Genomic DNA, 72089 nt, shown 5'->3' with positions numbered 1-72089 from the left:
ATAATGAGTTTTTATTTTATAATTTTTGTCTTATCTAATTTTATCTAATTTTCACAAGCATAATGACATCAAAGGAATTGGTAATTGGCCTGGAAAAAAATCAGAAACACTCGTTGTTAAACAATTTCTTACAAAAAATGACTTTATAATGAGTTTTCATTTTATAACTTTTGTCGTATATAATTTTATCTAATTTTCACAAGCATAATGACATCCGAAAGAATTGGTAATTGGCCTGAAGGATGATTCAACCTATGGAGATAAAATTAGATAGGTTAGTGAAGATGGTGAAATTGAAGAGATCTTGAATGAACCTTTGCCTCAAGGTGAATATGTCAATGACTCAACTCTTTACAAAGGCAAATTTTTTAAAGGCAAGTGTTTCTGATTTCAATTGGGGTACAGTAGGGATGACAGAGAAAAAGGTTGGAGTGAGAGAGATGAAAGAGAAAGGATTAAGAGGAATGAGAGAGGTGAGTAAGAGTTTGGGGTTTTTTTTTTTTTATGTTTTGAGAATGAAAATTATTAAAATACCCTTAACCTTAAAACTTAGAATCCATGATATATAAGGGTATTTTTGTCTATTAAAATCCGGTACATATTGCTAAAATATACCAACTGAAAAATAGGCGTACGCGCGTTAGTATATATATTTATCAGTTATCTATCTTAAATATTGGATTCATAATGTTTGTTTTAATAGTTCCATACATTAAAATAAGATATGTTACCCGTACAATTATATTTGAAAATTTTCTCACTGAATAATACCGCTAGTTCAATTAATATATATCATTTCGCATGAAAATTTTAAAACAAGGGTATAAACTTCTAACGTTCATAAATATTTCATTTCAAATTTTGGTGATTTCAAAGTTTAAACAAAAGCTTTTTAAGATTTTGTTTAAAAAAAATTAGTCCCGAATAATTCCGTGGAATAGAATGAAAGTTATGAAATGTTTATTAACTTATACTCATCCAAAGTATAATTTAAAAAAAAAAAAAGAAAAAAAGTCTCCCCTTATTCTGAAACATTTTCCAATTTAAAAGTGGACATATATAATAGCATTCAAACCAATCACCAACAAAAAAAAACTGTCCAAAAACGTAGAATAATCAATAGTTATCATATAAACAAAAAAGGAATAGAAAAAAGAGTAAATAAGGAGAATATTTTTCTCATTCCTTCTTATCTTAGACAAGTATAGATGACATAAAAGAGGTATGAAAAATCTTTATAGCAAAAAGAAAGCAAATTTTTTTTGTAAAAAAAGAATATAAGGTTTGAAAGTAGAGACAATTTTGAGAGACATGATGAAACTAAGGATAAATTCCCTTATTTATGTAGATTTCTCAAGATAAAAATGAATATATAGTTGTGATGTTTTTAAATTTTATTTACTTAATATAATAATTATCTCTTGATCCAAGTATCTTTTCTTAATAAACCATATATTACTAAAATAGTTCTAAGATTAATATACATAAACTATTAATATATCATATTACTTTATATTTTTTTTTAAATATAATGTTACAAATATAATTATTTCGGTCACAATATGAAAGTTCATAAGATTTTCATAATCAATTAGATATCAAATTTTAAGCATCATATCAAAATCTTAATATTTCTTTTAAAATTCTTCTATATCTTTAAAAAAACATAATTATGTAAAATCAAATCAATTAAGGGTGTGGAAGTAAATAGGAACTTATGTCAAGGTTGTGGACCTACGAATATTTTTTTGGTAAAAAGTGGACCTACGAATATTTAATTGAGTCCCAATCAACGAATATTATTGACTTTTGTCTATTTAGTATATATTGACTGTTTATTTTCGAGAAAATTAAGAGAAATGTTTAATTGACAAGCTAATCACGCGTGCTAATTTTAATGTCCATCTAATCAAATTCAACTCTAACTATCATCACAATTTTCATAGTCTTATTATATATCTCTATTAATCAGTTATTGGGTTCTTCCTCTTTGACTTGTTTTGTATTATTGTCTAAAATAATAATTAGGTTCCAACGTTTCCCCAAATCACCATATAATTTTTTATATAATAAAGTAAAAATAACAATCAAGAAGAAATAAAATACGGTGTAAAACATTACTTTTTTTTCCATTGTTACTGTTACAAACATCCTGAATTCACGACTAATTGCGATTTTAAAAGATACAAATTATAAAAGGTAATATTTTTATTAAAGGTAATTTTTTTATCTCTATTATAATTTTTTTATACAAATTATACTAATTGCGATTTGGTAATCCATTTATATGTATATAAATAAGATAGACAATATTATATTAAAGGTAATTTTTTTTTTATATTTTTTAATATTATTTTAATCATAGATAATTATCTTTATCATAATTCATTGATGTAGGGTGTCAAAACGAAACCACCAATCTTAATATTTAATCTGTATTGATCTGCTGGACTTATCTTTCTCAACAAAACACATTACAATTTATAACGGAAATTAACTGACAATTAAGTCGTCAATTTTTTTTTAATTCTTTATTTTTAAAATTATTATATTATATTATATATATATATATATATATATATATATATATATATATATATATATATATATATATTAAAGTATGTTGATTCATATAAAATTTTAACTGATTAATTAATTTTTTTACTTAAATAATAATTAAAACTTAATTTATAAATATTAGTGATTTAAGTTATAATATCGTTTCATATTTGCATTTTAAGAAGAGTATAATATAAAGAGGTTAATATTTTAAATTATTTTTTATTTTAATTTCCAATTTAAAAAAACGAGTCAACCGATCATCCTTATTTTTTATTTCAACCCGCGTATCTCATTTTTAGTGAATTGATGGTTTGTAATATAATCCATTTTTTCCTTTTTTTTTATGTGTATATCTATATAAAAAATGTACATTTATAAAACATACACATAAAAAGAAATCTTAATCACGAGAAAAAAATATATTTAATTTAAATAATGTATAAACAAAAAATTATTAGATAATAAAATGTGAAAAAGTAAAGTTAGGGGCCCAAATATGTAATACATTTTTTTTGGTCACATTAATAATACTTTTTTATCATTAATATCATTTTATTACATTAGTGATCAACATGCAATGTTAGTGGCTAACTATCAGTCATATTGTGCACATAACAAAGTGAAAAAAATGTATGTAATTTTAAAATTTAAAATACGGAATATTAAAAAAAACGTTAATGATTAAATATGTAAAAGATAAATAATAAATGAATTGTTAAACGTAATTAAAATTTGAAAGAGGATATCGACCTTGGTTGAAAAGTCATTATAAGATTCCCATGTTTCAAGGAAAAGTCATATCATTAACCTAATCAATTAAAAGTCTAATCAACGAATTAAACTAGAAAAATGGTGTTGACATTTAACAAAAACACATCATTTATTCACTAAAACTTTATTTAAAAATTATCATCAGACGTGTTTATTCTTAATCCTATTTTTAGCGTCGACATGCCATTTCAACTTACTACAGGAAAATCTATTGAAAAAATAGACGGATTTGAAAATAATATTTTCTTTGCTATCGTATAATAAGAATGTCAAATAGTTTCATTTGCTTTCAATTGAGGCAATTTAATTACATGTGTATCCATCATCTTCCCGACAATAATAAAACATCGTGATTAAACAAAATATTGAACATTAACGTTCCTTATTCAACATTTATTTGGAAATAAAAAATATATATAAACTTCATCCAAATATTGTAAAATAATTAAAAATTCAAGTGTGTGTTGAATATAACTAAGTAATTTAAATAGTATATATGAAAAGAAAGTCATAAAGTTAAGGTTTTGAGTTAGAGTTTGTATCAAATTTCTTATGTGATATTCACTTAGATCTTATTATTGTTATGTTTAATGGATTAAGTTTCTCAAAAAAAAACCTATCAAATTGATAATTTATCTTGGTGATTGACTCAAATAAACATAATATAATCTTTATATCTAAAATTTTGTGTGTAAATGTTTTGGCAAACATATTTCATTATAATTGACAGTTATACAAATAAGAAGGTAATAGTAACTTAAAATATTTTTGTCCAATAAATACTTAGGCATCGAATAAAATTAAGAAAGTCAAACATTATATAAATAAAAAAATTCAAAAACTTATTACTTTAACTTTAGTATTAGATGTATCAAATAATTGACTTAGTTTTAATTAATATTGTGTTTCAAATGTATATTTTTTGAGAAACTTATTAGAAATCTTAAGATGTGTAGATTATTTAACAACGGATAACTATTTTAACAAATTTGGATAACTATTTTAACAAATTTGTTTTTACTTTGTGTGTTTCTTCAAATAAAATTGATCGTATTTAATAATTGATATCATATATTTTTAGTCGAATGAGATATGTTTTTGAAATTTTTTTACAAACAAATTAATTAGTGAAATTTAAAAATTCATTTCCATGCCTTGGATTTATTTTAATTACATATCTATTTTAATATTTCAAAATTGTACATAAAGATAGTATAAATATATATTATTTGAATTAAATTATATTCTTTTTTTATAATGGAGATCCTTTAATTAATTTAGATGGATGATGGTAAAATTAATTATTTTTTATTTCTACCCAACTCAACATGCATATTAAAAATCGTTGCCAAAAAGGCTTTTTAAGCCTCTTTATTATGGAGCAACTCAACCTATGTCTATTTTAGTCATATCTACATATTATAACTAAATCTCGGTAGTTTAGTATCTTGATTATTATCTATCATTTCGTTACTAATTATTATATCTTTATTATTTTTCCAACTAAGTATTCTTCTAATAAGAACATAGGCCCAAGGTCCATGTTGATCTTATACATACAACTAGTATTCTCCAAGAGATACTCACTTTATAACACTCACCCTCACTTATAGATCCTAACTTTCTTACTAACTTGAACGTCAGGAGAGTCTTTTGTAGGTGAATATTCTCCCCCTTAACAACAAAGAGGTATTTTCCATGCAAAAAGAATAATCAAACAACCGTTATGGTCCCACCACCTATCCATAAGTTCATGCTTAAGCGTTGGGTAAGAACCTTGGCGCCCACTGTGGCCCCCAATGAAACACTTCTCTGGCCTCACGTTTCCATGGTCATCACACACAACTACCTAATGATGACCATACAACTTCAAACACATATATTTATATAGCAACATGATGAGCAACGCACAACTACCCGACAACACAAGAAAAATATCTAGAAAAAGGGCGTACCTCAACTATCAAGGTTGTCTTCTCCTCTATCAGAGGACCTCACAAGAAGAAAGGAGCAACACGATAATCAAGCTAAAAAAAGTAGCATGCAGAAGACTCAAGGGTGGGCAAACAGGATGAATGGCAAAAACAAACACAAAATCAAAGCATTAAGTCTTCTCCCACTTGGTCAAAACAAACAATGAAGTTAGCAAAACCATGTCCGAAGTTAGCATCCAACTTAGTCAAAACAAACAACAAAACTGAAAAAACATGCCCAAAGTCAACAAATTCAAGAAAAACAGGTTTGGTTTCGGTAGCATCAAAAGTAGAATCTGCTCAAAGTTTGCAGCACCAAACCAAACACTACATAAAGCCGACATCGCTGAAACAAAGCTCATCTAAAGACGACTAGTCAACAAAACCATTATCAAAGTCTGCATCTAGCTTAGTCAAAACACACAACAAAGTCGACAAAACATGCCCAAAGTCTATAACGTTAAGTGAAAACAAGCTCGAAGTCGGCAACATCAAACGTATAATCTGCCCAAAGTCGGTAGCACCAAAGCAAACACTACCTAAAGTTTGCAATGACAAAACAAAGCACACTTAAAAATGACTACACCAAGGAGAGACTGCTTAAAATTGCCAAACACAAGACGGAAAGGCCATTCCAAAAAACCAATATGAAGAGCTCAACCTCTATGGCCACTTCTAAAGAGCTCAACTTTAATGGCCATCAAGGAGCTCGACCTCTGTGGCCACCACTTCGAAAGAGCTTGGCCTCAATGGCCATCAAAGAGCTTGACCTTTATGAACACTTCCAAAGAGCTCGGCCAAAAGGCCATCAAAGAGCTCGACCTCTATGGTCACTACTTCTAAAGAGCTTGACTTCAATAGCCATCAAGGAGCTCAGCCTTTATGGCCACCACTTACGAAGAGCTTGGCCTTAATGGCCATCAAGGAGCTTGGCCACTAAGACCACTTCCAAAGAGCTCGACCTCAATGGCCATCAAGAGGCTCGGCCTCTATGGCCACTTCCAAAGAGCTCGGTCGAATAACCATCAAGGAGCTCAACCTCTATAGCTACCTCCAAAGAGCTTAGTCGAATGACCATCAAGGAGTTTGACCTCTATGGTTACATCTAAAGCTCGAGCTCAATGACCATCAAGAAACTTAGTGATGTGAATCCAACCAATGATGAGGATGTGTCACTTTGCTGCAATTTTTAAGTAATTAGTTTGTTTAACTAATGACTCAATCCTTTGTAAAATTTATTGACCAAATTATGTTTTGGATTAATCAATTAATAGGGTTTAGTTTGATTTTATTTTAAGTTTTAATAAAGGCCCAATTAGAAACTTAGTCATCAGACTTTGGGAGAACAAAAGGATACATAGTTGAATGCTTTTATGTAACTTTTTGATTACCACAATATTTATTTACAATCAGTCATTAACTCTTTTGTAATTTTGATGGCTAAAGCTTTTAAAATCTTAATCATTTTCATAAAAGAATACAAGTGATGTTTTTTTTTTTTGCAGAATATTAGAGTTTCTTACTTTTTTATCTTAGTGAGAGTGATTCTCCTAAGTTCTTGAGTGATTCAAGAACCCTTGATTGTATCAAAGGACTTTTCATCCTTTGTGTGTTGCCTCCCTTGAAAAGACTGATTTTTTCCTTCCAAACTTATTTGTCACTTTGTTTTTCATTTTCTTCCATACTTATAAAAACTAAATTATGTCCAATTTATCTCGTAGTCATAACTTGCATTTTGCGTGTCGAAATTAAGTGTTTCTTGAGCCAAAATTGAACTTCAAAACGTCATATTTCACCTCATTTTGAAAACATCTCAATCAGAGTTCTATAGTTCGTGATATTAACATTTTGAAATTTGGTTCCCTATTTTTACTAAGTTTTGAATTTTTTTTTCAAGGTTATAACCTTAAAGATCCTCAATCAGTCCTTTTGTAAATAAAATTCAAATCACTTTACCTCAATGACCATCACATCTAAAAAGCGAGGCCTCATAAGCCAATTAAGGAGATCGACTAAAGGGTCAATATGTCTATAAAGCTTAAAGATCGGCCTCAACTGTCAAATCCACACTCAACGATCTCGACCTCAACGGCCAAATCCATGTTGGATAAGCTTAGCCTTAAAGGCCAAGATTGAACAAGATCGGCCTCCACGACCAACGCACACCAAATAAGCTCAACCTCAACAACCTATGCAAGTTGAATAAATTCGGCTTCAAGGTCAATCCATCTGCAAACATGGTATGTTCATCTACAAGCTACACAAATAGGCTCAAAGTTCCATATGATCTCATAAACCAAACCAAACTTTCGAGATTGGGGGACTTATCTTCCTACCTGGCCCAACAGACATATTAAAGAGTGCAGTCCAATAAGGCCATTTAAGTCTTTTTATTATGGAGTAGCTTAACATACACATATTTAAGTTATATTTACATATTATAACTAAATCTCGATAAATTTGGTATTTTGTTATTACCTATCATTCTCTTACTATTTATTATATTTTTATTATTCTCTTTATCTAAGTATTATTTTAATAAGAACATAGCTCATGACTCATGTTGATCCTATAAATATAATTAGTATTTTTAAGGGGATACTCATTTCATAACACTCACTCTCACTTATAGATCTTAACTCTCTTTCTGACTTAAACGTCAAAGAGTCTTTTGTAAGTGGATCTTCGTCCTCTCAACATCAAGAAGACCCTTTCCAAATAAAAAGAACAATCAAACCACCATTAAAATCAACAGGTATCCATAAATTCACGCTCAATATCCCATTTATTACCTTTTCATCTTAATCTTTACTAATTAACACCCTTAAACCCAAAAAAGAATCACAAAAATATTAATGAGTGAATTAAAAATACATTAAAATGATCAACACGAACATGTTCAGTCCTTGCGTTGTCCAACATGGGTACAACTTTGTGTGCGCGCGTGCTAACAATTTATACTCATTTGATAAAATAATTGATGATTAACATGTTTTAAATGTTTTTGTTATTTCAAAATTTGACTTTGCTGTCGCCACAATAATATCTTATACATACAACATCAATTAGATGGTCATACACAATTATTTAGAATTTACGTTTTTACACCTTGTTTTTAGATTCAAATACTAGATACTTCAAATTAAATTAACATTTTAGAAGTTAAATATGTTTCAAATAATATGATTTTTTCTGAAACGTTTTGTTTTTTTTATTCAAGTTTTGGGTTTATTTGAAAACCAAACACTATATTTAAAAATAAAAAAAAGTTATCCTACATTGATTAATATCGTATCGAATATACAATATAACATGTTGTATTATTTGAATATTCGAACTAAAAATATTTCATTTATTATGCCACTTATCTCCATAACAATAAATGATGAAAAATTCATTAATTTAAGAAGCATAAAAAAAATCTTTTTTTTTCTTGTCACTAGTAATAATAATATAACCACAAAAGATTGAAAAAAAAAAAGAGAATCATCACTAGATGTGAAAATTCTCACAATGCCTAATGCATGCATAAGGAGTCTATGCTTACTATGTAAAATATCATCGCTAACACCAAAAGTTAGCTAAGGAAAAAGACAATGATATATGGTGTAAATATATAATAGTTTTAATTTAATAAGGAGTAAATATTGATTATTGATTAATTTCTTATAAATGTTTAACTATAGAAAAATTAACATATATATCATAATGAACATTTCCACCTAAGATTATACAACCATGATGTTAGATCACTTAAGTGACAAATTTTTAAGTGACAAATTTTTAAGTGACAAATTTTTAAGTGACAAATTTTTAAGTGACAAATTTTTTTAAGTGATGATCCTATTAGTTAAAATTAAAGACATGTGACAAGAGTAACGGGGTTGAATTCATTGCCTTATCCGTTACGTCTTTGGACCCTGTTATAAGGGACCATATAAGTACTTGACAAAAAAGCCCCTAAGACTAACGTACTAACTCTATAAAAAGGGGGGAAATGGAAAATTTTTCACTCTTAAACTTTATCCTTTAATGGAAAATATATTTATAACTATAACAAGAATATAGTAAAACGTAACATTGAACAAATTTATTGCTTAAGTGTACATTATAATATTAATTGTTTATTCCAATGTTGTTTTTTAATTAATGACCGGGATCGAAAATAATTTATAAAGAATTTAAATTTAACATATATTTGACATTGATTTATCTTGTTATATGTAAGACCCTTGATTTTTAGCAAAAGATAATTTCTGACATCCTCACCATTAATGCACGCCACATCATTTCTCAGCCAGTAAAACCCACTACCTAATCTGATCCCCTCCCTCTGTCGTACACGGAAAAGCCGCGCCCATCATTTTTCTGAAACATTAAAAACGTACCAAACCCTGCATGCACACACGCAACCTGTCGCGGGAGAAGCTTCCCATTTCAGAGTTCGGTGTGCAGGTGTCAACTTGGGAGACGTTCGTCGACCGAACATGAGTTAACACAACTAGAATTTTTGAAAACTCTCTCTCACCTGCACCATTCATCTTCTTCCTCAGAACCCAACCTTTCGTTTTCTCCAACTTCTCTCTAGAAACCTTCACCTTCTCTTTACTGTAACTCATCACCTTCTTCTTTCTCTTCTCCGTTCACGTTTCAGAAACCGTAGAACCATTCCTGGTGTCGTGAGCTTCGTTTTGAACCGATCACCTCAACGTTCTGATACTGGTAAGTCTCTCTTCTTCGTCGAACGTTTTCTGTCTCATGCAAAGCCAAATCCTGGTTGCATGAAGGGTTGAGTTCTTAGTATTTCTTGGTTTTATGGTTAGATCGGGTTGGAAGAATTAAGTGATCCTGTGTGAGTAGAGAACTGTTAGCGGGCGAACCAAACACCTTGAGTTAGGACGTTCACTTCTGATCCAGGTAAGGGAAGCTTATTAAATTTAATTCGTATGTTTGTCTTGTACTGTATGAACATTATGTGTGTCGCATGAAGTATGAACTGTGTTATTTGATTGTTGGTATATGATCATAAGTATGAAGTGTATATTGGTTGAGTATGCATGGTCGAACGTTGTTGTACTGCATGAACATGGTATATGTTGGTTGAAATGTATGATATGAGTGATACGTGTGAATATGAATATACATGCTTAGAGGTAGTGAACGTAAGTGAAAATTGAATATCAAATTCCCTATGATAACGTGTGTCCGACATTAAACGGTTCTCGACCGTTTGGTGTTCCAGTAAACTTCTTTGAATTGGAATACTTTCGTTTGGGAAGGATTCTGGTCGAGCATGAGTTATGAAGGTCTTTTACTTAGAGCTCATAATGAGCAGTGTCGATCTTACACATAGTAATCGTATTGGGTAGTGCTCGGTCTTACACCAAGCGCTCTTACTCTTTTCTTGAAAAATCCTTGAAATACAGATCCTTCATCTGTGTCGACCGACAGTGTCGAGCACCCTTCTTAATACAGATCATTCATCTGTGTCGACCGACAATGTCGAGCATCCTCGTAATACAGATCATTCATCTGTGTCCACCGACAGTGTCGAGCACCCTTCTTAATACAGATCATTCATCTGTGTCGACCGACAATGTCGAGCATCCTCGTAATACAGATCATTCATCTGTGTCCACCGACAGTGTCGAGCACCCTTCTTAATACAGATCATTCATCTGTGTCGACCGACAATGTCGAGCATCCTCGTAATACAGATCATTCATTTGTGTCCACCGACAGTGTCGAGCACCCTTGATAATACAAATCATCCATCTGTATCGACGACAGTGTCGAGCACCCTTCGTAATACAGATCATTCATTTGTGTCGACCGACAGTGTCGAGCACCCTTCTTAATACAGATCATTCATCTGTGTCGACCGACAGTGTCGAGCACCCGTGTTAATACAGGTCGTCCATCTATCTGGTAGTCGGTCCTATTCTGTTTTGGAACAGGGTAAATTCTTCGGTCTCGTTCCTCACGGTTGTCCTCGTTATAAAGAGGGCTGAATGTTTGGGATTTTATGTGCTTGGACTGAAAGACAAAAATGAAAATAAAAGTGAAAGATTATGGATGATGAACATTATATGAGATGAATAAACGGGTTGGATTTTGGACGAGCGTTCCAGGGAGGAACGACTCATGGTTGAATATGGAATTTTGTAAAGTATGACTGTGGGCATGCTAATGCTGGCTTGGTCCATCCTGATATTCCGTGACACTCGTCATCACGTAGAGGAGAGTGGTTCATGTGTGGGAATGGCAGGAGGTCCTTAGTCCATAAGTTAACATGGGCGACGTAAGAAACGGACTAACCTCGAGTGGCAGCTGTCGAGTGTAATACAGTTACTACACCACTCGGGTGCAAGGACGCCTGTAGCTACACAGATTCATACAGTCCGGACGGTCAGTCTAGTATCAGGAATTGATTTGAGTTAATGGATTGATTTAATTATCTGTTGTGAAATATTTGATATGTTGATGTACTATGAAATGAATGATTTTACTTGAATTAAATTCAATAAGCTTACCCTGTGTCCTCTTCTTTGGGTTGTCGATTGTCTTTGTACGTCCGTCTTGTCCTTGCGATGATCATTCATGTGGATGGGAGCAGATGGAAGTGAGCTGCTGGAAGAGGCGCTGGCGGAAGAAATTTCGGAAGATGTCGATCCGGTTGAAGTAGGGATTAAGGTCGAGCCCTAGAGTGCTCGACATGTGGTAGCTGTTAGTATTTTGTTTAGTCTTAGAATTTGTATACCGTCGGCTACATTACATTTTGTATCTTAAGCCGTTCGACGTTTTGGACCTCGTATCTTTTTGTAAAGACTGCACTGTTTTAATGATTAATGTAATTAATTCTGATTATGGTTATCACTATATTTTGGGGATGTTACATTATAGGTTTAAAAAATCCATATTTTTTCATTAATTTTATAAAAACATGATAATTACTTTTATTTATTTTTTTCAATTATGCCTTGTTTATCTACAATAATATTAAAATTCAAGTAAAAAGCTATTCATACAAATCTAACTAGTGATATGTAACTTATTTTCTTATTTTACATGTTTACTCGTTTTTAAAGGAATTTATTCCTAACAACTTGTCTGCATTATATTTGGGATATATTTTTAAAACGTCTACATAGAAAAAGACGAAAGAAAATTATATATCAACATGTTATAAGATCAATTAGCTATAGGCTTTGTAAGTAGCAATTTTTATAAGTTTAGAAAGAAAATAGTAAAGGCTATAAATAGAAAACAATATAATTCGCTGGCTACTTTTTAAAACTATGAATTTCTTTGAACTTTTTTTTCAAACTTTTCTCTAAAAGTGAGAAAAATTATAATTTTATAAATATGACTTCATCTTAAAATTGAATGTAAATAGAAATTAGGATGAGATATCGAATTCAAATTGTCATCAGAACAAAATTCATCTAATTAAATCTCTGTTTTCATTTTGCAACTGTGAGTTAGGATTAATTTCTATATATGTGATAAAAAAAAAAGACGATTTCGATTAGTTTAAGCTAATATAAGTTAATAATAATTTAATCTTGAATTGGGTTATTTATAAGTAACTTACGACTTCCCTTATATTCTTTGTAGTCATCCCGTTGATTTGAAGAGCATAATATTTTAAGATATAGAAAGTTAACCAAAATTTATAACTGAAATTTGTCGAAATCGAGATCGCGATGGAATAATGAACCGAAAACAAACGAGTTTAAGAAACAAATTTTGGGAGTCGTCACCATAATTTATTCTGAAAAAACTATGGAAAATTATAAAATAAGACATAATCTACGAAAACTAGATTTTAGGTTCGGAAATAGATTATGCGTAAGGAAGGTATTAGCATCCTATTGCGTCTGTCCAAAAGTAGTATACCTTTGATTAAATGTATAAAGTTAAAAGTAGTACCTTTGATTAAGTGTATAAAGTTAAAAGTAGTAGCTTTGATTAAATGTATAAAGTTGACATGATTTTTCAAAATATTTAATTTTCCCTAAAATTAATAATATAAATAAACTATTAAGAAACACAAAATATTTTTTTTTTGTTTTATTAATCCGATAAGGATTGACCTTGCTCCTATGTATATCCATTTATGATGGAAAATTAGAGATCACAGTTATTTATCTAGAAAAGGTTTGTAAATTTGTTCGGAAATTATTATGGATCGTTTTAGATTTTTGAAAAGTGCACACGATAAGGATTGACTTTGATCAAGGATCACGTAGTTTTGGTAAAAAAAATGTTGGTTTAACAATGTTGACACTTTTTGGTTTTAAAGATTTTTGTATTTTTTTATTTTAAGAATGGCGGGGGAAAAAGGAAAGAAACCGGCAATAGGCCGACGTACCCTTTTTTTTTATGATTTAAAAATTATTTGTGTGTAGTAAAAGAAATAATACCTTTAGAAAAAAAACTTCAAAATACACTAGAAAGAAAAAAAGAAGGGTGTAGAGGTGACATAACTTTTTAGCTTTCGGTACTCCTCTAATTCTTCCTTGAAGATTGCCTTTAACAGAACCCTTTTGCATGATAACTTATTTTCCTCTATACTCTCTTCCTCCCTTTCTATCTTTATTATTTTTGTGTCTCTCTATTTTTTTTTTCATCCTCTTTTTTTCTATGATAGGGTAAATATTTATATATACAAATTCTAATATTATGGTAATCTTGCCTTTATTGTGAATTAATTGACAATGAACATAATAGGTAAAAAAATGGTATTGGTGCAAAGAAAAACAAATCAAATAAAATTCAAGACATTGATTATAATTATTTTCAAAAACTTTGTCAATTTTAATCACATTTTTCTCATTTTAAAGCAATGATGGAAGGAGAGCAACAATGGTGGGTGTGAAAGAGATGAGCAGACGTTTTGAGTGATTCAGGAAGAAGAAGGAAGGGTTTGGGAAAACGTGGCAAATATTTTAGAAAAAAAAAACGTAGCATAAACCTGGTTCACCGTTAGCCACCTCATACAAAAACTTAACGCCGTTCAATTTTAAGAATTAAACATAATAGTTCCAAAACTAGGAGGACTAAAATGAACAAAACTTTCTAAAAGGGACTAAACCCAAAATCACGTGATAGTTAAGGAACTAAAAACATATTTAACCCGTGCAAAGAAAAACAGATCAAATAAAATTCAAGACATTGATTATAATTATTCTTAGAAACTTTGTCAATTTTAATCACATTTTTCTCATTTTAAAAGAAACTGACACAGCAAATTATAGTATTATTTTTAATTATTATTAGAAATATTGCTTATAATTATTGGCTTGATATTGATTCAAATTATTACCATATTAAATAGAAACCAATATTTCAAAAATATTTCTGATGATGTATCTTAAAGATATACATAAAACTCTTGGGCTCTTAGCCAAATTAAAATTTGAAAATTATGTATACATTTACATTCTTTTCAGAAAAATGATTTTATTTTTCTTTTTTTTTATCTTTCCCCACTATTAATTATTATTCTTTTATTTTGTTTATTTTTATTTTTTTTATCTTTATTGATTTACTAGACGAAATTGGGTGTTGACAAACTTAATATAAAATTTTAAAAATCTAAGTTTAGATACCCATGTAAACCTTTGTGATGATTGATGAATTATAATATATATATATATATATATATATATATATATATATATATATATATATATTGAATAAATGTCTCACATTTTATATTTTTGTGAAAGTTTGAAAATCACATCTTCTATTTTGTTACTATATTTTGTAAATTTCAGAATATATTTGAGAAAAAATCTTATATTTGGTATTTAATATATATTCTTCTAAAGGACAATGATTAACCAGGTTTCGAATATATTCGCTTGCATAAGAATATAGAATTTGTAATAAAAGCATGTGCGCTAGTGGTGACATCATAATCAAATAAACTCTAATTATATCATATTAAAAATAATGATCTAATTTACTCAAATAAAAAACAATAGTTTCATTGGGTGAAAGAGGATGAGTGTTTCATCCTACACCTCCAAGATCTCATCCTGCACCTCCAAAAATTCCACTTTTAACCTTCTGACATCTTATCATTATCCTACACCTTAAACTTTTTAAAAAATTTTATTTTTAATTTTAATAAATATATTTTTATTTTCTTCTTTTTCTTATTAAAAAGACTCTATATCACCTTAATAATAACTAAATTTAAAATTCAAATATTATTTAATATAATTTTATATTTTAATAATTATAAAAAATATGATTTATGTTATAATAATAATTATATTAAAAATAAAAAATAAAATAATTAAAAATAAAAATAATAACAAAAAAGTAAATTATATTAAATAAAATATTTAATATATTCAAATATATTAAATTATATTAAAATATTAAATTAAATTAAATAATTATTAAAATTTAAATAATAAACAAAATTTTAAAACAGTTATTTATCAAATAAAAAATAAAATTATATTAAATAAAATATTTAAATATACTAAATTATATTAAAATATTAAATTAAATTAAATAATTATTAAAATTTATATATAAAATAAAATTTTAAAAACTATTCTTTATCGGATATGGATATCCGATTTATAACTTATCGGATATCAGTATTCGATTAACAAATTTTCAAAATTTTGTCTTTTTAAAATTTTAATGATTATTAAATTTAATTTAATATTTTAATATAATTTAATATATTTAAATATATTAAATATGATTTTAAGTTTTATTTTTATTTTTATTTTTATTTTTATTCTTATTTTAGTTATTATTTTTCAATTTTTTTAATAGAACTATTTTAAAAATATAAATTATATTTTATTAATTATTAAAATATATAAATATAATAAGTACATATTATAATTTTTATTTAAGTTTAATATTTATTAAATTTTAAATAAAAAGCAAAGTATTAACATATTTTATAGATTTTAATATATAAATAAGCTTTTTAAAATTTTCATTTTTATTTAAAATTTAATAATTATTTAATTTATTTTAATATTTTATTATAATTTAATATATTTGAATATATTAAATCAAATTTATTTTTATTATTATTATTTATTATTATTATTATTATTATTATTATTTTTAATATTTTATTTTTATGTTTTTAATATAACTATTATTATAATATAAATTATATTTTAATAATTATTAAAATACAAAATTATTTTAAATAATATTTAAATTTTAAAATAAAATAAAATAAATTATTATTAAGGTAGTGAAGATTGTTTTTAATAAAAAAGAAAAAAAATGAAAAAATATTTATTAAAGTTAAAAATAAAGTTTTGAAAAAATTGGAGGTGCAGAATGATGATGAGATGTCAGAAGGTTAAAAGTGGAATTTTTGGAGGTGCAGGATGAGATCTTGGAGGTGTAGGATGAAATACTCAAAGAGGATTGTCTCACTCTCAAGAAAAAAAAAATATAAATTTTATACACGGTTCTATTTTATCTGGTACATGACGTCTTAACACATGTCATATACGATATTCTATATTTGGTTAATGTAACTGATTCTTAATTCTTGTGCAGCCTCTCTTTTATCAGTAATAAACCCAACAAAATAGTTATGACTTTCATTTTTTTTTCGCAAAAATAACAATAATACAAGTGTGAGACGGTTGATATATAAATAATTATGACTTCAGCAGATCAATTAAGAGAGTGATAATACAATGATTTGATGAAAATAAACTAGTAAACACTGATTAACTAATGCACGCGTTATTAATACGTGTTAGTAGACTTATTTAGTTTTTGTCTTGCTACATTTTAAAATATGATTTACTACGTATTCTTTAGAACGTATTCATTCTTTAGAGTGTTAAACATCTTTGTCCCTTTTATACACGTGACTTAGGTTTGATTTGGAATGTATACAATAATAAAATATACTAAGAGGAGTTCCATGTATGCACGTACAATTAATAAAAAAAAAATTCAGTCTCTTACATATACAAGATATGATAATATTCTAGGAGGAAAAATAAACAATTAAAACAAAGTCTTATATTAAGAATGTCTTTAACATTAATTCTGTCGTCACATCTCCATAATCACTTCTTTTAATAATTAATATCCATAAACGACAAAAGAAAAGCAATAAATGGAAAAAATTAAAAACCTTCTAATTTCCTCAGATTCGAAAAAATATAACGGAAATGGCTTTTCTTTAGTACAGGAAAATTCCAAGTAAATCCAAAGCAGCCGCTATATAAACCCCAACTGCGCCGAAGCACGCACACAAACCTCACACACGCAACACACAAAACTCTCAAAGGATCAAACTCAAACGCTACTTCCAAAAGAGAGCAAAAAAAAATTATAAATCTCTCACCATGATAGCTTACTTAGAACACTTCGTGCACGGAAATGACACGGAATCCATGCCTAACGACGACGTTTTGGGCGTCGAAGGTTCGTTCCACTTCGGCGCCACCGCCGCCGGCTGCAAGGACTTCGGCGGGATGAAATCCGCGAAGCCGTTGGCGGTCATACGCCCCGCCGATGCCGCTGACGTGGCGAGGGCGGTGAAGGCCGCAGCGCGCACGGCGAATCTCACGGTGGCAGCGCGCGGCAACGGACACTCCATCAACGGTCAGGCCATGGCAGAGAACGGGCTGGTCCTCGACATGCGCGCCATGGAGGACCGCTTCACGCTCCTTTCCCTCGACGACGGCTCCCTACACGTCGACGTCTCGGGAGGGGCATTATGGGAAGAGGTTCTTAAACGCTGCGTTTCTGAGTTCCGTCTCGCGCCACGCTCGTGGACGGATTACCTTGGGTTGACCGTCGGCGGCACACTCTCCAACGCTGGCGTCAGCGGCCAGTCCTTCCGTTACGGCCCGCAGACCTCCAACGTAACGGAATTGGAAGTCGTCACCGGAAAAGGCGAAACCTTAGTCTGCTCCGAAACTCAAAATTCAGAACTTTTTTTCGCAACTCTCGGAGGGCTGGGCCAGTTCGGTATCATAACCCGAGCCCGGGTCCCAGTTCAACCAGCCCCCGACATGGTACGCTACTAAATCCTCGCCCAACCAAAAAATATTAATAATTAATATCTGATGTTGTCAACATATATTTTAATTTTTAATTGTTATTTTTATTATTATTATTATTACGATTAGGTGAGATGGATAAGAGTGGTGTACTCGGAATTTGAAGATTACACTAGAGACGCAGAGTGGCTGGTGACTAGAGAAGGTTACGGTTTTGACTACGTGGAAGGTTTCGTTTTTGTGAACAGTGACGACCCTTGCAACGGCTGGCCCACGGTACCCACGGGCCCAAACCAACGGTTCGACCCGGCTCGCCTCCCGTCGACGGCGGGTCCGGTTCTGTATTGTTTAGAACTGGCGCTTCATTACCGTAACGAAGACCACCCTTCCGCTGTTAATATGGTAATTAATATTTAAATTTGTGAACTCCGTTTATTTTTATTGTTATATTTTCGGTATTTTGGGGTTTCATTATTCAGCAGGATGTGATGTGTGTACACACTCTCTAGCTGGCGTTTGGGATTTTTGTCTTTTATCGGGGATTGTACGGGTCGGGCACAGAACAGTCCGGGGCACCAATGATGGCTCAATTTTGACCTAGCGGGTCACTTACTTTAATAAAAAAAAATAGACTTGAGCATAGTGGTGTAATGTAAGGGAAATGAGTAACCTTAGGTTAGAAAAAATAAATAATATTAAATAATTTAAAATGAAGGAAGTTACCCTAAGTGGGTCCCTGGTAAAAAGTCAATATACGCAGATTTTCACCTACACATGTACGAAGTTAAGCCGAGGGAAGATGGCTTATTTAATTCCTGTCTGCCACGAGGTTCATAGATAACGTCACATTTCACTTGGTTTATTTTTGTTTAATGATTTTTTTTTTGAAGTTTTTAAATTTTTGGTTGTGATAATTTGATTTTGTATTGTTCCATGAAAATGGCAATGGTTTTGGTGAAAACTGACTATTCGGTCATCATGTATCTTCCATTGGATTTTCTGACACAAAGCCTCGCCCAAAATGGCCTATGTTTTGCGTTTTAAATTACCAAAGGGGACTGTACCTTGCGAGGGTTGATACCTTAGCAATAAGCATAAAATGGCAATGCGGAGTTCCTTTGTGGGTAAGGCTAAAATGGTCATGTAACATCACTGCCTGCTCCATTGCTCTGATCATTGAGATCTCGCTGACGTTACGGTCCCCACACTTCCGAAAATGCCCAAAACCCCATCATTTTCTGGAATCTGTAGAAAAATATATCAATTCACGCTAATGACGCTAATGCCCCTTAACTCTCTCTCTCTCTCTCTCTCTTTTAGGAGGTGGATAGATTACTTGGACGACTCCGATTCGTCGAGGGTCTAAAGTTCTCGCTGGATGTGACCTACATGGAATTCCTGCTGCGTGTGAATCGTGTGGAGGAAGATGCAAGAGCCAACGGCATCTGGGACGCACCCCACCCTTGGCTGAACCTGTTCGTCTCCAAGTCCCACATCGCTGAATTCGACCGTGAAGTGTTCAAGAAAATCCTCAAGCACGGTGTTGGTGGCCCCATTCTAGTCTACCCCCTGCTGCGATCCAAGTAAATATAAAATCATAAACTTTATCGTTTTAGATTCTTTTGCTGTTCCTTTCATTTCCTTCAATTTCACCACCTACAAATATTTATTCCAGCATTAATTAGTTCAACAGGCCAGATTTGGCAAAATCTTCCCTCACCTTTGTTGAGGGGATAGCAAGCTAAGCTAGCTAGCTACATTACATGCATTCACGTCAGTCTCTAATTTTAATGCGTTTGTTGGGTTGGTTGTGTGTGATCTTCACCTTCGCTTCACATGAATCTGCTTTCTCATCACTGTTAAGATAACTTCCGGGAGTAACTTTTCACTATACTTCTGTAAACAATAATTTCGTTATTTAACCCTTAATCTCATCATGAGGTTGTAACACGAAGAATGACAGTGTTCTATGGGGTTGACACGCAAGAGGGTATGGGACAAGGGTCCCACAGGGGCAATCCAGCGTGACCTGTAAGCCACGTATGTGAGTCACCTGAGTCCTTACTCTGTTTGCCTTGTGTTGTGTGTGTATTGGGTATGTATAAGTTATGTATTTATATATTATGTGGTAAGTGTGGGTTGGTTTGGACCACTGGGGGTGGTTAAGATCTTGAGGGTGGGTCTAATATATTCCACTCAAAGGGTCAAGCCATGGTGGGACCCACTTCCATCCCCATTTTTGGTCGTAAGGTAACCTCAGCTCAGCTGTTTCATCATACTGAGCTGCTCGTACCTCTCTTCCTCTGTATCTCTCCGTACTGTATTAGTAGTAGTTTTATACTACTATCACCCTCTCAAAAAACTTTGCTTTGGGACACCCTCCCAACGGGGTGCATGGGTTAGACTTTCGAGTTTAGTTTTTACATCCTGTCTGTCTTTGCTTGGCAATCTTCACTGACAAAACTCAGATTAGCTCTCAAAAAACAGCAATATTTTAATGTTTTTTTCTTTTTTTTCGTGTCGCTGTTAATTTCTAGAGAAAATAATGGAATATGTATTTCACTGTTTCACGTTGTGCAGGATAAATCTCTTGATGTTTTACTGAAAAGTTTATTTCGCTTAAAAGTATTTTATGTGGGTGTTTAATAATAATAATAATAATAAATAATAATAAATTTAAAATAAAAAATTAAAATTTGGTTGAAAAATAAATGTGATATGTAATTACTGAAAATGTAAATTAGAAGCTTAGAAAGGATGGTAGGAGAGAAGGTAGTGGTAGTATGGATAGAGTGTGCATGAAAGTGGTAGTAGAGATTTGAAGAATGTAAAAGGTAGAAGTAGGGAATTGTGTGTGGATATGAGAAAAGTGGATTGAGATTAATTTAGAGCATTAAATGATTGGGTTGGATGGGAAGAAAGTATGATGGTGGTGTGTGTTGGCAAATGGAATGGACAAGGATATTTAATGGCCAACCGGATTACAGCGACACCGGTGTTTGTATGGACTCTAAAGAAACTCGTTTTGATTTCTGACAGAGAAAACAAAAACCCTCTGATGGTTCCACACACACAGGGATTCATTGTGTTGTGGTGCTCCTTTTCTGGGGGATTACAATTTAAGGGTCCCCCATCTGCAACTGCTTCAAGTCATGCGCAACCCATCATCAATAACATGCTTCAATTCTGTTGTGATAATTAAGGACCCAATTCATTAATTCTTTCTACTTTTGTTTTCTTTTGTGTTAATCAGGTGGGATGCTCGACACTCGGTAGTGGTGCCGGATAGCAACATTTTCTACATTATAGCCTTGCTCCGATTTATTCCACCACCACCAAAGGGACCACCCACTGAACTCTTGGTGGAACAAAACCATGAGATTATTCAGCTCTGCTGCAACAGAGGCTTTGATTTCAAGCTCTATCTCCCTCACTACCAGTCACAGGAGAACTGGATGCGACACTACGGAGACAAATGGACCACATTCCTCGAGAGAAAGGCCAATTTTGATCCCTTCGCTCTTCTTGCACCTGGACAGAAAATTTTTTCCCGAATCCCTCAACCCTTGCCCATCACATAAATAAATAATTAATTAAATAAATAAACACTCTTAATTAATATATTGTTTTTCTTTCTCTCAACAACCCATTGTCATCATTTTCTCTTCATTCCATTTTTGTTTCTTTTTCCCCTCCCTCCCCCCTCCTTTTTCTTCTGTCACACCGTTGTACCCATATTGTAAATCAACATTTTGGGGGTGAAATTAATGTGAATCTCGATCCTTTTCTGCTGTTAATCAAGTTTCAATACCATTTGACAGTAAACTTTAAGTGCTTTTTTCTCCTTAATAATTATTTCTGTTGGTAAAATTCAAAACATTGATTCGATTAAGCAAAGGATGGATATATCAGAGGCCTTAAAAAAAAGGGGTTGGTGATGTATGACACGTATAAACTTGTTAATCTGTTTCTATAATATGTTAAATAACACGGTATATAATGAAGTGAGTAAAGCAGGTAGTGCTTGTCAAAAGTCGTTTTCCCTTTGGATTTATAATCTTCGGGAACAACCTACGTGCCAATCATGAATTGGGAGCGAGCACTACATGTATATGTGTCTTATCTGAGACAGCATTAACTGGCCTTGATCTTTCACTTCATGTTTGTTTCATCCTTAGCCAGCTCTTTTCAATTTGCATCTTCTTTGGTTCCATAATGTTCAAATTAACTCGAAAACTGGAAAAAGTAAAACTCAGAAAAACATATAGAAATCTGAAAGTGAGGCCACTTGGGTTTGGAGTTAGGTATGTGTGGGATTCTTTAGTCCCCTTTTGTAGCTTTTTGAAGTAAAAAGAGCAAGTCCAATCCAATAAAAGAAGCTAAAAAATCTGAAGGGAAAGGTTTGGCTTTTCTTTTCTTGACCCTTTGAACTGGTTTCCACAAATCCTCGGGCTGTGCTGGTTCGTTGTTTGACGCGAAAATCAAACAAAATCTATTTTGCTTGTTGATTCTCCTCCAGCTCCACTTCGATATACATCTAGATATATTATTATTATTCTTTTTGTTTTTGGAAGTTTTGTTGTGTTTGTTTGGAGCTGTAACTTGCTTTTACTCGCATGAAAAGTAGAGAAAGGTAGAAAAATACTTGGTGGGTGGGGGTCCCCTACGTAGCTTTAGAAGGCAATAATAAGATCATGATTTCTTGTAAGAAGCACCAGCCAATGAGAAAGCGTTACGCGATTAGACTCATGCAAAAGTAGAATCTACGTTCTATGGTAAACGTGTCATGCACGGACGTGCTTATTTTTCTCTATGTATCTTTGGACTAACACAGTACTACGCGTAACCCATGCGCGTGTATCTACACTCTCTTTTCCTTTCTTACACTACAACTCATACCTTCCACTTCTCCCGTCGTGCTTTTTCAAAAGCACCCTTTATGCTTCCTTCCTTTCTTTAGTTTCATCACACATGCAAATCTACCCAAACACACTTCCTCAAACTCTACAACTTAGGTTTCGACTGTTGGGAAATGTGAAAAATAAACAACCTCTTCAATGTTTTCCTGACAAATTCCTCTCATATTTTCAATAATTCCTTTCCCTAATCAATATGAATACGATGTCGTAAATAAAATAAATTTTCAGTTCATAACTGTATATAAATTTCATATGACAAATAAGTTTTATAAAATTAAATTAAGTCTAAAATTCACTCTCTAAGTAATATAAAAAATTATTCAAAGTCTCGTATTTAAATAATTATTTATTAATATTCAGTTTTATGTTTAAAATATATATGTCTCAACTTAATATAAATTAAATATTGTATATTAACTAAATATAATATTCACTTTGTTAATAAATTTTATAAAGTGGAATTAATCTTAAAATATAATTTTTAGGAATTATAAATGAAATATTTAATGGGAAAGTGCAATTTTTTTTTCTTGACTCTGCATTCTACTTTACAGTACAAAATTATATATTATTTTAAATAAAAAGAAGAAGAAAAAATAGTATATAATTAGGCTGTTGGAATTATGACAGGAACCAAGTTTGGGATATATGAAATGAATGGGAATTGGAAAGGCAATGTCACTTCCAAGAAACAGAGAATAATAATCACTATCCTAATGACACTATATAGCTCAATTCATAAACTCTTACCATTCTCTATCTGTCAATTCCATGAACATCCAAAGGAGACAAATTCCTAATGTTCAAAACTGTTTTTAGTGCACGGATTCTCATGTTACACTCTTTTTCCTTCTCCAAATACTTTTTATATTAACTTCATGTTTTAATTTAATCTTATCAAATATTAAATGAAATACAGCACCACTAACAATTGCTTTTATCACCTTCTTCAATTAAAATGTCTTTTTTTAAAACAATCTTCAAATAGGAAGAAATAAATTATTTGTTTGATTTAATTAACCGAAAAATAGTATCATACAGTTCTCATACTTTTTATTGGACAAAACTAGTATCAGCTACTTCAAATTTTCTGTTAGAAATTTTATAATGATATCAAGTAGTTAATTAATGCGAATTAATATTATACTCTAATGTTGATATTAGTTATTTATATTGAGACGTACTTTCTATAATTAATTTAATTTAACAAGTTGGACAGAATAAAATTAGTCATTACTTTAAAACCTGTTTGATTCAGAGAGCAACCAATAACAGGAAATAAATTATTAAATTAAAAATAGATAAAAATAAAATAAAATAAAATAAAAATTTGGATTTTTTTTGTTGGAGAAAAATATAAAAGAAGTAGAAATAGTAAAACATATCCTTCCTTTTTTAAATAGGGTAAGGAAATTTCTTTCTCAAAATATGTTCATAGGAATTAAGAAATGAATTATACAATTATTTTACTTTTAAAATTAAAAATATTTATTATACTTTAAAAAAAATCAAACTAATATAAACATATATATTAAAAAATTTAGGTGGATAGCAAATAGGCTCTACTCGTTTAAGGAGGTGAAGTCAGATCAAAAGAAAGGACATGTAGTTCCATTCTCCTAGCTTGTTAATGGAGAATCAAATGTCAAATAATGGTGGAAACTAGATAGTTAGATGCTCAACCTTTCATTCATAAATTGCTTTATCTTCTTCTCAGGATCTTTTCAGCTTATTTACAATTACTAACCATGTCTTTTCACTCACAAATATTAAATCAATGTCATTATTTACCTTAAGAACAAATTTCTTCAAAAATTTACCTGGATACGAATCAATCACTTCTTTAGCTTTCTGCTGTAGGATATGTAAAAGAGTGAACAGTAAAAAAATATTTAAGATGAAAATATTAAAATAGATAAATTAAATGTAAAAGATCAATGAATTATATTTTCATCCTAAATTATTTTTTTCAGTGAATTTTCAATAGAATAGAATAATTTCTAAACTCGATTTCATTAAAAGGGAAGGTAATGATGTTAGGATTAAATTAGGATTGGTTAAGGGTTTATTTAAGACAAAATTGATTGGATAGATATATAAATAACATAAGTTTTTTGGTAAATGGGATTTAAAGAATAATTTGTGTCTCATGATTATACATTACTATATTATGTAAATTAATGTATAGTTGCTTATAATTGCAAATCAATATTGGTGTTCTCATATTTTTTTTTAAAGTCAGTTAGTATTATAATTGGATTTGATTACATCAAAGCAAATCGAATTCTTATACTTGTCTGTACGTCATGTCTTGATTAAAATATTGAATTAAGATTTTGAATAAAGTAAGCGTAATTTGATTGAAAGTTAAACATGATTAATTTGACCAAAGAAAAACTCAACTAATATTCTTTTACTCTTTAGTCTCATAGACACTTCAATCAAAACATTGTAAAAAGAAATAGTCAAAGATTCTCAGCTGTGTCTCAAATTAAAATATCAAGATATTATGAAGAGAAAAAATATATTCAAAGATTTCAAGTTATATCTCAAATTAAAATATAGTAAAAATCAAAACAGTTTCTATAACTAGTGAAAAACATAAAATAATCTATGGTCTCTAAAAAATTGTCTTCTATGATGAAGTAATCTCAATTTTAAAATTATTTACAAATATTACATATTAGCCTTTATGTCAATAAAGTGATATTGTATTTTTTTCAAATCTTCTGTTATTTTATGAAAATAATATGAACTTTATCAAAATAGCCTTCAGCTTCAATATCATTAACTAATTTTTCGATGAAAAATATTTTAAGAAATACAATATCAATAAAACACTTAAACCGTACAAAAAACATTAACATCGCCTTCAACATAAAATATCAAAACAATAAATTTATTGATTATTTTTAATATAATATTTAATTTTTTTTCATTTTTACTTTATGAAATTTAAACTCACATGTAAATTTTTCAACACTTCCACATCTCACTAGAAACCTTTTTGTTTGACGGATAAGGATGAAAGGTGAATTGTGATTACTCATATTCTCCACCATTCCTATGTCTTCTCCTTGTAATGAAACCTCTCAACCCAGCATCTTCCCAATTTCATTATCACCAGCTTCTGAACCTTAAAAACTTCAATAACATGTAAATATTTATTAAAAATTTATTAAAAAACTCTTCTTCCTTTTTTTTATTTATAGAAAATGCTTAAAAGTTAGGGTTATTTTGAAAGCTTAATTATAGGGTTTCCATCTAGAAAAACCCTCACATGAAATCGGTTCCATTTACCGGAATGGGGAAATTTTTTGAAGAGTTTAGTTTACTTGATCCATGTAGAAGCACGTGGGTTATCTTCTTTTTGTTGGAAAAAAATAGTATGAGTTTGAATGCTCAAAAGCAGAGCTGCTTTTTCATGCATGGAAGACTATTTGCAGCAATTCCCATTTTCTCCATTTGGCAATTCATTGTACTATACTCTCAAATTTTTATAACATTGTAGTTTTTCATATGCCATATCAGATTTCACTTTACACCACTCTGCTCCTTCCATCTTCTCTCCCCATAAAGAATATTCCACCTTTTTAGCTCAATATATCAAAATTAAATATCAATTCAACTTTTACATTTAATAAAAATAAAAGTAAAAAGTTAAGCATCATATAAAAAAATATTTATTTTATATTTTACTCGTTATTAAAAAATTAAACGAGTGAAATGAGAAAATCAAATAATATATTATGTAAATTTATTGTTATAATATAAATAAAAAGTCTTATTTCGAATAAAACTAAAAGATGAACATATGTTTATATACATATAAATACTTCCATGTAAGAGGATATTTTGAAGTGATACCATTAGCAAATTCATGAGAATTTAATTCAAAGTGGATAATATTTTATTATTGTGCAAATTTATGTTAAGAAGTGGATTTTAACTCTAACTCAACCTTACAAAACAAAACCAACTTGTAAGGTGAGGTTTGTATCACTTATATATTATAAACTGACTTTATCTTTGATCGATGTGGGACTTCCAACTATTTATGTGTATTGACCCTCCTTACATTTATAGTTTTAAGTTTTATATAGAAAATAATATTTATCTTTTTTAAATTCATGTCTCCCTGTTATAATATCTTTCGAGTAATCTTGACTCAAAAATAAAAATAGAATGGACTAGATTTTATTGTTTACGTGAAGAATCATTGGTAAATCTTATGTACTATTAGAATACAAGACTCGAAGAAGACCTTTGTCTAATAAAATTTAACATAAGATATTGTGTTCTAACTAATGCTTCGAAGACTTCTTTGTGAGGGAGGGAAACTTTTAATTGCTTTTATTTTTATACATTTCACATTGTCTTTATATCTCCACTGCTAACAAACTTTATAGCAACTTTTCCGTTTACAACGTGATTCTCCAACGCTAAGGAAACTTGATAGTAAGACTTTACGTGAAAAATAGTTTTACATTTCTATCTAATCATAAGTTAGGTATCGTATAAGTTTATTAATTATTAAAACAGTCATTTTGAAAGTTATATCAATAATGATTCACAATTTATGTACAAGTTTTTTGCGTTTTGGATGATTACTTTATGAGATGAAGTATGAACTAATTTGTTTAGTTTGATTGGTTGAAAATAAAATCTAAAAAAATATATAGAGAGAGGGGAGTTAATAGATATAAGTTATTTTCAATTGTATTATGAAATGAGTTTCTTTTCATCTTTATTTTATATTTTCTTTTAGTTTCACGATGAATGGCTACCATTATTATATTAAAATAAAATTAATGGTGGCAAGAAAGAATAGCTTTCAACTTTTACATACTTAGGGACATTTGGTAAAAATAACAATAATTTCTTAAAAATTTGAAGATGGAAATATTTAAAACGTAATATTTTTTGTAAAACAAATAATCGATGGTATTTGCTTAGCTATTTTTTCTCATAATTAATTTCAGGGAATATTTGAAAATTCAACATTTTCAAATTAAAACTTATTTTACTATAGTGTATCATGTTACTTTTGTATATCATTTGAGGTGATAGTAACTAATGTTTCTAATAAAATAGTCTGTTTTCTATTTATAGAAAAATTATATAACATTCTCGAAAATGTGTAGCACCAACCAACTACATTTTTAAGAAATGCATTTTTCAAAATTTATGATTCTCTTAAAGGTAAAAACAATTACTGTTACGCTTGGTCCTTTATTGCAGCTGGTGATCCTTTGCGTTGGAGGCTATTGATTCCTGCACCCTGAAAATTAGTAAGAACACTCCCCTAATAATATGAAAAGACTCAAACATCCTTTAGTTCTGGAAAGCCTTTTTATAAAATTTGGTTCGGAACACATTTCATACCTTTCAAAAGTAATATTTCCGGAAGTCACTTTTCCATAGGATGAAATGGTCATTTCAAGAGTTTTGAGGAAGTGCGTGAAGAAATTGCTGAAGTGGGGGAAGTAAAAGCCTGAGTTGTGAAATTGGGCTCGGTTAGTGAGGGGATGGTTGGGTTAATAGGTTTCCACGGTTGCTCTCCACTACCACCGAACGTTCTATGCACCACATAATACATAAATTAAATTAATAAAAATTATTTTATTAAATAAAATAAAATTAATTTATAAATAATTAAGTAATAATTTTAAAAAAATTAAATAATATTTAATACTAATTTAAAATATAATAAATTAAAAAACAAAAAACTAAAAAAAAAACTATAACGTCGCCACATCCTTTAAACGGATGTGGCACATTCGTTTTAATAAATTTTTTAAAAATATTTTTTATTATTTAAATAATAATACATAAATTAAATTAATAATAATTATTTTATTAAATAAAATAAATTTAATTTATAAATAATTAAGTAAAAATTTTAAAAAAATTAAATAATATTTATATATTAATTTAAAATAAAAAACTAAAAAAATAAAAACTATAATGGATGTCGCCACATCGGATGTGACACATTCTTTTTAATAAAAATTTTAAAAATATTTTAATTATTATTTAAATAATTACATAAATTAAATTAATAATAATTATTTTATTAAATTAAATTAATTTATAAATAATTATTTAATAATTTTAAAAAATAAATAATATTTATATATTAATTTAAAATACAATAAATTAAAATATTAAAAAAAAAACTCAACGAATGTGGCATATCCGTTAAAGAATTTTTTCTTCAACGGATATCGACATCCGTTTGAGAAAAGAGGTGGGGGTGTAAGATATTTTAAAATATGAAGAATAGTTTTGAAATTTTAAAAAACTATGGTGGTGTAAAAAGTAATGTGGGGTGGTGTAGGGAGTAACCCTCGTAGGTTTCATGTAAGCCTGGGTTCTCTCATAGCAACCCTTTTCTTTCACCAAAAAATTGTTTATTAATGGGCCTATGAATTGGCTTCAAACTATAATGGGCTTTCATTCAACATTATATATTCTTCCAAGGATGTTGCTCCCTCCACCACCATCCTATACTTCCTCCACCTCTCCACATTATTTTAAATACAATTATATCCTTAAGTTAAAAAGATTTTTACTTTTATCCTATTTTAAATAATTTGAAACCCTAATTTTACTTTCTCAGCACCCACCCACGGAACTCTCTTCTCCTTTTCCCATTTCCGTTTCACCTCCCGCGCTTACATTCCTTTTTCTTCTGAGTTTTTTTTTTTGTTTGAAAGCTTCCATTGCCGCCGTAGTGTGAAGGAGTGTCGCAGCCGTGGCGTGGAGGAGCGTCCAGAGCGTCGACCAACGTGAGGAAGTATACATCAACGGAGGTGACATCCTTCAACGGATGTCCCCTAATAAAACAAACCCTAAAATAAAAAACATAACCTTTAAACGAAGGTGACATCCTTCAACGGATGTCAACATCCGTTTAAGGAAAAACGAATGTCAACATCCTTTTAAGGAAAAACGGATGTCGACATCCGTTTTACCTTAAACGGATGTTGACATCCGTTGAAGGATGTGACCTCCGTTTAAAGGTTACGTTTTTTTATTTTAGGGTTTGTTTTCAAGGTTTATTCGAATACGCACCTAGAGGAAGCACGACAAGCACTGCACCACGAGAGCGAATGCACCACGAGAGGGAGACTGCTTGATAATTCTTTCCACTACCACCAACCTTTGCAACTTGTAGTATCTCACAACGACGAAAGAAAGAGAGAAAGAAGTATAATGTTAAAGAAAAGTATTTTACTCATGTACAGGATTAGAATAGGTTATTAGTGAAATAGATTATGAATGGGTAAAATTAAAAAATAATAACCCTAAAAATAAAATTTTACTGAGGAACAAAATAGTAAAAGGGAGATGGAGAGAGAAAGGTGTGGTGGTGGAGGGAGCAACACCCATTCTTCCAATTACTGTTTGTGGTAACAATCCACTAAGAATGCAGTACAAAAAATACAATATAAGCTTAAATAATCGCTTTAATTGATTACATTATCAATAAATTGAATAGAATACGCTACAAAACAGTTTCATAACATCACGTTATACAATTGAATGAGCATGTGTGAAAAAAATTAATCTAGAAAAAGAAGTAAGATATAGTCAAAATCCAATATATGTGTGTATATATATATATATATATATTATATATATATATATATATTTGTTAACGTTCGTATACCTGTTTTTCAGTTGGTACATTTTAGCAATGTGTACCGGATTTTAGTAGACAAAAATACCCTTATATATCATGGATTCTAAGTTTTAAGATTAAGGGTATTTTAATAATTTTCATTCCTCTCTCATTCCTCTCAACCCTTTCTCTTTAATCTCTCTCACTCCAACATTTTCTCTGTCATCCTACTGTAGTCCCAATTGAAAAAATAAAAAACACTTGCCGTTAAACAATCTTACAAAAAATGATTTTATAATGAGTTTTCATTTTATAATTTTTGTCTTACTAATTTTATCTAATTTTCACAAGCATAATGACATCAAAGGAATTGGTAATTGGCCTGGAAAAAATCAGAAACACTCGTTGTTAAACAATTTCTTACAAAAAAAAATGATTTTATAATAAGTTTTCATTTTATAATTTTTGTCATATATAATTTTATCTAATTTTCAGAAGCATAATGACATCCGAAGGAATTGGTAATTGGCCTGGAGGGTTTTTTTATTTAGAGATGATGATTCAACATATGCAGATGATGAAATTAAAGAGGTTAGTGAAGATGAATGAAAATTATTAAAATATCCTTAGCCTTAAAATTTAGAATCCATGATATATATAAGGGTATTTTTGTCTACTAAAACCTGATACACATTGTTAAAATGTATCAACTCAAAAATAGACGCGTAAGCAAACCATATATATATATATATAAAGTTGTGTGACAAAATATATATTCCTTTCATTTCTCAATTCTTTTTTTTATTCTTTTTTCAAGACTATCTTCGTATTCACTCAAATACGTTTTTTCTTTTCTTCTTCGTGAAAATAAATCTAAAAGTTAATCATTGTAGTGTTAAATAACAAATTGAGTTTGTGTATACATAATTTATTCATCAAATTAATTTTGATTCGCTCAATGAAATATTTTTACCCAATGAAAATCTATAAAAAAATGGAATTCGTATTTTTTGATAAATTTCATTCATTCAAATAATTTAGTTCGATCAAAATATAATTTTTGCTCAACAAAATTTCTTGTAAATGAAAAAAAATGATTGTTTTCTCTATATTTAATCTAATATTGTGATAAAAAAAAAGTGGAAGTCATATGCTAAACTCCAATCATGCAAAGGCCATGTGTTTATGTTAAACTATATGGAGTACAGTATTCTTCTTGCAATGGCTCAAATTAAAAATATTTTGTGTGGCTTTTTTCATGAAACTATTTCAAGTGCTTAAAGTTAGAGTTAGGAAATACGGTGAAAGACTAAAAACCACAAATGAGGTCAACTCCATCCAATAATATTTTGTAAATACGTGACAATAATAAACCAAGTGTTAGATTTTTTTTTCATGAGTAGAGTGGAGGCTTCACAATTTCACAACTTGGTCAACTATTTGTGTCAATACTTGAATGTTTTTTTTTACTTAGAGTAACACATCTCTTTATATCTAGTAGATATTTTAGATTTCATTCTTAGGAGTTGTGCTGTGATTTTATGGATTTTATCCCAATATTTTCAAAAATTATTATGTGTGGATCAAAATTTTATTTATAAGTGAGTATAAATGTAAGGAGTCAAGTATATATTTGAAAAATCACTAGTGAAAAAGAGCTTATATTGTCACTAGTTTCACATTGCATAACCTAAAATTCAATTTTAAAAATGTGCGGTGACATTTTTGTTTGAACTTCCTCATACGAGTTTGGCATTGTGGCTCTTGAACTTTCGTGGTAAGTTTCGTACAAACAAGAAAGAGAAATGTGAGGATGTTAATGTTGTTTTTGAAATTTTAAAATGCAAATTGATGTTGGACCCCCTCACAACAAACGTCAAATTGAAAATTGATGTGGCCCTAGCGTAACAATCCGAACTTCCTAACGCATTGAAGCCTTTTAAAGTTTATTGTAATGTACATTACCAAGGATTAATATGTCTATTGATGCAAGAGAGAATGAAAATGACTATGTTTCAAGGCAATTGATGGTGTACTAGATAGCGATCCAACTCTTGACCTAGAGTTAGTCACAATTTTGTTTTCCTTAAATTTATAGCAGTATTATCTGAGGTGATATAAGTTTGATGTATTCAGTGTAAAAAAATGTTTGAAGTACCTATTTGATTAGAATGAGTTGAATATGATTAGAGAAGATGAATGAAGTTCTTAAAAAAAATTATTTACTTAGGATGGTAAAGGAAAGATAGTTAGTAGATCATAGTTTAAAACGTACCACTAAGATGTTAACTACTAATCAAGCTAAGGATTATAATCTTGAAGTAAATGTTGATTTGAGGTCCAAAAGAAAATTTTGTGCTTTTGGTGATGCATAGATAGGAAGGTTGGTCTTAAAGGAAGGTCATAAAGGTTACTCCACATCTAAACATGACTAAGATGTACCAAGATATAAGAAGTCTTTTTGGTTGTCAAATACGAAGAGATATGTGGTGCAATGTGTATCACTTTGTCTTTACTTGTCAAAAAGCTAAAATTGAACATTAGACATTTGGTGGTATGTTACAACCATTGAAGATTTTGTAATGGAAATGGAAAAACATAACATAAATAAGAGTCAAATGATTCATTTTTATTATATTATTGTTAACATGCTTACAAATTTATGCACACACCACTTCTATTTATAAGGAGTATACAAACAACTCTTAATTGTCCCTTATTAATCTCTCATTGGGATTAAAACACATATTGTAACTATCTTTTCTAGCTACAAAGTAAAGACTGTTTAATCAAATGAATGTAACTTTGGGAGGATATAAATGACTTCCTTGCATTGATCGGTAATTTCACAAGGTAATTGATATAAAGGTTTTTGTTCACTCCCATAAAAAAACACAATTACAAAAAAAACTTTTTAGATTATAAAGTTCATCAAATAATATTTATTTTAGTTTCATGATCATAATTGTTTAATAGTTTAATCTTTATACAATTTTCATCAAAATGATTGTTGTTGTTTATTCTTCATGGAAAATCATTTTTTTTCTCAAGGGATCAACATATTAATATAAAAAGGTTGAGTTTCCTAATAGGTTTTGATATTGTAAAAATAAAAAATAGTGCAAACATATATATGACAAATATATTTCATTTAATTATTTTGAAGTTGATGTTGCTCGTGCTCCTTGTTAACTTTAGGATTAGTTAACTTCCTTTGTATTTATTTTATTTAATTAATAATTTGGTTTTTAGATTTAAGTCTATGATTCATCTTTGTCCCTATATTTTCTTTTACTCAATGAGTTCCTATATTTTTCAAATAGAATCAAATTGATCCCATTTGATAACTGCATTAAAGAAGGACTTGATTCAATTCATTCCTAAGATCACATCTAATTGACACAAAGGTAGACAAACTAAATTTTCAAGGAATTTTCTATTTTCAATTAAAGGAGGAAAATTTACACAAACTTTATTAGTAATTATAGACTTACTTGTAGGAGCTGAAACAATCAAACTAATGTCTAAAAAAGAGATTGACAAGTCAAAGTGTTGAACACATTAATTAGAAATGAATGATGAGTAGCACCTCAATCATAAATACATTTAAAATTTTACCTTTAATAAGACATATAACTTGAATCATAAAATTGTTTTTAGCAAATTCAATTGCAACCATGGTGTAAACTCTTTCTATTGTGGTAGGCCTTATCTTCGATGTGAGCAATTGAAATGTGGTTTTTGTTGTCACATTCAGAGATTACTTGAACAAGTTTTCCACACTTAAAAATAATGAGCCCTTTAAGATGACAATATTTAGTATAATGATCTTGTTTGCACTTAAAACATTTAATCTAATTATTTTGAGGTATAGAAATTTGAGAAAATTTATTGGGTTGAGATCTTTATTGGGTGTGATATTAAGGTTTTCTCTCATTTTATCTCTTTTTATTTACTTGGGGTCCAAAATATCTTGATTCATTTTTTGACTGCTTTTAAAATCTTCCAAAAATTTACACTTTTGAATAAACGAAGGAAAATTAGAAATTTCTAGTATTCTTATTGCTTTCCTCAATTCATGACTAAGTGTATTCTCAAAACTTATACATTTCATTCTTTCTTTTGGGTGATAAAAGAAGGTAGAGTATTTTCCTAAGTCTTTAAACTTTGAAGCATATTCCTATATTATCATACTTTCGTGTTTCAATTGCAAAAACTTTATTTCTTTTGCTCTTCTTACATCATTTGGAAAATATTTTTCTAACAATTTTGTTCTAAACACTTCTCAAGTAATGACTCTATGGTTCTTTAAGATATTCAATTCCTTAATAGAGTAGTGCCAATGTCTCTGATAGCTTGCACTGCTTTAGTCAATTTATTATTTCTCTTATTGTTTGCCATATGAAATTGTATAAGTTAGTATTTATAATAAAAACAATCTTATGATGAACATATTTCACAAGTCTCATGAAATGTTACTATGATACTATCTAATGGGACTTTCCTTCCCAAATATAAGATAATATAATTTTTAATTATTATTTAAGAAATTATTATATTACACTTGAAATTTTACAAAATAAAAATATAATATTAAAGATGTACTTTTATATATATATATATATATATATATATATATATATATATTTATATAATTGTCAATACCCAATTTCGTCCGGATTGACTAAATGATAGGTCTCTTTCTATTTTTGATTTGTTTTATTTTCTACATTTTCATTTTATTTTATGTTATTATGTTTAATTTCATTTTACTATTTTGTATTTGATTTAGTGTTTTTTAAAAAAAAAAAAAGAGAAAAAAAGGGAAAAGCAAAAAAAAAGAGAAAAAAAATAAGGCGTTTGTCTTTAGTGAAAAATGAATAAAAGAAAAAAGAAAAAGAAGGAAAAAGCGTTTTTGTTTAGAGGGAACAGTGTACGTGTGTGTGCTGGGAGGAGGGGGCAGAAACGGTTTTCTGCAAAGTGGCGGGGGTGGCAGAAGCGTTTTGGTTTTTACGTACGAAATCAGTACGGGATTCAGACACACAGAGAATTGGCACAAAAAACACTCAGAGAGAGCAGAGAGACCTGAGGAGTGGACAACGAAAAGGAGGAGGATTTGGGGAATTGAAGAGGATATCACCCATGATTCGATCGTGAGAAAAAGGATATAGAAAGAGGAAGGGACCGAAGTGGGAAAGGGAGACCCGAAACGAGTAACTGGGAGTGTTGCGAAGAAGCTGCAAACGGAGAGAAAAAAGAAAGGAAGATTACAGAGAGGGCAAAGAGGAAGCTACTGGAAAGAGCAAGGGCACTTGAAGGAGGCTACGGAAAGCGGAAGAAACTAAAGGAAGCTTCAAGAGGTATGTGTTTAAATGGTGATTGTATTCATTGTTGAAATCCACCCCTGAAGTACGTAGAACTATTTAGCTATGATATTGGAATGCACGTCAAAGATTATATGTGTGTTGTTACTGTGAATTAATGTTGCACTAAGTTCATGTTATCTTTCCCATGCCCATTATTCAATCTGAATTCCGAGGATTCATGCATAATCCACCAATTCGCTGTTGCATCTTTCTATCATTAAACCACATCCATATCCATGCATCCGGCAATCCTTAACACAAAACCAAACCATCCTTACACCTCACGGCCAACATCAATCTTCAATCAATACCCCCCACACGCAAAGTTTTCAATTCCTTCAGTACAGTAAAAGCCAGAGAACCCACCATTTTTTCCGATCTTCCATTCACTCTCACACTCTTCTCTATTCACTCAACAAAATCACACCCTCCAGAACCGGGGCCAAAACGATAATCTTGATCATTATACTGGCCTTCATCTCCAACGCTATCACACGACCATCATCATTCATACACATCCAATATACCCCAACCTTGGACTTCTCTCTCCGGAAACCACCTCGTCTTCGTCCATTTCCTATAACCAACACACACGACCAAACACCCATATCCAGCCCACCATCTTCATCCTCACCTCCAGCAACAATCTTCATCCATTCCAACCATCAAAAAAAAAAAAAAAAAAAACCCAACAACCCAAGCACAGAAATAGAAAATAGAAGAGTAGAATAGGAGAGCCCATCGGTGGCGGCCTCCAAGGCTGACGGCGCCGCGGTTGGAAACGGTCCCGGTGGCGTTTGGGTTTGCCGCCAATGTCAAGATCGGAGGAGGTGGTGGCGTGGTGACTGGGTCGCGGTGGTAAGCGGCGGCCAGTTAGGCAGGCGCGGCGCAGAGACGCCAGAGAGGAACCCCTCCCTGGGTGGCTGGATCGAGGCGCGGCGTGACGCGGTGGCTGGTCCAGAGGGGGCGGTGACGCGGTGCCCATCTTCGTCGTGGTGGCGGGTTTGGTTCGGAGGTGGCGGTGGCCGGTTCCAGCCGAGGTGACGGCGGCGTGCCTCCCAGCCCTAGGCTTTCCTGGTCAGAAAGAAAGAGACCTGGGTCTCGATGGAGGGAGGCAGGTGTAGAGTGAGAGAACCCCTAAGGGAATTCTAGGTTAGAAAACAGCCGGGTGGGCCAAGCCCAAAAATAACGCACGTTAAGCCTTTTTAGAACGTTCGTCCCCTACCTCCTCAACGAACGTCTGTCCGTCCACTTCTTGGACGGACCATTTGGTGACCAACTCCCAACCGAACGCTCGCTAACAACGAACGCTCGTACACAGCGAACGCTCGTCATTCAACGACAACAACGAACGCTCGATCCAACGAGCGCTCGTCATTCAACTCCTGACAGAACGCTCGTCCCCAACGAGCGCTCGTCATTCAGCCCTTTCCCAACGAACGTTCGTCCCCAACGAACGCTCGTCCCAGCGAGCGCTCGTCATTCAACGCCAACAACGAACGCTCGGTCCAACGAGCGCTCGTCATTCAACTCCTGACCGAACGCTCGTCCCCAACGAGCGCTCGTCATCAGCCCTTTCCCAACGAACGTTCGTCCCCAACGAACGCTCGTCCCAGCGAGCGCTCGTCATTCAACGCCAACAACGAACGCTCGGTCCAACGAGCGCTCGTCATTCAACTCCTGACCGAACGCTCGTCCCCAACGAGCGCTCGTCATTCAGCCCTTTCCCAACGAACGTTCGTCCCCAACGAACGCTCGTCCCGCGAGCGCTCGTCATTCAACGCCAACAACGAACGCTCGTCCCAGCGAGCGCTCGTCATTCAACTCCAAACCGAACGCTCGTCCCCAACGAGCGCTCGTCATTCAACCCTTTCCCAACGAACGTCCGTCCCCAACGAACGCTCGTCCCAACGAGCGCTCGTCATTCAACTCCAAACCGAACGCTCGTCCCCAACGAGCGCTCGTCATTCAGCCCTTTCCCAACGTCCGCTCATGATCCCCCAACGCTCGTTATTTTTTATTTGTTTGTTTTCCTTATTTTATTTTATTCTATTTCATTTATTTTTGTCTATCTTATCTCATTCGTTTTATTTATTTCTTTTATTTTTATTTTCATTTTTATTTTGTTCTATCTACTTATTCTAGATATCTACCTATCCTAAAATATTTAATAATGCAATATTTACAATTTAAATAAAGGAATTTATCAAAATACGTTTTGAAGATTTAGGCACATGTGTGATCGCACGCATCGTCCTTGTGCTAAAATCCTTTTCCCTTTCTTAATTAAAATTACAAAAAATATGTTTTGAAGGTTTAGGCACATGTGTGATCGCACGCATCGTCCTTGTGCTAAAAACCTTTTCCCTTTCTTAATTAAAATTACAAAAAAATATGTTTTGAAGGCTTAGGCACATGTGTGATCGCACGCATCGTCCTTGTGCTAAAGACCTTTTCCCTTTCTTAATTAAAATTCCAAAAAAATATGTTTTAAAGGTTTAGGCACATGTGTGATCGCACGCATCGTCCTTGTGCTAAAAACCTTTTCTTTTCCTTAATTAAAATTACAAAAAAATATGTTTTAAAGGTTTAGGCACATGTGTGATCGCACGCATCGTCCTTGTGCTAAAAACCTTTTCTTTTCCTTAAGTAAAATTAACCAAAAAATATGTTTTAAAGGTTTATGCACATGTGTGATCGCACGCATCGTCCTTGTGCTAACAACCTTTTCTCTTTCTTGAACAAAATACAAAAAATGTATAAAATCTTCAAAAAAAAAAACAAAAACATCAACAATTTTAAACAACAAATAGTCTTGCTACCCAGAACTACGTGATCCTTGATTCTCCATCAAGAGTGGAGATACGTAGGAGCAAGGCTAGTCCTTGTCAGGTTCACTTTCCCAAAAATCCAAATTTATCCATAATCATTTTCCAAACAAAATTTTCTAATCATTTTCCAAACAAAATTTTCTAAACAATTTTCAAACAAATTTTCAAGCAGTTTTCTAAAAGAACTACGTAACCCTGATTTCTCATTTTGAATGAGAATACGTAGGAGCAAGGTCAATCCTTGTCGGGCCCAAAAAAATAAAAAAATATGTTTTGTTTATTTTAGAATTTTATTTTAGGGGATAGTTAAACATTTTGAAAATCACATCATATTCGTGCATTTAGTTAAAGGTACTGCCTTAGGGCAGGCGTTATGGGGTGCTAACACCTTCCCCACGCGTAACCGACTCCCGAACCCAATCTTTGGTTTTCGTGGACCGTGCTTTATCGTTTTATGGTTTTTCCGTAGTTTTCCATAATAAACTATGGTGGCGACTCCAAATCTCTTTTCCAAAACCCGCGTTTCCATTTTTTGGATCGTCGTCCCGTCGCGATTCCGGTTGCGACAATAATCACCATATTTTTACATCTCATATATTACAATCTATACCTTTCTAACACTAGGAGAAAGAAAAAGAATGTTATTTATCCATTATATCTTATTTATCAAATATTTTTATTAATCTTCAAATAGTTAGATAAAAGGCTTAAATGCTTATTTGGTCCTTATGTTAAGTGATTTTTTTCAGTTTAGTACCCGGTTTTAAAAGTGCATATATTGGGTCCCTAAGTTTTCAAAATTGTATGACTGAAATCTTAACCGTTAAGTTGGTATGAACGTCGTTAAATGTTAATTGATGTGGCAAAATAAATATCCAATGTGGCAAAAGCAATTCTTTTAGCAAAGACAAATATCAAAATATCCTTTGATTACAAAACCAAATACATTGCAACGTCAGTTCTAATTATAATTTGATTAGGTTAGGTTTTCTTTCTATTAAATGTTATTTTTTTAAATCCTAATTAAAACTCTAATTAGTTTCTCTCTGATTAATTTCCCCAAATTGAAATTCATATTGAAGAACCCTAATTTTGGCAATTCTCTCTCAAAGCCCACTCCTATTTCCCAATTTTTGGTCTTTCTCTTTCGGCAAACCATCTTTGGGCTGCCTTTGTGGAGCTCACCGCAACAAGGAAGCTTTCTTCCCTTTCTCTTTTCTCGTTTTACCGCGTGGCAATAACTTCTTTCCTCTTCTCCTTCGCGGTTCTGGTTGGGGTTTTGCAAGTAAGGCGCAAACACCTTTCTCGCAGTGTAGTGATTGTTGTAGCGGCGACACCTTCGTGAGGTTTCGACCTCAGAAATCTCTATCGTGCGAGAAACCCTGTTGATGGCATCATGGTGGAGGGAAATAGCGGACCTGGGGTTTCGCGGTCTGGCGGTCTTTGTTCATCAGCGTCCCCGCGGCCACTAGGTGGTGCATGGATTTGGATAATGATTTATGTTTCTTCTTTGGAAGTGGATGCCAGCGTTTTGGTGGTTCGCAGGTTGAGGGTTTTGGCTTCTGTTCTTCTCTGTGGGTTTGCGAATTGCGGGTGTTCCTAAGTTTGCGTTTGTGATCTCGTGGAGGTCGTTGATCGTTCCCGCTGGAAGCGCGTTGATGACGATGTCGAAGTTCGTGACTGGCAGCGCCATCGGAATCTGGTCCTCTATTACATCTATATTTTCTTTTTATTGGGGATATTCATCAGGATTTAGAAAAGATTAGCATGAAATTATGCATACTTGAAATTTTATATATTAGTGTTAATAAAGAATATATATTTTTTATTTTAATGGCAAAAGGAAGGCTATGTGATTTTAGTTTTTATTTTAATTTATTAAATGTGATTTAAATACCAGAATAATGCAAAAGAGGAATAAAAATCCTACAATTATGAAATCATTAAAATAGAAGAGAGAGAAAGAGAGAAAGTTGGGCCCTAACACATTCATCTCAAAGGAGCTGACGTGGGATATGTATGTTGCCACATTGGATAACATTTAACGTCGTTCCTACCAACTTAAAGGATAAGACTTCATTCATTCAATTTTGAAAACTTTGGTACCCAATGTATGCACTTTTAAAACCGGATACTAAACTAAAAAAATCATTTAACAAAGGGACCAAGTAAGCATTTAAGCTTAGATAAAATAAGTTCATGAGATGATTCGTTTGTATTGTAAAGGGCATAAAAAAACCTTCAATATGTCCTTCTAAGACTAAAGGTGTGTTTGGAATTGAAACAAAAGTAGAGGTAGAGGTACCCTTTTCCTAAAACATTGCTAAATTGTTTGCAACATTTGTTTGCCAAGTGGTTACTAGAAAAACCGTTGCGATGTTTACGATGAAAGGATCAAGCACATTTGGTGTAGCCATCTATTTAGGATAAGACTATTGAATTTTGTTTTTCATATTTAAAAGTAAAACATGGATGATCGACTCACAAAGACATATTTACCTTATTCGAGACATTGAAGGGTTAGTCTTACTAAGTGCAATATTTTTGTAAGTTATAGTAATTATTCAAGTAATTGATTTTTTTGGCCCATTGACAATCAATTGTAGGCCCATTAACAACATACTATAAGGCTAAACATTACATTTTTCATATCATCCAATTAGGGTGTTGCTCCCTACACCACCCCACTTTGCTCCCTGTACCACCACATTTTTCTAAAATTCCAAAACTATCCTTTATATTTTAAAATATCCTACACTCCCACCTCTTTTCTTTAACGGATGTCAACATCCGTTGAAGAAAAATTCTTCAACGGATGTGCCACATCCGTTGAGTTTTTTTTTTTTAATTTTTTTTTAATTTATTGTATTTTAAATTAATATATAAATATTATTTAATTTTTTTAAAATTATTACTTAATTATTTATAAATTAATTTTATTTTATTTAATAAAATAATTATTATTAATTTTAATTTATGTATTATTATTTAAATAATAATTAAAAAATTTGTTACAAATATATTAAAACGGATGTACCACATCCGTTAACGGATGTGGCGACATCAGTTGCATTTTTTTTTTGGTTTTTAGTTTTTTTTTTAATCTTTTTTATTTTAAATTAATGTATAAATATTATTTAATTATTTTAAAATTATTACTTAATTATTTATAAATTTATTTTATTTTATTTAATAAAATAATTATTATTAAATTTAATTTATGTATTATTATTTAAATAATAATTAAAAAATTTGTTATAAATATATTAAAATGGATGTGCCACATCCGTTGTTGCATTTTTTTTTGGTTTTTAGTTTTTTTTTAATCCTTTTTATTTTAAATTAATGTATAAATATTATTTAATTATTTTAAAATTATTACTTAATTATTTATAAATTTATTTTATTTTATTTAATAAAATAATTATTATTAAATTTAATTTATGTATTATTATTTAAATAATAATTAAAAAATTTGTTATAAATATATTAAAACGGATGTGCCACATCCGTTAACGGATGTGGCGACATCCGTTTACCTTTTTTGTTTTTTTGTTTTTAATTTTTTATATTTTAAATTAATATATAAATGTTATTTAATTTTTTAAAAATTATTATTTAATTATTTATAAATTAATTTTATTTTATTTGATAAAATAATTATTATTAATTTAATGTATATATTATTATTTAAACAATAAATAAAATACTTTTTAAAAATTTATTAAACGGATGTCAACATCCGTTTAAGGTGAAACGGATGTTGACATCCGTTTTATAGAAGGGCAAATTAGGTATGGGGAGGTGCAGGGAGTGGTTGGTGGTGGTGGAGGGAGCAACTCCCATCCAATTAATATATAATAATTACGACTAATATATGTCTTTAATTTAATCAAAGTTGTCACTAACACAAACATTTCATCTTGAAGGAGCAAACAAACTACACATCATTCAAGCAACAATTAAGGAAAACTAGACATAAGTAACACCTTATAGCTCTTACATCAATTGTATCATACTTTTAGCACTACTACATAATAACGTTGTATCATTGTTTTAGGATTTTGATAATTCATTACCTATATCTAATGAAGACATGATCCAAATAAAATAACAATGGGCAAACTGTAAGGGCCTCATTTTTCTTAAACGGGTGGGGAGCATTAAATGCTGGGAGACACTAGCTGACATAGAGGGAGGTAGGTTTTGTCTTATTTGGAAAAATGGGGAGCTTGGATGTTGAAAAACTGCAGCAAAAGGGGAGCAAACGTCCGGATTTTACTCTCTTTGCTGGCACCTTTCAAAAACTGGAGACGTGGGAGATAAAAGGGGGTGTTGGGTTCTGAAATGGGAGAGAAGTTCTTGCTGCAAAGTTTGTGAAAGAGGTGAAGCTTAGAGTGTTGGAATTGCTTGGTGCTGCAAGTCTTGGAGAAGATAGATCCAAAGATTTTACAAAGGAAGTCTTCAAGAGGTAAGGGGAGCTAGATCTTTTGTTTGATTGATGATATATGTTGTGTTTGATGCAAATCTGGGAAGGAAGGGATGAAAAATTTGGATTTCTGGGTTTTCTGGAAATCTGGTACGATTCTGCAGAATTCTGCAGATCGCGCGTTCGTCCAATTTGGCTCCAAATTGGACGTTCGTCCAAAAGGATCGACCAATTAATGGTCGGCCAAAATAACCTGAGCGTTCGGTTCTGTGTTAACGAGCGTTCGTTCGTTTACAGTGATATATTAGACGTTCGTCCCATCTGTATACAAGAATTAGTAATTTAGACGTTCGTCCTCAAAATTGTATTCTGATGAAGTAATCCCGAACGTTCGGTCTTGGTATATTAGTGTGAACGTTCGTTCTTATATTGGTAAAATTAAATTTCAATCCTGAGCGTTCGTCCCTAAATCAGTAATTACAGAGAGTGATCTTGAGCGTTCGGTATTGGATATTAGCGATTGCAGTCGTTCGTCCTTGATATGAATTCTTAGGTTTCAAATTTAAAAGGTTCGGTTTTAGTGGATTAATGAGCGTTCGGTCTAGTTTCTGTATTAGCAATTCTGAGCGTTCGGTTTTGAGGTTTCAGTGATTTAAGCGTGCGATCTAAATTTGATATTCTTAGGTGTAAATCTGGAACGTTCGGCCTTTGGGTGTATTAGTATAATTTGATATTCTTAGTTTAAGAGCTTGAACGTCCGTTTTGGTGAATTAGTGAGTGTAGCGTTCGGTCTTCATTTGATATTCTAATTTTGAATCGTAAACGTTCGGCTTTGGTGTATTAGACAGTATAAGCGTTCGTTCTTAATTTAGTATTCTTAGGTTTCCCTCTTGAGCGTTCGACATTGGTATGATTGTGATGTGAGCGTTCGGCCTAGGAACTGATAACGTCCGTTCTTGTAGTATTCAGGAATTAGCATTCGGCAGAGAGCGTTCGTCCAAATGAGGTTCGGCCTTGATATTTTAGCGTTCGGCCAAATAAGTGTTGAATCCAATAGGACGTTCGGTTTTTAGCGTTCGGCCAAATTGTGTTGAATCCAATATGACGTTCGGCCTAATTGTGTTCAGGCGTTCGATTTTAGCGTTCGGTCAAATTTTGTTAAATCTACTAGCGTTCGTCCTAAGTGTCAATATAAGCGTTCGGCCTAATGGTGTGATCAGTGAAATAGCGTTCGGCCTGTTAGTAAATAACGTTCGTCCTAAGTATCAATCAGCGTTCGGCCACGTAGTGTTGAATCCAATATGACGTTCGGTTTTAGCGTTCAGCCTAATGATTCAGCGTTCGGTTTTAGCGTTCGTCCAAATTGTCTGAGCGTTCGTTCAATTGGCATAGTTTGCGTTCGGTTTATAACGCTCGGTGAATAGTGTTCGTCCATCCAATGGTCTGCAAATGGTGATGGTTTTAAGGTCATTTCTCTTGAATTGAATTATGTGCAAAATGTTTGGAAAATATATACTGTAAAGGGGATTTATGTGAATGTATGAAATACGTTGGATTTAATGTGATATTATGGAGGTATCTGGTTATTCATGACTTGGGATAAGGTTTAAAGTAACAGTATGATTCATGAACGTAATTCCATGATCCTCATGGAGAGGATACATGGTGGTGTTTTGGGGTTGTATAGAATGATTACATGGTAGCTCAGTTTTGGGGGTCATCCTGAATCTCCAATGGTCTTTCTTTTCATGTAGAGAGGATTGAACATGTGGTGAGGAGTAGCAGGAGGTCCTAGTCTTGGATGCTTCCATATGATCCAAGGTGAGTAATAACGGATTAACCTCGTGATTGTGGCCGGGCGGGAGTGCCCAAATGTTTCACCAGGCGGTAGTGCCTAAAGTTCCACCAGGCGGTAGTGCCTAAAGTTTCACAAGGCGGGAGTGCCAGGGCGGGAGTGCCCAAATTTCATAAAGCCACCACGAGTGCAAGACCCGCCATAGCTCGGTAATCATTCTAGTCCGGACGAGTCGGGGTATAAAGTAACAAGTCTCGTGATGTCAGTTTACTATGTTTGGATGAATGTTTACATGTCATGGGAGTGTGTGAAATATGGATCAATAATTATGCTTTAATTGTTCTTGATTGCATGAATTAACTGTGTTGTATGTATAACATGCTTTTATATCTAGCTCACCCTTGCATTGTTTGTGTTATGTGCTGTTTGGGTATGTTTCTTTGGCGATGATCATCCACTTGGATGGGAGCAGATGACGGAGAGGATACTTTGGAAGCAGCCCTTGATGGAGACGGAAGTGCTGCAGCTTAGATTAGCTAGTATTATTTCGAAATTCTTAATGTTTGGAAGAACTCGTGTGCGTTTTAAGTTTTAAATTCTCCGTGATTTTCATGGAGAAATTCTAATACTCTTGTTGTCAATTCCGTACTATTATGAGGATGACTGTAATCCTTAAATTACTCTTGACTGCTTTCCTATATTATGCATGATGACGTCTTTATTATATATGAATGATGTATATAATTGGGATGTCACACAAACTTTATCCTCTAACACATATAGCTCAAGTTATTTTTTTAGTATGTTTTTTTAAGCTAGACTACTATTTTATTCAAAAGAAGAATTTGATATTTATTTTGAGTTTAGAAATGTGTATTATGTTCATGAAATGTTATATTTCAAATATATATTTTGGTATGGGTAGTTTTTGATTTATAGGTTTTGGTTTCATACCAAAACCAATTGTATTTAAAAAAAATATAAAGATTTACATTGCACTATGCACTATTTAACATAAATCTACGTCTTAGTATACATTAAGATATGTAAATATTTGAATTTTGTTTTTTTCAACTTTTCCAATTCTTCATTAAAGTGAATACGGCTAACATAAGGACCATGATATTTTAACAGTTTTTTTACAACAAACTATGTGTCACTATTTTATTGGTCTGTATATTTAAAACGGATAAATCACAAGCTACCATATGAGTTGTTGTTAAAAAATTGTCAAAAAAAAAATATTTTTCCAAACATAAATTTAAGTTAATAGATATGTAATGTAAGTGTGACATAAATTTAAGTCATTCCTAATTATATTGGATATATGAGAACACAAAAAATAAAAAAATATCATAAGTAAACGCATGTTTTTTTCATATTAATGAACTATTAAGTGCTCTAATTGTTTACTATAAGTTAAAATTAAAAGTGTTTTATACAAGTTGGTGACATTTATATATATATATATATATATATATATATATATATATATATATATATATATTGAAATAATAACATAAAAATACAATAAAATAATAAAGAAAAAGTTAAAAAATTACAATATTGGTTGCTAAAGATTAGGAGAAAGACAAAAAAGTTACAACATTATTACTGAAATATAATTATGACGAGAAGTTAAGAGTTATAACTTTTTTAATGAGAAGTTATATGAAGAGTTAAACGAACTAATTAACTTTATCTTTCATGTTATAAAAGTAATTAATGATCATTAACTACATTGTAATAACAGGAGGAAAACTTAAAAAATAGATCTTTTAAAAAAATTGATATAGAATATCCATAAAATTTAGTTAGAAAAGAATGTTTAATTTGAAAGTATTTTTTAAAACAATAAAAAAAATATAGGAAGCTATATTCCAAACTATTTTCGATTCCACTGTTTGTCCCTTTCAACCTGGTTTAACCTGGTTTAACCTGGTTTGATCTTCTTCCGTTATACATGTCTCATTATCCTTGTATCAATATATTTTGTAGCAGAATGTTTTGGTGTTTTGCTAAATTTATTTAAATGAAAAAAAAAATAAGGTAACAGAAATAAAGTAGAAACAAACGTGTTTATTAAAACAAAAGACAAAACAAAATAAATGAGCAAAGACATTAAAAACGACACGTGTAAGAACCACAGACAAGTGTTTCCAAGTTGATAAAAAAATTATAAAAACGAAATTAGTAATTAATTTGACCTATTATGTATTTTCAAAGAATTAATTTTAGCAAAACCAATGGTAAAAAATTTAAAAATAAATAATGTAATATAATATTCTTTCTTACACTCTATTTTCTTAACATAATTTTGAACGTATTTCAGTGTTAGAAAAACAGTATGAAACGAGGACAGTGTTGATAGTCTCACCATTCGGCAGAAGAAACAAAACGCCCCCTAAAAGCACGAAACGGCGTCGTTTGAGGGGCTTTTCTCTCTCACTCAGTCTCTCTCCTTCAGTTTTTTGGCACAAAAAGTACGAATTTCTCACTTGCTGAGATATAGAGCAACCCCAGAGCAGAGGCAGAGGAAGAACATCCCGAGAAAAAAAGCAGCAGCAGCTCCCAAGATCCGATCAGATCCATTTTATCGTCTTTCTCTCTCCTCACTTCCACTCTTCCTGTTCGCTCTCCTTCCCTCAATTTTTCTCACTGCCCCAAATCGTTTCCGTGCCAGCCGCTTAGGGTTTCCCAGAATTTCCTCTCCAAATGCGTAGGATCCACATCCAGCCATCGCCAAGTTCAAGTGCATGAAGCTTTGGTGCTGTCTATGCTTCACTGAAGAGGAACAAGATACCCTAAACCTCATGAAGGAAGAGGACATTTCCGAAAACGACGTCGTTCCCGGCGTTGGAGCTGCTGCTGTCGCTGACCACCACGCTGACGACAACCGCGACGATGACCGATTCGCGATGACGCCGGTGCAGCCGCGCGCCGAGGCATTGGTCTCGTGGACCGGCGAGTGCAGCGCCGCCGCGTGCTCGGACAGCACCGTCGCAGGCAGCGTCGAGAGCCGCGATTTGAGCCACAAACGCGCCAAGTTCTACGCCGATTTCGAGTGAGTTTCCCGAACCGAGCGTGTGAATGTCTTTTTAGTGTGTGCATTGGTGTTGTTCTGACGATGATGACGTGTCAGTCCACTTTCGTTGTGTTGCGTTTTTCGAGCTTTCGTTTTGAAACTGGAAACTGTTCTTGAATGTTTATCTTTCGTTGTCGTTCTCGCAGTCTTTCTGTGGCGATTGATTGCGGTGCTTGTCTTCTTTTCTTTTCTTTTTTTCATTTTTGCAGGGAGCGGTACTTTTCGACGAATGCAGGGAAATGCAGTGCATCTAATGAATATGGAGACTATGACTTCATTAACGATTCTCTTCGAACCAACGGTGAGACTTTTTGTGATACATTTGCATTGATGGGCGGTGGTGAGGAGAGTGGTTTTGATTCCAGCATTGTGGAAGACGGTGAAGGAGATAATAGTGATATCTTGAAAGTGGAAGATGTAGAGGTCAGAATGGATCTCACCGATGACTTGTTGCATATGGTAATTCTCGTGGAAAATCTATTTTTGCTATTTATTTCGCTTTTAAGTGCGTATTACTTATTGTGGTGCTGTGTAAGTTTTTTTTTTTTTTTTAAATTTACTTTTCCTGGTATGTTTTTTCTCTTAATTCTTCCGTCCTCTTTTGCTATATGTGAAATTTAGGTTTTCTCGTTTTTGGATCATCCCAATCTTTGCAAAGCTGCCAGGGTTTGTAAACAGTGGCGAAGTGCAAGTGCTCATGAAGATTTCTGGAAAAGCTTGAATTTTGAAGATCGTAACATTTCTGTCGAACAATGTGAGTCTGCATATATGTTGTAGTAAGCTGTTTTCTCTTTTCTTTATTAGTTTTATGTTGTGCCCTGTAGGTGAGTCTTCTACTAGTGAAAGCATATCTATCAATCCCTGAGAGTTGTGCGAAATAACTGGTCCCATACCCCTGAATAAATGCTATAAGAGGATGGATGCTTTACCCAGATTGTAGATCCAACATAAATATTTTTGTCATATACGAGTAAATGGTAAAACTAAAATAGAAATCCGAAATTAAAGCCGTATTCATTAGTTAGTCTGACAATTGAAAGTTGAGCAACAGAGCATGTGGGGGTAACTGTGAAAAAGAACAAGCCCTAACGCTTCAATAGAGAGTGAGTGTGGAAAAATTAAATAATTAAAACTAAATTAAGCGACTTTCCTTAGTCATAACGAAGTAGTAAGTTGACCAACATAACTAAGTTGACGAAAATGAAAAAACAAGAACAGTGAACGAGATGAACTCAGGTTGACTTTAAATATGAAACAGCAAGGTTTTCTGATGCAAATATCAAAGATCTGGGAAAATTACAAATAAAAGAAAATTGGTATGGAAAACTCACACTGGGAGAAAAATTGTGTCACTTTAACTTCTTGGTGACATCCTTCTGCCTCATGTTGTTAGGGAACTATTGCAATGTTATAGCACATACTTGATGACTATAAGTGGAAGTCTTACTTCATTTAAACTTTGCCAAATGTGCTTATTAAAACTCAATATGAATTTACAGTTGAGGACATGTGTAGGCGTTATCCCAATGCCACAGCAGTGAGCATATCTGGTTCTGCTATATACTTGCTTGTCATGAGGGCCATCTCTTCATTAAGGTAGGTATTCCAAATGCGGTATTGCAGTCAATCAAGTTATGTGCTGGACGCCAGTTCTGATTTGTTTCTTCATTTTCAGGAATCTTGAGGTTCTAACATTAGGAAGAGGACAAATAGCTGATACTTTTTTCCATGCTTTAGCTGATTGTTCTATGTTAAAAAAGTTGAATATAAATGATTCTACACTTGGCAATGGCATTCAAGAGATAACTATAAATCATGACAGATTGTGTCATCTTCAATTAACAAAATGCCGTGTGATGCGAATAGCAGTCAGGTAAATATGGTCTTTGGTTTAACTGACATTTACGGGTCGCTTTGCTACTGTATATTGATTATTTATTATTTATTCTTTTTTCAGGTGCCCACAACTGGAAACTATGTCATTGAAGCGCAGTAACATGGCACAGGTTGTACTCAATTGTCCACTTTTGCATGAGCTTGATATAGGCTCTTGCCACAAACTTCCTGATGCTGCAATACGAGCTGCTGCAACTTCATGCCCTCAACTTGTTTCCCTGGACATGTCAAATTGTTCTTGTGTCAGTGATGAAACTCTGCGTGAAATAGCATTGAGTTGTGCTAGCCTTAGTTTTCTTGATGCATCATACTGCCCAAACATTTCTCTGGAGGTGTGCTATAGAGTCTATAATAACTTTTTTCATGTATAGATCAAATAGAAGTATATGACTTTGTTTGACATGGTTGCTCACTTGTTTGTTTTTTTCTTTGAAGTCTGTTAGACTGCCGATGTTGACAGTTCTAAAGCTTCATAGTTGTGAGGGGATCACTTCTGCCTCGATGGCTGCAATTGCTCATAGTGATATGTTGGAGGTATGATATTTGTATAGGTAGTAGAAATTAGTAATGTGTCTGAATTACTGAGTATAGACTTTTAAGAAGAATAAATGGTGCCACTATGCCACTGCAGGTTTTGGAGCTTGATAATTGTAGCCTGCTGACATCAGTGTCATTGGATCTTCCCCGTTTGCAGACTATTAGATTGGTACACTGTCGCAAGTATGTTTCTTCTTTTACTTTTCACCCTGGAAAAGTATTGTAATTATATTGTTGGTCTTTGCCTTTCTCAGTTGCTTGTGTAATTGTTGTTTGACTCCACAACCATTTCCTATTTTTGGGTACGGTATTTTCTAATTTGTTTTCTTGAATTATTTAATTGGCAGGTTTGCCGATTTAAACTTGAGGACTATGATGCTTTCTAATATTCTGGTATCAAACTGTCCTGCACTTCATCGAATCAATATCACTTCAAATTCACTTCAAGTATGTATTGTAATTAAGTCTGCAGTCTTTTCTTCATGCCATTTATTCATAGTTCTGTAAAGGATGGACTTTGTGGTGATGCAGAAACTAGCATTGCAAAAGCAAGAAAGTTTAACCACCTTAGCTCTACAATGTCAATCTTTACAAGAAGTGGACCTCTCAGAGTGTGAATCTTTGACAAACTCTATATGTGATGTTTTTAACGATGTTGGAGGATGCCCTATGCTGAAATCACTAGTTCTAGCTAATTGTGAGGTACTTTGATATATGTCCCCTTTTTGTGGCATATGCTGGATCAGTTTGTTTATCCATGATCTATGCTAGTAGTCTATACTGAAAATTACAGGGGTTTTGTGCTACATGTTGGTGCTATTTATCATATCCTACTTGTGTTTACGAGGCTACATATCTAGGTGTTTCATATCATTTATAATTTCATGTCAAATTATGCCTTTCAACTTTTCTGCTGGTTGCACTTGTGAGAGATTAGTTTCCTTTGAATTCCTTCTTTTGCTTATAGCTGATTTTATTGGTGAAATGTTTGATTTTCTTTTTCCTTTTTTACTGAACTTTGGTGTTTTACTGGATTTAGAGCTTGACTTCGGTTCGGTTCTTCAGCACCTCTTTGGTCAGTCTTTCCCTTGCTGATTGTCGGGCAATCACTACTCTGGAGCTCACATGCCCCAACCTTGAGAAAGTCATTTTGGATGGTTGTGATCATTTAGAAAGAGCATCCTTTTGTCCTGTAAGTTGTATTGATTTCTTAGTTACTTCATAGATTTTGGGAGTTGAATTTTTTTAATTATGCTTTTTTAATTTGATAATTTAACTATATATGTTAAATCTATAATTGAATATGAACTTTAACATTAAATTTGCATGTGGATTTTGCTGTTTCATGCTTTAAGAACAAGTCAAGTTTGTGCACATTCCAGTCAAAGGGGATGCTTTTGGTTTAAGGCTTGGGACTAGATGCACATAGTAATGTTTGTGGTATGTGTGATATAGTTGCTAAATTCATTACTTTATCTGCTTAGGTTGGTCTTCGATCTCTCAATTTAGGAATATGTCCAAAATTAAATATACTCAGCATAGAAGCCACGGCTATGGTCTCACTTGAGTTGAAAGGATGTGGTGTACTGTCTGAAGCATCAGTTAATTGTCCTCTCTTGACATCTTTGGATGCTTCATTTTGCAGGTGAGGTTTCACTTGTTATTTGCTTTGGCATTCTGCTTGTATGTGGACTGATGTTTATGTTTTTGACACAGCCAACTCACTAATGAATGCTTGTCTGCAACAACTGCCTCTTGCCCAATGATTGAATCATTAATATTGATGTCATGCTCATCAATTGGTTTGGATGGACTGTGTTCTTTGCAGCGGCTCCCAAATTTGACCCTACTTGATTTGTCGTATACCTTTTTGGTCAATTTGCAGCCTGTTTTTGAGTCTTGTACACAGCTAAAGGTTAGAGTTGCTATTTATTTTCGTGCTTGTAATTTTAGCTGTATTTGATTTGTTAGAAGTGTAGTGAGAGTAGAGTGGCACCACAATGCACATGCTGAGGGAAAGGATAGCCAATTTTATAAACATCTAATGAAAATGCAGTGCAGAGTGTGCGCATGTGTCCTTTGTCCTTGAATGTTTATGAAATAATTAGTTGGGCTCATTGTCCTCTTCCTTAAATGTGAATCTATTTTTATTTACAAGACAATTTTGTGACTTTAAGTTGGACTTAAAATTCCCCTTTTTAATATGGTATTGAAACCTATTTTGGCAAGTTTTGTTGGGCCTATCATGCTATTCAATATTGGACCACCTATAAATATTTATTCTTATGCTTGAGGAGTGTAGTCCTTGGCATTGATGTTAGACATGTCACATCAACACGTGGTCAAATTATAGTATATAAAGGCATCTCCATTGCAAGGGTTATATTCAGGCTCATAAGTTTAAGACTTGTGTATTACAAGACCTCCTTGTTGACATATAATTTAAGATCCTGAGTTATTATAAGAATAAAACAATATATTTGTCTTGGAAATATTAACCACAACATAAAATATTAGTTAAAGTGTTGGTTTTACAGGACTCTTCCATTAGAATAAAAGTTACAAGGGGTCTTAAAAGTGATGAGACACAATAAGACCCACGAAAAGTAAGTTAGAACCTCTTATAATGACTCTTGCAACAGAGATGATCTAAGTAAATGCTAATCTCATCTTACAAACCAAATATTTTTGTCAAGTTGAGTTAAGCTTAAAGTTTACCTTCTAATAGTAATAATGAATTCAGTTCATTGTCTTTATACTAAAATGTAATTTCATTTATTAATAATAAAACAAAAGTGTGATATTATTCTGGTTTACTTGCAAGTTGCAAGTATAAAATAGTTGATATTTTGGGTGCTGGGTATATTTTAGAAACCAGATTACTGTATGATCATTATGTTTTTATTCTTGTTAAGATGTCCAACATTGGATTGGAATATAGGAGGATGTTCCTCTTAAATCAAGTGCAATCGTTTTCCCTTAATCTATCTTTTGTGAATGAGTCAGATTTGGTCCATTTCAAATTAGTGTATCCTCATTTTATATTGTTAGAAAAGTTCACTTGTGTCTGGTTTCAGGAAAAGTCTTCAAAGTATTATGTAAGTTATTTTTATGTATTATGAAAAGCCTATGTATGACCAAGTTATCCTAGTCGGATCCTGCACTTTCATCCTTCTTTTGTACATCATTTTGTTGAAATGTATAATCTACAGTTGCCAAGTGAATATAAGCTCAAGCTTTTTCTTTTATTCAAATATTCAAGTTGGTACTAAAGCAAGTTTGATACTATTGTCATTGTCCTCCAATGACTTTTTTCTGGCAAACATCAGTTCTTGCTAGTCAGCACCCTGACAAACCTATTCATGTGCCACCTTTGCATAGACTCTTTGTGGCGTGTGCATCACTGCAGGTGTTGCGTTGTCATCAGAGCTTCGACATGCTGCCACAAGCAGTCCCATTGCTTATCTCTGGTCTTCTCTGGTCCTATTTCAAGCCTCCTTGCATTTTTTTCCTTTCTTAGGGTACCTGTTTGGGATTTGTGACTTGAAGAATATCCTTTCTGTTTTTTGTGTTACAAAATTACCTCAACTGGCCCAGTCTTCATTTTTGGAAGCCCCACCATTATTGTAGGGAAACTAAATGGCAAAAGTCATTTGTCATGGTTTTTCCTTCGTAAAATTATGATTCCTTTGGTCAGGCTTAACATGAACATTTTAAAATAGAATTTAACGAATTATGAATTAGGAACAAGCTCAATGGAAGGAACATTACTTTCAATTATGTGTTGTATTGTGGAAACAAATATTAAAGACTTTCTTACCCATCCAAACGTGTTTATTTTGGAATGAAGGCTCAATATTTTGTCTAATGACATTCTGTTTATATGATTTTGTTCAAAAACTGGCCTCACTCAAAAAGATTAATCATATTAACGTCTGTTTCTCAAGACTAATCAGTCATTGTGGAGCTAAAGATGTTTCAAGAAGCTAAGAGAGTAGTTTTACATGGTGCTTTTGATGGTTTGAATTCAAAATGTTATCATGTTCATGATCACATTTTTACCATTGAAGGTGTTCCTTTCATGGAAAATTTTGTATCAAGGATTCTTAATGTTTCTACTTATAAAGAAGGGTGGATGAATCTTGAATCTGTTAAATCTTTGGCAATGGTGTCCACTTTGTGGAAGGGGGGAGGTTGTGGAAATTGAGGAGGACATGGTGGTAGATATGGTTGTCCTTAGCTCCCGTATGTAAGAGAAAGGGTCATACTTGGAAAACCCGTTGCTCCTCACACGACTTTCCTAGGATGGCAACAAATGTTTCCAAGTTAAAGAAATCTAAGCAGCAGTTTTCTGAAAATGAATATCAGAAATATCTTCTCTTGAAGTCTGACAGCTAAGTCCAACCATCTTCAGCCCTTGGTGTTTCACCATGTATTTGTCAATCTATGGGTTGTCAAGGTCCATGGATAATTGGCTTAGTTTTTTCTAGTCACATTTCTGGCAATGGTTCTCTGTTCACCTTTGTATCTTCCCCGTCTTATTCCTTGAGCAAATGGATCCAAGGTTGTTTCCCAAGGAGTTGGAAGTCTCCTTTTCTACCTAATTACATTTGAATTACGTCCTCTTTATTCCTAATTGTCCCTTCAATATTGCTGGTGTAGTACATATCTAAACTTGTCTATTTTCATGTCCTTTTTCAATGAGATCAAGAATCAATTTGGAAAAATAAATTAATTTTCTTGGAGTGACAATGATAATGAGTATTTTATTTTGTACTCTTTTTTTATCCTCAGAAGGGATCTTGCATCAAACCCCCCGTGTCTTCATATACAGCAGCAGAATAGAAATATGAGAAAGGAAAAATGGACATTTAGTTAACATTGCCCGAGCCTTGTTACTTAATGCAACTCTCCCAGTGCCCCATTTGGGTGATGCAGTTCTCATTGTCTACTTCATCGTCTCTTGAAAATAAGATTCCTCATTCAATCATTTTTCTAAATGAACCATTACTCCATGTATCTCCTGTGTTTTCGGTCGTACTAGTTTTATTCATGATGTTTCTCCAGGTATAGCTAAACTTTATGCAAGGGCAATGAAATGTGTTTTCCTTGGATACTACAAGTTTGCTGATGATGCAAGTATGAGACTAGAGGAATAATTAAGCCTAATTTGTTTTATTTTGTTTTGTTGCAACCTGCTAATTAAATAATAGAAATTGCATAAAATAATTATGTTGTTGAATCAAATTTAATGTTATTGTAAATACAATATCTTCACTGACTGTATTTAGTTGGCAATAAAATTGTTAAGTTACCTTTGTGTATTTATTCTCTTTGCCATTTTCTGATTGTATGATTCCTTATTTCTTGAAGGTATTAAAGTTGCAGGCATGCAAATATCTCACTGACTCATCACTTGAACCCCTCTACAAGAGGGGAGCTTTACCAGCACTTCAAGAGTTAGACTTGTCTTATGCTACACTGTGTCAGTCTGCTATAGAGGAGCTTCTTTCTTGCTGCACACACCTTACGCATGTCAACTTGACTGGCTGTGCCAATATGCACGACTTAAATTGGGGATGTAGTCGTGGGCATATTGCTGGTGTAAATGTGCTATCTATTACAAGTTCTTATGAAAATGTCCATGAGCTAAGTGAGCAACCCACTCGACTACTGCAGAACTTAAACTGCGTGGGATGTCTGAACATTCGGAAAGTTTTCATTCCATTAACGGCACATTGTTCCTGTTTGTTGTTTTTAAACCTTTCTCTATCAACGAATTTGAAAGAGGTTGATGTTGCATGTCTCAACCTAAGCTGGCTTAATCTAAGGTATGGTTGACTTTAATAAATGGGTTGATTTCTATCCTTCTCATTATCGAATGTGTATATGAGTATTTCCTTCTCTTGAAAAATACTCTCTTGTGTATATGGGATTGCCGTGGACCCAGGATCTCTTGTAGACTGTATATAGACAGACCTCTGTGTAACTGTAATATAATTATGTTTCAATAAGCGGTCATGCTTTTCTTTCGTATCTGTAGATATGTTATATCTCTCCTAACAGTTATTAATGTTTAAACTTTTCTATTCAGCAATTGTTACTCTTTGGAAGTTTTGAAGCTAGATTGTACAAGATTGACCAGTCTATTCCTCCAGGTAATTGTTTTTCTCTTCCAATTGAAATAGACTGTTGCACTCATTATATATTTAGTTCTTGCTGGGAAATTTTATTCCAGCCGTGCTTGAGTATGTTTAGGTAATGTATCTTAGGTTTTATGCATTACAGCTGTCACCGACTATCATGTGAATATTTTCCGTTGTGTGGGATCTGTTTAGACTGCAAGCATTTTCAAAATGTTTGCATGCAGGGTTGGCCCTAGTCCACTTGAAATTAGGCACGAATGAATGTGTTTGGGCGGAGTGACATGACAAATGAAAATTCATCTTAAATTTATATTAATTCTAGCAACACATCTATTGATTCATTACTGTAAACCATAAGTTGCTTGCTTTATTAAATGTACTAACTTTTTTTGATGGAGTGGTACTTCGATGTTTTAGTCTTGCAACATTGACGAAGAAGCAGTAGAGACTGCTATATCCAAATGCACTATGCTGGAGACTCTTGATGTTCGCTTCTGTCCAAAGGTGATAGCGATCAGCAGTAGCGTTTGCACTAATCCTTAATTAGTTTTATCCTATTACCCATTTCATACATGATGGAATATGTTTAACTTTTATTCATTGTTATATTTATTGTGCTTTACAGATTAGCTCAATGAGCATGGGAAGATTGCGTGCAGCATGTCCTAGTTTGAAGCGTATATTCAGCAGCTTGTCAGCTTCATAAACATAACCGAGGATCTTCTATTTTACTAGTGGTTTTCACTTGAAGTGAAGACACACTTGGTAATAATAAATCTGGTTATTTCCTCAATGTGTTGTAAATGGTCAACTTATTATTGTTTCTGTATGTTTGTCATATATAGAAATCAGGTTATATTTTTCGGATTGTTGTAATAAGCTGTCGTTCCTATACATGAGCTCTTGTAAATTTTACATTTCAATTTTGTTGATACATATTTTACTCTAAAATAGTCTAACCTTTTTTCTTGGTTGTAAATAGGTGATCTGATCCTTTGCCATAGTATTTCATCGATTATGCTGTAAATTGTTCTTTCATTTACTGACATTTGTATTTGGAAGTACGCATTTTTTTTTCTGGACCTTGCCTTAGACAACTGATGTAACCCCTCCCCTTTCCCCAAATAAAAGGATATTGATTGTGTCGTGTATTCTCTTAAGTTTAAAGTTAGTGTAAATGCGAGATATGCATTTTTCTTCTGGACTTGGTCTTAGACAAATGGTGTAATCCCTCCCCAATCCCCTAATGAACGGATACTTGTTGTGTTGGGTATTCTATCAAATTTAAAGTCAGTGTAAATATGGATAATCATCTGTATTGATTATTAACGGATGTCACAAACAAGTGCTTATCTGAAAGGGCAATTGAGCTCCATAACCACCGAGGCCTAAACCGCAACGCGAGGATCATTCTTTTTATCTTCAAATTCTATCCATGTGAAAGTAAAGGTGGCTTGAGAAACTGGCAGTGATATCTGACAATACGAAGCCCTCCCTCACCGTATAATCAAATTCCCTTCAGATTACATAATTTATGATGGTACTTCTGACAATACTCTAAGTTCTCCTTTCGCCCCGTCTATGGTTCAGAAATAGCAGGTATGCATTTTCTTGATGTAATTCTCGATTGTTTGGGATGCTTATTGTGTGTTCGCTATGTATTTTATCAATTCTCCTCTATGAAATAATTAATGAGAACATGCGTTGAAGGTGGATCAACTGGCTGCTGGTTTGTGTATTCTTTAGCGGTAGCGTTGCCTTTTTGGAGTGGTGCGGTTAAAATAACAAAACAGTTATTTTTGTGGAGCTAATGATAAGTGCAGCTATGCTCATGATTGACCAACACTAGGTAGTAGTATGTGGGTGGTAGGATGTAGCTATTTCATACTTTAGTTATGGTTGCATTTAGTTTTTAGTTTGTCGTTATAATTTTACTGAAATTGGATAGATTACTACCTAAGGAGAATATTTTCCTTATTGAAAAAGAAATTGTCAGGACATTCAAGCCAATTGCTTCATATAATTTGTGTGTACGAAATTTATGATATGGACTTTTTGCAATTCAACCTTGCAAACCTTTTGCAGATATCATGCACGTAGGTGGATATGTCAACACTAGTAAGATTAATTTATACTTTAGTCTTGGTGTTTTGAGGTTCATTCATGGATATCTCCATTATTTCTTCCTTTTCACTCGAGCGTCACTTGTCCAAAAATGAAGAGGATGATGGGTCAACTAGGTGTTGTTGGAGACTCGGCCCGTTAAGAAAAAGAAAAGTGTATCATTATCTTTTAAGAACAAGCCGTTAATGAAAAATTTGAGTAGTTATAATCTTAGTCATTGAACACAAATATGCTTTGGCTCCTCCTGTACATTCTTTTTAGTGTATTGAGGTTCATTCATGGAATATATCTCCATTCATGAATGTACTAAATAGTAAACACAGGATGATTACTCGCCAAATATTAAGCGGTTTCGTATATTTTTTCATAAACACGACACAAAGACGTTGCTGCATATCTAACTACATAGTTGGTTCATGGTATCTTGTTACACAGACGCTTTACACTTCAACACTAGAAATAGGACTACAAGAATTAAGACAATACCTCCAGAAGAACCACCAACTCTATGAATCCAGTGGCGATCAAACCTGGTGAAGTTGCGATCAAGAAAAGCCGATAAAGCTGTGGCTAAAATCAATACAAAGAGCAGCAAGGGCAACAAAAACGCAAAGTTTATGGATTGCTCATCATCTAATTCACTCTCTGCTCTGTGGTCTATATAGAGAGGAGAAGCCACTGCTAGAACCACCAAGCTTATGGCTGCCACTCTCTCATAAGACGAAAGTCTGCTCCTTCTCCTGCTTTCTCCATCTTCCATTCCGAAGGTAGATGATGAATAAATCACCTTGGTTCTCTCGGGGCTTACCTTTCTTATGCTAAAATGTTAATGTGGTGAAGGGAATCCTGCTTTTCAAAGTAAACATTAAATGGCATTGGATGCGCTCAACTATTCCTTTTTCATTCGATTAGCCGAACCAAAATATGTCCTGTTGCGTCTCTAGTTTTTAAATTTACCACATCTACAGACCGTTTTACCATGCTCTGTTTCTATTTATTAACAGTTCAATCAACTCGTATCTGTATCGTGTTATTTCATAAGGAAAGGATTATAATGTGCACTCTTCATTCATTTATATGCCATCTGGAATGAGTACATATCATAAGTTATATACTTATTTGATGCATGAGAATAGAAGATAGATTTTTGTGAAAAGCGAGGGAGACTCTTACCTGCACGAAGGAACCTCTTAACTCTAGAAAGAGTGCGTGTCTTGCGAAAGACACAAGACAAGGATTACAGTGTATGGATGTGAACAAGATTCTCCACTGTAAAAGCTCAATATTAGGTGGGGCTGCAATATTTTGTGGAATCTGATACTCTTTGGAAAACAACATAGTTATTCAAATTGAACTTTACATAATTATATTTATATATTTGGTCAAAAGAGTTTAACAAAGTTGGAGGAGATGCTTGAGTTGTTGTAAATATCCTGATGTGTGTTGAATTCCAACAGATAAAAAATATATATTCGTGCATCTTTCTAAAAATATTATACTCACGCCTTTAATAAGATGTTGATTGAAACTTTCTATTAAACTCTTGCAGAGAAATGTATTATAATATAACACGGAGAAATATAAAAAAAAAAAAATTGATTTTCACATGAACGATCTTTTGGTGGGAAAAAGGTGTTTTTTTATGAAAAAGTTTTTCATTTTCATTTTAAAATTATTCTTTCTAACCAATAAATAACACTTACATATTTTTTGCAAGCTTTTTATAGTTTTAAACATTTTTATTTAAAAGGGTCTTTCTTTTCTTTAATAAACAAAAAAAAAACCCTTAAATATTATTGTTATGCAATCATTTCCACTCTATCATGGTAGGGTTTTGCACAATTTTCCTCATTTACAGGGACGATCCCTGACAAACAAAATCAAGCATCAGAGTTAACTTTGCATGAAAAGAATGATAACTTAGAAGTAGCTCCTCGGGTAGTTTTGTCACACTTCCCTATCAAAATTGAAATTCCACAACTTTACATTACAACAAGTAGCATTAAATTATAACTATTACAGTTAAAGAACAACACCAAAAAGAAACATTTATTAAGGAAGTACATGAAAGTTTTATGTTTGACAGTAACATCTGAGTATGACATATCAGTCACCAGCAGCATCTGCCCCAGATTCCCCCATATGCCCATTTCCACATCCATCTTCATTGCCACTCATTGACATATGAGCTGCACTCATCACAGCAACACTAACTCCTGTATCATTGCTACCAACCATGCTACCTCCATGAACATTGCTGTCATCACCATCACCAACAAAACTTCTTGGATCACACCCCTTTGTTTTCACCTCGTAATTAGGCTTCACATGTTTCTCCAAATCTTCCACTTTGCTTTCCTTTCTCTTGCTGTGCCGCCCTCTGATGCAGAAACAGATGCTTTTGCTTTTCATGTTTGGAGAAAAAGTTTAATTGATAATGGTTTTGAGAAAAAGAAAAGAAACGAAAACAGACCATGCTGCCAACTTTCCTTCTTCCTCTTTCTTATAACAAAAACGGTGCCTAACAACCATTATTCGGTCTTATAATAATACTTTTTGATAGTTCTGCTTTTCATGATCCGAAAGTCACCAAACTAACTACCATTGATTATTACAGAATCTAACTATCTTCAATTTAAAGATTTACATCATTCAATCAGTAATCAATTCTTAAATTTAAAATTTCAGTTTTATTTCATATGAATTTAAAAAGTATATATAATATGCTAAACTAATTTCTAAATTATAAAAATAAAGCAGAAAAATTATAAAAATGTAATTTTTTAAGATTTCCATGTTGACAAAAAACTTACAAAACTAGTTTAAAAAAAATACCATTAGAATTAGACATCACAAAGAATCTTCTGAATCATTATATTAAAATATTCTTAGTTCTTCTTTACGTGTACATTGTTAACCAGTTACACTCTATTTTAATCTATGAATTTTATCTTTCAAGAAATTCTTATTCTGCATTAATACTGATATTGGTATTTTTTACATATTTGGCATTTTTAATGTATAAGAATTTTTTTCTCAAAAGTTTTTAAACAATCTATTCATCTAGAATGTTTTAAGGGTTAATTTTTCGAGCACGTTTTAAGGGCTATTCATTCTAGCTTACGAGTTTCGGCCGAAAAGTTTTTTTTTTTTTTTAAATAATGATAATTTTTTGACATCCATTAAAATAAAATAATTATTTAATAATTTATTATATTCATATTTTAATTATATATTTTCTATTTTTAAAATTAAATTTATATATTTTTAAAATAAAACTGTCAAATATTTATTTTATTTTAATTAATGTTAATGTGTCATTTTTGACTGTTCGACATCTATCTAAAGCCATGTGGATAAAAAAAAATGCTTTGTTTTCTTAATCCCTGCGAACACCAAACACTATATCATTGAAGATAGAAATCGCATACCATATTCTGCGTTAAAAGTTTATAAAAACACGTGAAGCACGTGTATTAATATAATAAAAAAATGCTAGTTGACATATTTTGAGTTCATTTTTTTTTAATTACAAAATTCATATGAAATTCAAAATACTTTATTATTAGTTAAAACTTGTTTAAAATTATAAAATTATGTTAGCCTCTTTTGTCTTATTTACTAATCATACAGTTTCCAACAAATTTTAATCGATAAAAATATATTAAAAAAATATTTTTAACACTCTCTTTTAGTTTATCTATTTTACCATAAGTTTCTTCAAATTCGTAGAGTCTGTAATCACTTATTTAGCCTCATTTATCTAACAAGCTTTAAAATAAGGTAGAAATTAAACATTTATTTTTTGAAAGAAAGAAGATGCAAGAAAGAAAAAAAAGAATATTACGTAAACCTTTGATCTGGTGCTAAACGCTGCGTTGCATGGTGCATGGTCTTGGTATAAAAATGAACATTATGATACCATCACTTAAAAGTTTTTATTTAGACAATTTATTGTAAATAGTTTTTATTTATTTTGTAGTAATTTTTTAATTAAAAGAGTAGTTAAGTTTAAAAAATGATTAAATTAAAAAATATGGTTAAATTTGAGAAAACAATCACTTAAAAAATAATATTGGTAAAATAATTATTTTAATTTTAAAAAATATGTAAAGAATAAAATTGAAAAATAAATGCATATATTAAAAAGAGTAATCTTCTTTATATAGGTATAGATATAAATGTATTATGTATTACTTTTATCTACAGTAAAATAGTAAAATAATTTATTTTAAAATAAATAACTAAATTTCATTAAAAACTGAAAATACAAATTTCAATATTTTTTCAAAAAGAAAAAGTGCAGAAAGAAGATTGTTATTACATTTTGTCTTGGTATAAAAAATGAACATTATGATACCATCCTGATTGAGAAGTGATGGACAGGGTGTTTCAAATATTTTAATTATATACTCTCATAAATATGCACATTTTTTTGTTTTCCAAAACTATATCAATGAAAGTGAACCATTGACATAGATGTTTTATTTTACACTCTGGAACTATCATGGCTGTTTGTAATGCACATGTTTCAAGGTTAAGACAATAATTAACATATATATTTGTAATAATTATACTTTAAATTTCTTTGTTTTCATGATACTTTGAATTCTTCATTTTTTAAATGGAATAATTTACAGTTTAAATTTCCAAAACTTAATATTTTCAATTATTAGTCGTACTAGATCACGTGGTTTGTTTTTGCTTTTCTTATTAAGTACAACAACTTATTTGATTGTTCAATGGTGTTATAAAAACCTTATAAAACTAAAACGTATCATACGTATCATGCTATTATTCAATTGAGGTGATTTTATTAGAGATTTTGTATCTTAAAATTCTTGAAAATGATCACTATTTATGATGATTTTGGTATTTTTATTTTTGTTATGGTAGTAAATTTTGTGATTGTTAATGTTAGGTTACATTCTGTATTTATTATATGTCTAAAAGTTGCCTCATTTAACTTAAATAGAGATAGTTTTTTTTTTAAATAAAAAGAATATAAAAAAGTAAATGGTGGACTATGTCGAAATTTTGAAAACAGGTTTCTGAAATATGATTCTTTGTTTGACAGTTAAAATATTTGATTGAAAATTTATGGTTAAAAAACCAGTCCCACATTACTCTTTTATTTTAGTTTATTTTCTATATTTAAGAACATTATTATTTTGATGTATTGATTTATTATAAATTCTTGTTTGGTTTGACTCTTATGTATCGTTATATAATTTTAATGGGGTTTAATTGTGAATAACTTTGGTAGGTTGCTAAGAATTATTCCACAATATTTTAATATTGGTATTTTGTCTTGTGATTATTGTTGTTACTTTTTATTATTATTGCTTGTCACGAATTCTTAAAAGTTTAGGAAAATTATTTTCACTAAATACTTTGGTATTTTTAGTTATTGCATCGTTATTTCTAGTAGTAGATAAAAACATATAATGAAACATTTTAGAGATACAATAGAGTTGAACATAATAAAATAAATGAAAAGATTTTGTTCAAATTGTTTTTTTTGGGAAATTTTTTAAAAGGTCGTTACGCTTATTACTAAACTTATTGAAGAGATAAAATAGAATCAAAAGTGGTATCAAGGCGCTTGGTTTGAGATTATATTTATTTGCTCAAATGATAGTGACAAATAAAAGATAAGTAATTTAAATGGTACAAATTATCATTTATGAAAAAAACGGAACGAAAAACTTGTTGTTTGTGAAGAAAGTATATTTTTTAATCTCTATTACGACGAAGCTAGATTCTATGTGTGATGAAGAATGAGATTTCGAACACTAACATGTGTATGATTTTATTCAACACCATGTAAAAGATAATATTTATAATCGTATTGTTTATAAAAGATAGATCTTTATATTATAAAATTTATCTATTCATCTTTGTTTAAAGCCTTGTAATATTTTTTTCATGTTTTTATTCATTTTGAAATAGTCCCTTTGAAAAAAAGTGAAAAAGAAATTACTTAAAAAAAACAAAAAATATAGAAGAAAAAGTTATTTCAGGAACCCAAAATATCAGCAATGAGAAGTTTAATAAGGATAATTTTATAGACTAACAGCTGGATAAGTCAATTGAAGAAGTTTTTCTTCTCAAAAGAAAATGGCTTTGAACAACTTTATGAGGACCTGTGTTGTACGAAAACCAAGGCAAAAGCAAAGTTACAGTGAATCCAACAAGAAATATTAAGTGAAATGCATCTGAATTGGAAGAAATAGAGTGATTAAACAGCCTTGCTAGAAAATAGAAACTCTTAAGTACAGTGAAGAATCATGGCACAAAAATCTAATTAATATAAGTCAGAAAACAGTTGCATCCTATAGGGACTAGGGGACCACTCTTGCTTAAATGTGTTTCTTGCAGAATCAGCCAACACTTGAAAAGCAGAATTCTTCCACCAATGTATTTCTGCCTTTCAAGAGCTTATATTTATGGATATGTTCTCATTAAGATTCAAAGATGGCATAAAGTATCCATCTAGTCATGAATTCGCACCATGTTTTGTTTCTTCAAGCCATTACAAATTTAATACACATCACATACGCTCAACTTTTAATGAGCTCAACCTGCAGCCTCAGGAGACACACAGTTAAGTTTCTCTTCTATTTTAATTGAGTTAAATCTGACTTTAACTAGATAAAATCAAAGAGATTCATATTTCAAAGAGAAATTACTGAAAAGTTAAAGTATAAATCTAAGTATATATTGAGTAGAAATGAAAAAGTTAAGTAATATGTAAAAGAGAAAGTAGTATCAATCTTTTATTTATATATTTTCATTAGTGTTGTAAGACATGTCACACTCCTACATTTCAGACACCATTCATGCAATGTCGGATTGCCCTTTTGTTAATTGTTCCAGAAACCGGTGCCTCAACTGTGAAAGCTGTGTTTAAACACTTTTTAACAGAGAAAAAAATGAAAAGAAAAAGTTTTAAATACAAATTTATCAGAAAAATAAAAAAAGATATTTTAGTTTTGTTCTAGTTCTATTCTCTTAATCGGCACGAGAGAAAAAATACAAAATGGAAATGAAAGAAAAGGTGAGATAATGTCAGAGCAATACAATGATAATATAACCTGCAGTTCCAATTTTAAACAGCTAGCTTCTGTTCTGATATTTAAAGATGATCTGGTGGAGCACCAAGTATGAAATTGCCTTAAATGTATCAGTCATTGCATGTTGCTGAATTAACTCTCTCAATACTACAGCAACTTCCTGAGCCTAGAGCAAGGTAGCAGAAAAATTCTCAGTACAGAAAAGGTTCATTCATTGCTTAGTGTTTGATGAAAAGTCCCCACACACTTCATGGTACCAAGTCTACTCTGAAAAGTTCTGCACTTAGGGTTGTTCAGAAAAGTATTAATGGTCCAAATTCAACCAAGAATCTATTATAAAATCTCAACCATTTTCAATAATCAGTACTGCAACAAAAACCAAAGAATTAAGGTTTTGGGGTCTTCTGCAACTACACTTGCAGCAATTTATGCACAATTTTATAGGTGTAACAGAAATTTGAGAGATTAAAAACGAGGCAAAACAAGAATGTTAGAATATACCTTAGAACATAGCTACTTGTGCAACAATCAACAACAACACCTTTCTTCATTATAACATCCTTCATAGCTTTGCTGAGAGATAACACTGTGTTTTTCTCTAACTTTAATCAAATTGTGGTTAAATTTTTAACTGAGATACTGCAGTGTTAAAACAATTCCAAATTCTGCACATGGAATGGTGTAGTTATTAGGATTAGCTCCAAGTTCATGTGTTCACGTGCTCTCATTTACTATCAAATTTTTAGCCAAAACAATCATTCATTATCAAGTATACATTAATATACCTTGAATTTTCTGTTACACTTTTTTTTATGTTGTTCTTCTGGACTTTCAAGTATACATTGATATATATTAATTCTAATATTTTTTTAAAAATAATATGTTAAAATTAATGTATACTAAGACATAACATAAGGACAACACCATAAAAAAAACAACCAATAAGAAATCTAGACTTTTTTTAGTCTCATGCATGACAAAAAATCATAACTGCAATGTATCTTGTCTCCACTACCAACAAAAATGATGTAAAATTAGAAAACCTATATTTTGACACTTAAACAATCAAGAAACGTATTTCAAGAATAATATGGTGATTAGAAAAAACAGATCTTTGTAATTATATTATAAATGAAACAAAGAAAGTAAAATAATGGATTTATATTGTAAAATTATTGGCTTGTGTGATTTGTAGCTTGGTAATTGTAATATTTCTGAAATTCGGGTTGGCGGTGGAATCCGAACCCGAAACCAAGCCCTTGCCAGTGAGAAAACGTTGATGTGGCTGGGATAGTGACTAACGTGAAAGACAACGTTAAATTGTCACTCTTGTTTTGGCAAGAGTAGGGCCTGTGGGGCCCGGATGATGTGATTGGGCCGAATGTGATGTTGGGCCTATGAGTACCTCTAACCGCCTGTTCTATTTACTTGGTACCTACCAAGAGAGGTTGTCCAATCAATACAATCAATTATTGTAAAAACTTACGTTTTTATTTTCTTGTTTTCAAACAAAAAAAAAATAAGTATATACTTATAATTTAAATAATACTCCTCCTCCTAAGGTTTTATATCGAGGAACTTGTAATATATGAATTAATTTATCAAATCATTATAACTAAATTAGTTTTAAAAAATTACGTGAATTGGATTTTGTAAGTTCATTTGACATACTCAGGGCTAAAAAAGATGCATGAATACATACACAAGACATCTGTATTGATAATTTGAACTCTCACGTCAAACATTGCTAGAGAAAGGAGAAATGTATTAATTTTAATAATTTCTCACCATTTGAGATTATTCTCTTTATGTCACGATTTTTCAATATTGCATTTATTGACTTATTTTGTATTAAGATGACATAAGTTGGAGGTAGACATAACCAGTATCTATTTATTATTTGTGTTAAAAAAACATTTTATTACTCCTCTAGAAAATGTCTTTTTTAATGGAGATATTTATAGATATATAATATTTACTAAATTAGTAAACTTGTAATTAGAATACTATATTCATTATCTATACCAGTGAAACGTGTGCATTTATGTATGCGTGTACCTTTACTCTATGATGATAACAAAATAAAAAATGATTTTCCTAATTATTAAAATAAAAAAATATTATTTAATTTAAAAAATAGTTACAAAATTTAGAGGATAAAATCATTTATATTAATAAAGATAAAAATGTGTACACCAAACGGTTAGCAAAGAGTTATAAAAAACAATGACTTTTATGAATAGCTATATCATACATAATTAATATTCATTTAATATCTATTATAGATTTTACCTTATTTCTATACTAAATAAATCATCATGCAAACTACTATTGCTAAAATAACCATAAATATATCAATTTCTCCAATTCGTAATGCTAAGAAAATATTAGTAATTTTTAATAAGACTAAGAGTGTATTGCTATGTTATACATATTTAATATTCACTTTATTAAAAAGAAGTAAGAAATAAAATAAAGATGAAATTGGAAAGAAAGATATAGATCCTTATAAAAAAAGTTGTATGAATGAATTGAGGAAGAAAAGGTTAGGAAGAAAAAGGCAATGGCATGAAGGGTTGGTTGTAAAGGAAAAGAAAGCATAACCTAAGTTGTTGATGTTCCATGTTTCAGAAAAAACTCAATCCCAAAAAACATGCTCTCAAAGTTGTTATTGTCTCGTTAAATGTCTCTCTTTCCTTTCTTCCAAATCTCACTCTTATGTTCTCATACCATATGAATGAACACACCTTAATTAGAAATGATTTTGGGGTGAGTTTATTAGAAATTAAAACTGCATTTGCAGTTGAGAAGGAAGATTATGGGACCCAAAAAACCTTAAATGTTGACATTTAATGGGCACGTGACTAGGAACAATTGTTGTTGAAGGGGCCTTGTGGGAAAACGCTTTGCATGTGATTGTTGGGCCACATTGACAGAATCACAGTGGTATGATTTTCTTTTTTGATTTTCCTAACCTTAATAATTTATATTGTTTTTAAGAGATTGAAAAAGTTAATAATAATGATCCTTGGACGTAAGAATAGGTTGTAGGGAGAAGATAAAGTAGAATTGGTATGGTGTTCCCCACCTCATTTATAGGGTTTAACTCTCACCTAGTAGTAAGTCACCATCGTCCATCATTGCCTTTTTAAACATATCTATGCCTATCTTTCAAAAACACAATTTTTGCAATATTTTTCTACCTCGGAAATTTTTATACTAATTAATACGGTTTATCTTTTATATTAATTATTTTTTCTCCATCTGGTGTTCAATTACCAGTCATGGTGGTTAGGAGATTTATTCTTGTATAGGAAAGAATTTTATGTCAGTTAGATTCACTCGTTAAGAAGTTAATGACCGTTATTTTTTATTTTTTTATCCTTTTATTAGTTTTTAAGATCTTTTTCATAATTGTCGGTTCTTCTGACTTTTCAATATTTTTTATATCTCATATAATTCTTTACATATTTTTTTGGGTATTGTCAACATTTTCATACTAATTGGTCTAATGTATTCTTTAATATCTTCGTCAACCTTGCATATTTATAGACTCTCAACACTAGCTTTGACATGGATAATTTTTCCTCTCCTTCATTTTACGATTACTTGTCTTAAGTATATGAAGAGATAAAGTTTAAAGTTTACTATTTTTAAATTACAATTTCTCTAGAACTTAAAATTATCTTTTCGTTTTTGTAATTTGTATTTTCTTTTTCTTTTTCTTGTGGAGTCATATCATACGAGGCACTTAAAATTGTTCAATGTTGTTTTCTTTTTTCTAAAAATAGTGATCGAATAATTCTATACTTTTTTCTTTTTTACTTCAAACCTTCTTTTCTTTTTTTATGTGATATAGATTTGTTACATGTATGATCAATTTAAAAAACAACAATATATGTTAGTATAAATACATGGCAGTGTGTTTATTTTTATTAGGTTTTATCTTTATATAATAACATTTAAGAATAAATCCTTAGATGATAGACTCATATTGAATAAATGTTCATCATATAAGGGAAGTTATCTAAATATAACTATTTGCACTCGTGAAAAAAATGTTCACTTAAATGGGTAATTTGGTAAATTCAAAACTTTTTTTAGTAAGAATTTAATGTGATTGGATTGAAATGTTGAAATTCTAATGTGTGGAGATGAATGAAAATTTACTTAATTATGCAACTTTAGTTAATTTTTTTTAGAGTTGTTGATATTTTGTTTTGATTTTGAACTAGTAAAGTAACTTTTTTAAGGAACTTAATTTGTATAGAAGAACATATATAAGTAGAATAGAAGAATTTACATAAAATGATTTTTTTTTTCAAGATCGAAAGAAATTACTTTTGGTAATAATGTTATTTTGTATTTTTTTAATAAATGTATATGAGCAACGAGTGTTCATGAAAGGCACAAGTAATGACATTTAATGTTGTTATAGAGGTCTAATGTTTAAATGTTCAATTAGTTTCTAGTATGATGGTGTTAAAGGTTCAAGTAATCTAATGGTAATCTGAGTCTGAAATGTTCAATAATGTGTTATGGCTTCTTTTTTTCACGACAATTATTTGGTTAGCTATTTTGTTCTTCTTCTTAAAAGTATTAAAATTTAAAAGTAATTGTATAATTTGAATAATAATTATAAAAATTAAAGAAAAATCCAATAAATGAAACTATTAAAAGTCTAGATATAGAAAAAAAAAATACACTTTACAAATAGTAAATTTGTAATTCACAAAACAATCCTCATAAATCCTTTACTCTCTCTTTATCCCACACATAATTTTTTCACTCAAAACTTTATCTATAAATAATCTCAAGCCGCTCATCAAATACACATAATCCTCACAGATAAACTCAAATAAATAATTTTAAACAATAAAACACTATAAAAATAGTTTTTTGCGTCCAGGTAGAAAATTCATAGTTATTTACAAATTCATCAGTATGTTTCATTTTACCTGGTTGTTCAGTAAAGGTTGCATATGCAAAACCCATCGTAAATTGGCTCTGTTTAAATAGTGAATGAGTTAGTTTATTTATGCTTAAAATTCTTTCAAGTGGTTTCTATATTAGCAGAAATCAATGCTTGTTTGTTTACAATAAAAAAAATATATTTTCTTAAAATAAAAGTGTTTAATCTGATTTTTTGTTCACATGTGTTAAAAATGGTATAAAAGTTATTGTTTTATTTAAGAAAAGCAGTTTTTACTAGAAGAATATTTAAAGAAATGGAAAGAAAAAGGGGCAAAAATAAAAAATAGGAGTGTGTTTGGGTAAAAGTAGGGATTGGCGGTAGAAAGGGGTAACCTAATGATGAGAGGTTTTGTTCCAAAATAAGGAGCATGACTTGTTTCAGGGAACAGTAGAGGGATTAAGAAAGGTCTTTAATGTCCCACTGTTACGACTACACAACAAAACACTGTAACTAATACTAATAATTATTTAAGCCATGTTGTCGTGTTCTTGGATAAGGGAATTTTAGTTGAATATGTGTTTTTCTTGGTAGATATCGGTTTAGGTAAAATGGTTAGGAAGAGAAGGAAAGAGAAAAGCATGGAAACAGGAATCATCATCATCAGAGATATCAGACATTTCACCTTCCCGAGGTCAATGAAAACAAATTGTGTTATTATATTATCATGTCTGTCTTCTGCTACTCCTCTCCCTACTCTGCACTTTTTTCATCACTTCATCATAGCCTTTAAGCTTTTATATTTCAAAACTTCTACCATTACTTTGCATTAATAGATTAATAGATATCGCTTCCAGAATCGTTCCATAACAAAGGGTACAGTAACTTTAATAAATAATAACTTTTTTTTTAAAAAAAGGTAAATTTTAAATAATTTTGGTATTGTTTTAAAGTTTCAATTCTTTTCTATTTTATATTTTAATAGGTTTAAGTCCAGATGTTTTGAAACATCATT

The 72089-nt window shown here is 31.6% G+C and overlaps 4 protein-coding genes, 1 long non-coding RNA gene and 1 pseudogene across 5 annotated transcripts; 3 read left to right on the top strand and 3 right to left on the bottom strand.

The window, feature by feature from the left end:
• Window positions 1-17544: 17544 nt before the first annotated feature.
• Window positions 17545-22128, top strand: LOC124832925 (cytokinin dehydrogenase 7-like). Its single transcript, XM_047307263.2, has 4 exons — window positions 17545-18346; window positions 18461-18733; window positions 19652-19914; window positions 21585-22128. Exons 1-4 carry the CDS (start codon window positions 17672-17674, stop codon window positions 21910-21912), a joined length of 1539 nt encoding a protein of 512 aa, XP_047163219.1. The 5' UTR covers window positions 17545-17671; the 3' UTR covers window positions 21913-22128.
• A 12314-nt stretch (window positions 22129-34442) lies between these two features.
• On the bottom strand, window positions 34443-37228 carry LOC148204865 (uncharacterized; annotated as a pseudogene).
• A 6175-nt stretch (window positions 37229-43403) lies between these two features.
• Window positions 43404-46024, top strand: LOC148204864 (uncharacterized). The gene is made up of 2 exons (XR_015785310.1): window positions 43404-43545; window positions 45771-46024. It is a non-coding gene; the product is annotated as an uncharacterized LOC148204864 (long non-coding RNA).
• Window positions 46025-47694: 1670 nt separating this feature from the next.
• LOC124820828 (F-box/LRR-repeat protein 15-like) lies at window positions 47695-58004 on the top strand. Its single transcript, XM_047292603.2, has 17 exons — window positions 47695-48362; window positions 48593-48842; window positions 49005-49137; window positions 49883-49979; window positions 50059-50256; window positions 50341-50611; window positions 50715-50813; window positions 50911-50999; window positions 51164-51263; window positions 51348-51518; window positions 51856-52008; window positions 52301-52461; window positions 52533-52731; window positions 56190-56647; window positions 56911-56974; window positions 57380-57466; window positions 57588-58004. The coding sequence occupies exons 1-17, from the start codon at window positions 48055-48057 to the stop codon at window positions 57666-57668; spliced, it is 2919 nt and encodes a 972-aa protein (XP_047148559.1). The 5' UTR covers window positions 47695-48054; the 3' UTR covers window positions 57669-58004.
• A 1410-nt stretch (window positions 58005-59414) lies between these two features.
• On the bottom strand, window positions 59415-60094 carry LOC124820829 (uncharacterized). The gene has a single exon (XM_088099632.1). The coding sequence runs from the start codon at window positions 59844-59846 to the stop codon at window positions 59514-59516; it is 333 nt and encodes a 110-aa protein (XP_087955758.1). The 5' UTR covers window positions 59847-60094; the 3' UTR covers window positions 59415-59513.
• Window positions 60095-61013: 919 nt separating this feature from the next.
• LOC124820830 (uncharacterized) lies at window positions 61014-61598 on the bottom strand. Its single transcript, XM_047292606.2, has one exon. The coding sequence runs from the start codon at window positions 61496-61498 to the stop codon at window positions 61193-61195; it is 306 nt and encodes a 101-aa protein (XP_047148562.1). The 5' UTR covers window positions 61499-61598; the 3' UTR covers window positions 61014-61192.
• Window positions 61599-72089: the final 10491 nt, after the last annotated feature.

The sequence above is a fragment of the Vigna umbellata genome, chromosome 1 (assembly GCF_029865625.1).
Source record: "Vigna umbellata cultivar VRB3 chromosome 1, Vumbellata_1.0, whole genome shotgun sequence".
NCBI classification, from domain to species: domain Eukaryota; kingdom Viridiplantae; phylum Streptophyta; class Magnoliopsida; order Fabales; family Fabaceae; genus Vigna; species Vigna umbellata.
The sequence above is the reverse complement of the archived record's forward strand: the minus strand, read 5'-3'. Positions and strand labels throughout refer to the sequence as shown.

Bases quoted from the DNA above. Each gene is read 5' to 3' on its own strand.
- LOC124820830 (XM_047292606.2), bottom strand. From the start codon at position 61,498: ATGAAAAGCAAAAGCATCTGTTTCTGCATCAGAGGGCGGCACAGCAAG.
- LOC124820828 (XM_047292603.2), top strand. From the start codon at position 48,055: ATGAAGCTTTGGTGCTGTCTATGCTTCACTGAAGAGGAACAAGATACC. The intron at 49,138-49,882 runs GTGAGTCTGCAT...ATGAATTTACAG, and splicing joins TAACATTTCTGTCGAACAAT to TTGAGGACATGTGTAGGCGT. The intron at 51,264-51,347 runs GTATGTATTGTA...GTGGTGATGCAG, and splicing joins TCACTTCAAATTCACTTCAA to AAACTAGCATTGCAAAAGCA.
- LOC124832925 (XM_047307263.2), top strand. From the start codon at position 17,672: ATGATAGCTTACTTAGAACACTTCGTGCACGGAAATGACACGGAATCC. The intron at 18,347-18,460 runs GTACGCTACTAA...TATTACGATTAG, and splicing joins TTCAACCAGCCCCCGACATG to GTGAGATGGATAAGAGTGGT. The intron at 19,915-21,584 runs GTAAATATAAAA...TGTGTTAATCAG, and splicing joins TACCCCCTGCTGCGATCCAA to GTGGGATGCTCGACACTCGG.
- LOC124820829 (XM_088099632.1), bottom strand. From the start codon at position 59,846: ATGGAAGATGGAGAAAGCAGGAGAAGGAGCAGACTTTCGTCTTATGAG.